At 36.9% G+C, this 60,948-nt stretch overlaps 4 protein-coding genes across 6 annotated transcripts in view; 1 reads left to right on the forward strand and 3 right to left on the reverse strand.

Annotated features, from left to right (window-relative positions):
* mnx2b (motor neuron and pancreas homeobox 2b) overlaps positions 1–697 on the reverse strand; it is a 4,583-nt gene extending 3,886 nt beyond the window's left edge. The window contains exon 1 of the mRNA XM_028440593.1: positions 1–697. This exon is cut by the window's left edge and continues 195 nt beyond it. Within this exon, the coding sequence (XP_028296394.1) occupies positions 1–229 (229 nt within the window). The 5' untranslated portion in view covers positions 230–697.
* A 28,928-nt stretch (positions 698–29,625) lies between these two features.
* Positions 29,626–36,643, reverse strand: stk16 (serine/threonine kinase 16). The gene is made up of 8 exons (XM_028439111.1): positions 36,519–36,643; positions 35,000–35,125; positions 33,896–34,115; positions 33,682–33,815; positions 33,328–33,415; positions 31,839–31,967; positions 31,570–31,691; positions 29,626–30,148 (listed from the first exon to the last, which is right to left on the reverse strand). Exons 2-8 carry the CDS (start codon positions 35,083–35,085, stop codon positions 30,010–30,012), a joined length of 918 nt encoding a protein of 305 aa, XP_028294912.1. The 5' UTR covers positions 35,086–35,125; positions 36,519–36,643; the 3' UTR covers positions 29,626–30,009.
* Positions 36,644–37,002: 359 nt separating this feature from the next.
* Positions 37,003–42,861, forward strand: pcnp (PEST proteolytic signal containing nuclear protein). Of its 2 annotated transcripts, none has more exons than XM_028443321.1 (5): positions 37,003–37,070; positions 39,475–39,701; positions 41,046–41,120; positions 41,704–41,759; positions 41,843–42,861. In XM_028443321.1, exons 1-5 carry the CDS (start codon positions 37,031–37,033, stop codon positions 41,952–41,954), a joined length of 510 nt encoding a protein of 169 aa, XP_028299122.1. In that variant the 5' UTR covers positions 37,003–37,030; the 3' UTR covers positions 41,955–42,861. The 2 variants fall into 2 exon arrangements, with proteins under 2 accessions (XP_028299122.1, XP_028299121.1); XM_028443320.1 differs by having other exon boundaries at positions 37,005–37,070; positions 39,472–39,701.
* A 1,741-nt stretch (positions 42,862–44,602) lies between these two features.
* Positions 44,603–59,648, reverse strand: ppef1 (protein phosphatase, EF-hand calcium binding domain 1). 2 transcript variants are annotated; one of them, XM_028436912.1, is made up of 19 exons: positions 59,462–59,648; positions 56,518–56,678; positions 55,719–55,751; positions 55,411–55,538; positions 55,256–55,316; positions 52,176–52,339; positions 51,982–52,096; positions 51,717–51,763; positions 51,363–51,529; positions 51,243–51,279; positions 50,977–51,126; positions 50,045–50,196; positions 49,716–49,962; positions 49,442–49,627; positions 47,700–47,842; positions 46,917–47,023; positions 46,431–46,594; positions 45,611–45,695; positions 44,603–44,973 (listed from the first exon to the last, which is right to left on the reverse strand). In XM_028436912.1, exons 2-19 carry the CDS (start codon positions 56,570–56,572, stop codon positions 44,747–44,749), a joined length of 2,268 nt encoding a protein of 755 aa, XP_028292713.1. In that variant the 5' UTR covers positions 56,573–56,678; positions 59,462–59,648; the 3' UTR covers positions 44,603–44,746. The 2 variants fall into 2 exon arrangements, with proteins under 2 accessions (XP_028292713.1, XP_028292704.1); XM_028436903.1 differs by having other exon boundaries at positions 55,668–55,751.
* Positions 59,649–60,948: the final 1,300 nt, after the last annotated feature.

Here is a 60,948-nt window from a genome sequence, read left to right on the forward strand (position 1 = left end):
GGATGGTTCCCTGCTGCAGCGAGGCCAGCGCTGGGTGGGCCAGACCGGGGACGCTGGGTTTGGGGATGATCCCGGTGTGAAGCTGCGGGGCGCGGGGAGAAGGGGTGTCCGCTGCACGGCGGCACGAGGACACCGGGCTGCCCGAGGGGCTGTCACTGCTTAGACCCGGGGACAGGTCTCTGGTGGCGAGCAGGGCGTCAATTCGGAAGTTTTTGGACTTTTCCATCATGATAAAAGCGCGGAGTTTTCTGTGCGTAAAGGATCTGGGGTTTGGCGCACCTGAGCCGTCAGTGCGCGCGCGGTCAGCTGAGGCTCCTGTCACCAAATCATACAACTAAAAGCACACAGTGAGCATGTGCCTTCATAAAAAGTTAAACTATAGCTACAAAAGTGCACTTTGATGCACTTTCTAAATTACTTATATTTTTTTCTGAAGTGAACCCACGCGTCCCTCGGATACACCTCGTCCTTCCTCCTGTTACCATAAAGGTGTGTACTGAGCACGTTCTTCCATCATCAAAGTCCTCCTCCTCCACCCCGCGTGCCTGGGGCAGGATTGGCTGGAGGCTGAGCTGCTCTGACGGGCCTCTAATCAGCTAATTACCCGCTCGTTTCTCTCCCAGAAAGCGCTCCTAGAGTGAGGTAATGTCCAACCCCTGTCCCGCCTGCAAACACCTTCAACTGCATCAAAGCGGCCGTGGTACATTAGAAGATTGGCCGATTGTGTTTTCAGTATCTATCTTACTGCCAGGCTTGTCGGTCTGAACCACAGATCACATCCACACCTGCCATAAACTAAGAATTATATGCTGTGATTTGATTGTTCAAACTAATTATCCGAGCTGCCGCAGCCCGTCCTCCACACTTTGGCACCAAGATTGTTGCTGATTTCTCCCCGTTAATAATGTCACTGCGCTGCAGAATATGAAACTGAAACAGCATGTTTCTTAATCACTATTATTATTGCTTGTCTTTGGTCGTCTTAGTAACAGCATTAAAGTTTACGATTGGGATTAGCGCACAAACCATATAAACGTGTTAATGACTGGGCAAAAGAGGCCACAAATCGGCCATCCTGTTGCATGGAAAGGAAGAAAACTCTTAAATTATTTAACATTTGCAGTTCTGTTAGAAAAACACACATATTTCACTGCATTTGATTATTTGATTTTATTTTATCGTGTCTGAAAACTTTACACACGACATATTTTTATTTTACAAATAAATATTGCAAACTGCAAGGAAATTTGGTTCAACGTTGCATAATTAAATAGAAATAATACAAATAACAATAATAATGACAAAACAAAACTATTGTTTGTTCATGTTTTCAGGAGAATATTTTATTTTCTAGAGATAAATATGAATGTATGCAAAATAGGTTCAGTAATTTAATCTCAGAATGTAAAAAAAAATGAAGAAAATTGTCTGAATGAATGTCTTTGTGTGATTGACTTGTCATCTCAGCCCATTGACCAAAAAAAAACAACCTACAAAACTCTAAAATTCTTACATGGTTATACTATTACCAAGTATGTCACCAGTTGGCTACTACTTTTGTCTTGATTTGAACACATTATTCAAAGCCATTGCATGGGATTTTTTGAACCATGCCCCTTTTAGATGCTACATTATATCTTTTAATATATTTGTTGTTCTTGCACCTCCTCCTACCTTTCTTTATCTCTCCACCTTCCCTCACTCTGTGTCTCTACCTGCAGCTCTTCTATCAGGCATGATTACTGCAGCTCTATAACGGATGTGAAGCTAATTTGCTTGAAGGAAACCTGAGTTGCTGCTGTTGTTGTTGTTCTATTTATTTCCACCTCTCCCCTTCAAAGCATCCATCCTCTGCCATTATAATTACAAAGTAAATCCTTCACAGGGGATTGATGACATGAGATGCATAATTGAATGTTGGCCCTGAACTATATACACTGTGATAGACGAGTCTTGACGATGGCCTTCTATTAGACTTATTTTGTTGAAATGTATGTTTCTGGATATAATGTAAAAAAAATACCATATTGCAATTTATTTATTTATTTGTTTATTTATATTGATGTGCCAAAATGTATTGAAACTAACAGCAAAAAAAGCAACAGAAATATAGCTACAGATTGAAATGGATTAAAGTTGCTATAATTGCCAGTGTGTTAAACAGTACCTGTATTTCATCCATAATTTGTTCTCGTCCACTACTGATGCCACACGTGACCCCAAAAACACTGCCAGGGACATTTCCGGGGTTTTTCCGGATTGAAAATTGTTGACAAAATAATGGTATATAATTGATAATTTGGCTTCCAAAGAAACACCCGAATACGGCCGAAATCGGAGTGACTGCATATTACGGGGACAAAACAAAACCAGAACAAAAATGACGTCAAGTAAATTATGTAATTATGTCTTCCTCTTCAAGTGAAAGAAACACAAGAAAACATGGAAAGAATGAAGTAAAAACACTACTTAAAGAAACTTTTCTGCTTCTGGGGCCATTTTTGAATTCTTTTGGGATTCCAAATCCCACAATGCAATGCGCAAAACCTTTCTGAAGTTCAGATACATGAGTTGACATTTTTACAACAAACCCATTTTTATTGGTGGAGTCAAAAACAAACTTTCCATCGGCAATTTTTACCTTCACCATTTGTTTGTGAGTAAAGCCCTACATCAGAGGATATAAAAGCACAACTTTTGGATGACATACACAGGTACAGTTTAAAAAAACATGATTTATATTGCTATAAGCTAAAGTTGTGGCCGCTGGAGGTCTCACATGGTGAATCTTATGGTTTCATTTCACACTGAAGTGGAGACCTACATCTATATCCCACTGTAAGATATTTGAGACTGATTTGAATCCCAAAATAAGTCCAAAGATGTATTTAATGCTGCTAGAGACAATTTTGTTTTATCAGATAAATCCCTATAGATTTAATTTATCAATAAATCAAAGGCCATTTGCTTGGTAAATAGATGTACAAGGTTGAAATTGCTGTTTGAAAATGTGTTTTCATTCAATGTAAACACCCCATTTGTTGACATTTTCACACATTGCATTGTGGGATGTGAAGTTGCGGAGACAGTAGGCACCTGGAATACCGGAACAAACTAGAACAAACAATGGTGTCAAGTCACTGTCCTCCTTGTCTGGTGAAAAAAACACAAGAAATCACAGGATTAAAAATGAATCACTTCTATGCATCCGTCTACAGGACTACATATCTCACAATGCAATGCGTGAAAGACAGTGTTCATGGTGGAGACAGAAACAAACTAGACAAAAAAATAAACAAATTAGACCTTTTTCCTTTCTTTTTGGAATAAACAATGTTTGATTCCTTGATCTATGAGGCCAACACTATGTCTTTATCTAAGAAAAAAAAGATTGTGGGTAGCAGCTTTAACTACAACATGAAATTTCATCATACAGTTTGATTCAAGCGAACATTCACTCACATGCTAACTGAGCTAAACCTTGTCAGGCACAAGTTCTGCCATACATGTCATACGTGTAACCAGTAACGATACGCAGATATTTGCATTTGGTTAAACCCACAGTGCTGCTAACATGACTCTAAAGCTGTTTTCATTTTACTTTACATCAGACGAATTAACAGTGAGATGATAATGTGGTCTTGTATTGATCACTTAGCAGATAACCTCCTACAGGTCTGGGCCAAACACAGGCGAGCGCCGAAACAGAAAAAACAACAGGAATCACATTGGATCACAAGTGTTAATTCACAGAAGGACTGTAACTAGTAATCTAAATAAAAAAATCTATGAGATATTCCTAGCCGATGTTAACTTGCATTAGTTTCTTTGTATACCCGTGTTTCTCACGCCCTGACACGCAAATGCCCTCTTGAACTCTTTTCCTAAGCTTTCAATATCCACACACACCCTTTACACAGTGAGAGGACAATTGGTTCAAAGAAGCCGCTGGCCCTCGACTACAAAGCCAGAGTTTATTGACAAGTCATACATCAGTAAACATAGCGACCAGCAGGAATTTACTGAGACATTAAAGAGCTTATCTGCAATTACAGGCATATTTTCAATCATTACCACAGCTCAGAGATAGTCTGCATTCTGCACTATCCTCAAACTACCGTTAATCCACAGACAGCTCCCTGTTGCTGCTCCTTTAGGAATTTTACTGACATCTACTGTTTTCAGCGGTTTATTTAAACTGTTGATAAGATCTATCAGCCGCTGATAAATGAGACCTAAGGAGGTTCAGGAGTTGAAATGAAGTAAGCTCTCCAGAGCTGCTGCAGAGCAATAATCTGAGAACAACAATTTATAGAAAGTAACATTGTGAGAGCAAAGCAAAGGACTGATGCAGACTCATTAATATATAATATTAATAAACTCACTGGAATTGATAGTACTTGATTTATTTCCAACTGTGTGAATGCCTCTATCACCCTACAAACACAATGACCATGCTTACATGATGGTTTTAATTCAGAATCAATCATTCAGAATTAAATAATTCAGAATGAAAGTATTCCGCTTTGTGTTTACATGGAAACACGTTTATTCGCCTTTATTCAGTTTCGCATTAGGTCTGAGGGTTGGGAGGGGTTCTGATTGGACAGGGGGCAAACGTGACCTATTCACGTCATCTATAAATAATCTTTCTTTTTGGCTACAACATAGAAAACCACATAAAAAGTACTGTTTTCACTTTTATTTTGATTGTAGTTTCGAAGCAGCAGCTCGACGATAACATAAAAGTGGAACAAACGTTTACAAAATCAAGGAATTATTAAATTAGGAATCAAAATCAGAATAAACCAGACACTCGGAATGGCCACTTTCATTCAGAATGAGGTGTTTACGAGGTGATTTTTAATCTTTTTAAAGATGATTTAACTTTTATTCTGAATTGAAGGGGAATTAAACGTTGCCAATGTTGTGATGAAGTTTTCAGGGACACCGACTGACCAACCATCACCACATTTCTCACTCAGCCCAGTGTACGACGTGCAAACCCATGTGTGATAAATGATTTAGGTGCACAATGGGCTTTCTGTGAAGTGAAGATCACCTCCCCTCAGCCTCCATACTTTGGGTAATTAGACTAATTCCCACAATGTTAAAGGCAGATAATAAATCAGCTTACTTTCTGTTAGACCTTGAGACCAAAATTAATGTTGTCTCATTAGGGAGATAAGGATAATTGATTAAACTTTTACTTCTCCTCCTTGTTTTTCTGCCCTTTACCTAATCATTTATTAACTAATATTGAGCTTCACCATATGACATTCAACCTAGCAGAGATTAATTTCTTTTTTTCTGTCTTTGCTCTTCTGCTCTCTTTCATTAGGTGTGTATCAGTGCTTTCATAAGGTGCTAATGCAGAGATAATGCAGTAGTTTGCTGAGCGTGCAAGTCAAATCACTGTGACTTTTCAATATGTATGGAACAGTTTATGGCTATTATATCCACTTCTAACTTAATTAATAGGGGTTTCAGGAAAAAGGGAAGCACAAGCATCAATACTGTTCACTCCACCACCTTTATTGGCTGATATTAGCTATTAAATGTGATACCGCTTGACACTGATCTTGGTTTTTCCACTGATATTGAAAAAAAAAAAGTGTAATGTTTGAGACAATATATAAAACGAAACAATTATGGCATAATGGCACTTTTTCCATGTAGTTGAATAAGAATTCTTATCTTGCACAGATTGTGTTTCATATGGAATATAACCAGCGAGGGATCACATTAAAAGTAGCCTTAACTTGTTATTTCCATGGAGAGATATATTAGGTAACCTAAAATTAGTTTGATATGGAGGGGATCTGTCTATACAGTATATCGGTGTTGGTTAATTTAGTGTTGGACAGTATTGGCATGTCGGGTATCAACAAAAAAACTAATATCGAACATTAGGTAAATGCCATTAGTAGCAACATAAAGCTGCAGATTTCTACATGTCTTCTTCATCAGATTTGATAAGTGTCCTAATGCAGTGTGGTTGTCTCACAGTGTGTTGTTAAGACTGGTGAACAGGTGAGGTGTTCATAACCACAATGGAAAAAAAGAGGAAGTTTATTTTATTCTGCCTGTATTTCATTTACACAGCCGAACCTTACTGTACTATGAGGAACTGTATCCTTCAAGCTTGTACAAATATTAGTAGGTTTAATAACATAGATCGAATAAACTGCAGTAGACACAGAACAAACAAACATTTCAAGTTCAAAGTCTCCCTAAAGTCTAATTTGGGGAAATTCCAACCTTACAAAATTCCAGTCCGTTTCCCTGATCACTAGTTTCTTTTTTCCAGACAGTAACAAAAGCTTCCTTTCAGCATTATCCAGTTTACTGCAACTTTTATGACCATTTAATGGGTCCTTCCACCATGGTTTACTATCACCCGTACAACGGCCCCATTGTGCTTAGGTATGGGAGATATGAGATAAATTCACCTTATCAGCCACAACAAGGCATCATTACTTTCACCCTGGTATCGTACTGTGCCTCTCCAACGTGCATTATCTGACCACTTATGAGGATATTCAGTGTCATCAAGTGCTTTGAAGAAGTGCGGTGGTTGGTTGTTTGTTGTCCATTTTTATATCAGAGAATCATTTGCAAGTTTTTCTATTGTTGTGGATTTAATGCCTCGCCGCCGTGAGCCACGCAACCATTTGACTCTTCACCTTATTGGTCTGTTGAGAATGCGGCGCTTTGTTTGATAGTAAGGTTTCGGCCATGCCCTCCTCAGTGAGGAAACTGCTGCAGTAATTAGCACATAGCTAATGTCTTCCTATTACCCAATTTACCCTGTCACACAAAGCAAAGGTTAAAAGGGAAAAGGACAAGATAGGCAGAGCAAGACAGACAGAGGCAGACGGTCCACTTCAAGCCAGACATTAAGGAAATAGTGTCAGTGAAAGATAGATTTCTTTGTTTTTGTTTTTTTTTTACTTATTATTTTCACTGTGACTCTTTGGTTTGACATTACAACATTACAGATCACTGAAACATCTTGGAATCACATGCTTCCACCTCTTTGGTGTAACACTAACTGGACTCCTGGACTAGAGACAGACCCTCCTCACTGGCTGTTCTCACAATCTTAATTACACTACAAAGGAGTGATATGCTATCCACTGCAAATATGCCCTGTATCTCACCTCTTTTATGGGACACAATCACCACAATTAGCATTTTAACAATGACCAATGTATATTCAAAGTGAATTATTTTTTTAAGCGTGCATTTACAGTACATTGATGATTACATGAGTCATTAGTCCCTATGTCATCGTTTTTGACATCATATGATTTGTCGTCATCTTATTCTATGAAAAATATCAAGCAATTTTCCAATAATAAACGGGTCAAAAGATGCACATTTTGTCAGTAGTTGTAATTGAAATATCATTATTTTTGCTTACAGCTAACATTCAGTTTTTGGAATTCTGAAATCCGACCACCGTGATAATGATGATGATGTCAGAAGGGGAAGTCTCTCTCCGTCCGTACGTATGTCAACAGACTGAGGCCCATGAAAGTACACCTCAAAAGTGTTCACCTTTCATGCTCGGATGCAAGTGATTTCGTGCATGACTAAAAAGCAATATTAAAATGCAAAATGTTAAGGTTAAGGGCCTAACACGGATCAGAAAATTGCAGGATTTTGGAAAAGAAAAATAATTTTTTTTCAACTATTTGTGATTAAAAATGACTGCCAGGCATCCTGTGGTAAAAAGTGTGAGGGGGAAACTGCGAGCCTTGACAAATATTGTGGATTTTCATTGAATTTATGTATTTGGAAGGGCTGCTATCTACAACTGAATTGCTTGGTATTTTATTATTTACACAATGATTCTTGTTTTCTGTAATTTCCACTTCATCCTGCGGGCCGACTTTCATGCTCTAAAGGGCCGGATTTGGCCCCCGGGCCTTGAGTTTGACACGTGAGATTTAGGGTGTGTTATTTCATTTAGCATAAACATGAAAAATGGCGACGAAGGGACTTTTAATCTCGTGTATGGCCACATGTGGCAGTATTAACAGATAATAGAAAACTTTTACTTGTTTTTAGTAAATGTCATGTCAGATCACTGCAGCTCTCTGAACAAAGTTATAAGAGTTATGAGAGTTTGGAGAAGCTAAAGAAGAATGCTAGCGATGATAGCAAAAAAACAAGCAAACCAAAAAAGCTAAAAAAAAAAAACCGAAACCTGCTGAAATACAACAGAAGCTGATTGTGAACATTGTCTGATAAAAGAATAAGGAAGGTAGCCGACACTGTAATAAACATCTAACCTGTCTGTACGTTAATCAATGAATTTGTCAATGAATGCCAGCTTGTTAGCGCCATACTTTTGCCACTGGCACATTATCTTTAACTAAAGGACACTCACTTTTTCGCTCACAATCTTCCTTCTATCATTTGCTCACAGTTTTATGTTTGTCTTTGTAGCCCTCACAGTTGTAGGAACCTTTTCTTAATTCTAATTTTTATGTAAAGTGTGTTCTGCTGTGAGGGTTAGCAACTTCAGCTAAGATACTAGCATTGAGTCATTGCATGGGACTCTTTGATCACCCCTGTCCAGAAACAGGTGGGAATTTCATGTCTCTATGCACAGGATGTGTTTCAGCATGTGTTTGATAAGCCAACTGTATTGACTTTATTGGCTAAAACGTTACCGGATACTAACATCCATGTTTTGAAAACCATGGACATGAACAGAGGTGCAAAACTATTTAGATAAATCAAGGTTTTTGCCAGAAACGCTCTTGATTTGCTGAAAGGCATTAATAGGTCATCATTAAATACAGCAGTTCAGTGCTGCAACTGTTAGAATAGTGCAAGTTGGTGCAAGAACACATCAACTGTGGTCCTTCTATGAAAGCTAACAAAGGTCATCCACCTCGTCCTATATCAGTATAAGGTTATATACCTTCAACACCTTTTTCACTCTGTGGAGCATTTTGTGTTTTTCATGAATTACAAAAGATGTTTAAAAAACTCTGAAAATCTGCAACATTTTGTTACCTTTAAACTGATTTCACCCATGGCTGAAATTTCCATCTTAATTGAACTGTTTTTTTTTTTTTTTAACCATTGTTAACAATGGCACCTCCCATCCAGTAATCTCAGTAAGGACTCAGGAGGGGCGGGTCAATACTCCTAAAATTGAATTGAACTGATCAACATCAGACTGTGTCAATAGGCTAATGGAGTATTGTTAAAAGTTGTCAATCATTAAAATTGTGGCTGTGTTAAATTACAGCCCGACACTGTATTTCAATGGCCCTGAATTGATCAAAGCATCATCAAAGGTGTGACAGATCATGACTTGTGTCTGGATTTTTTGGCCACAAAGCATTGAGTGATGGAAAAATCAACCAACACATTGGTCCAATAGAAAGATCTTTACTCATTCAGCTTTTAAGTTTAGAGTGGAGCTCTGGGAAAAAAAGACCTTTCAATCATTTCAAATTTACAGTGCCTTATTTTCCAGGTTCACGGGCCAGCAGGGATTAATACATCTGATTGAAAGTTTCACAATTTTATTTAGTTACAATCCAAATGCGTTTCTGACTCTGCCTGATCATGCATCTTTTGCTCACTCTGTAAATTATATTTGTTGTATTTATGGCTGCAGGGGTAGAAAGGTCAGGGAAGTCATTTCTCTCTGTCAGTGCGCTAATTGGTTTGAATAGGCAACCCCTCCTCCCCGTAAATTACACATGCTCAATCTTTAAGGTGACCTAAATCATTTTTAGGCTGTACATCACAAATAACTAGAAAAGGACAAATTCCCAACCTAGTGATAAATTAGATTCACAGTGAAAATAAAACATGACATGTGCCTTACAGCAAGAAGGCCTTGCAGGGTGCTGGGTTCGACTCTTGGGGTGAAGACCTGGGAACCTTTCTATGTGGGGTTCCCATGTGGTCTATTTAAGTACACCTCCTGTTCGCATACTACCATACTACTCACTCAATGAGTAAATACTGTCTACTATATACTATTAGTATGATTAGGATGGATTGTTCCCACTGAAGTATACTTCCAAGTTTCCAAAGATGCATTTTGAACAACGTCAAAAAGCGGAAGCACACTGAGGTTAAATACTCTGGTAATTTGCCACCTTTGAATGTTCTGAAAGCAATTTATGTGAGAAAGTGGCCAAGTAGAATATCAATGTGGTCATTTGATCCATAAAACACGCGGAAACACATCTCATGTCGGCATTTCGGAGACCCACCAGGCCACCACTGTGGTACTGGCAAAACGGTTAACTTCAAAACAAGAACCCTATTTACAAAAGCATTAAAAAACTAATGGAAGACAAGAAGAGATGCTTTTGTTTTGAAACTGGGATGTTTGTCTTTAGCTTGAAGCCCGTCCCAGGATGATTTTAGGTTCAGCTCGCAACGCATCATGGGGTGGTTGAGTATGACTAGTGTGTCCACCGTGCATACTTAAAGAATAACTAAGCCCCAAACCCACTTTTTTCTGCTAAATGCATGTGTATTTGAGTATTAAGTTGTGCTGTTTATTAATCCTAGTCACATTTTAGTAAAAGTATTTAAATTTTCCTTATTTAGTTGTAAAATGTCAGTTACTGGCCTCTAAGGGTTGGACGTCGGCTATTACAATTGAATTTCACTATTGGCTGAAACAGATTCTTTAAGATTCCCCAGCGTCATCAACTTTCACCGTTGGCCCCTCCCCTCCTGTAAAAGCTGAGAGGAGGGAGGAGGGTTTCCTCCAATCACAGCCCTTAGTGAGCATTGATTGACAGCCTAACTAAGGAAGTCTATTGCTGCGTGTGTTCCTGTGGTGATGTTTTTGACTCTGTGCTTCTATAAAGAGCAGATTCTGCGCTAATCAGAGGGTTCATCAAGTTATGTGTGTATTTACAGACACATAGTGTGCGCGGACGTGTGTGTACGTCTTATCGCTATGTACACGAGGTCGTGGGAGAGCAATGAACTCGCTATGTGTGTGTGTACAGACACATCATTGTGTGTATTACCGTCTGTCTGCGCACAGCGGTGTGGGCTGACAGAGTGGGCGTGTCTTACTGCTACAGCAGTAACGCCCCTTATCAAGACATTTTTAAAATTTCTCTTTAAAAAATGTCTCTATAAAGTATACATCTGGGTATTTTCTCACATTCTTTCCATACTATCTAATTGGAATGCACTACACCATCATTTTGACGTCACATTTTGTGTGGTGCGCAAGAAAGCGATTTCGAACATAACCCATGTACATGTCTGTTCACATGTTTTGCAATTAAAGTGCCCAAATTTCCATTGGGCCTACCAAAAATTGCCCAAAAGTTCATGGTGTAACTCTCTAAGTTTAAAATGTCCTTCATCATCCTTCAGTTTTTCTAACATTGACTTTCTCTCTTCTCCAAGCTGTTTGCTTACCCCAACAATGCAGCATTATGGAATCAAATAGTTCCATTAGTTCATTGTGGTCTGCCATCAGGCCAACCACGCTGAGTTATTAACAGAGGCCTGCACTTTGATTGCAGAAGATTTATGGAGAAACACTCATGGTTGGCATTTCACCTCATATAGTTTTCCTCTTTAAAGTCTCTATGTCACCAGTTTAGACATCTTATTCTGTGAAAAAAATCAGGCAACAAAAGTTCCAAACAATGCTGGTTTGTTCGTCATTTTAAACTCATTATCGCAATTTACGATTCCGCCTAGCAGCGGCCAGCTGATGACATCACAAGAATGAGTCGCTATGGCTGAAGTACACCAAAGTATGTTTTTTGAAGAAGAAAATGTTTACCTTTCATGAACCTTTCCATCATAATAATATGTAGCCATGGCCATTTCGAGCTATAGGTGGACTGTGCAATTGCATCTGGCCACAGGAGCGACTAGGGGACCCCAAAGCTGTGTCCCTGGCCTCATCTGAGGAATTAAATTATAATGCCTATAAAATTAAATGTAGGAAATATTAGACATCTAAACATAATAGACTACACTCATCAGCTGTGGCTCATGTTTTTGAGGTTTTATTAAATCCAAATTGTTGAACTCTAAATTCACAGGGTGTGTAACACAAGACAACAGGTGTGATGAGAAGGATTGACAGGTTTCCAACAGCCCATTAGAGAGATATTCACAGAAAACGGTATAATGTTATTAAAAGGAATTATATAGTTGCGGAAAAACACATGAAGAAGAAATCAAAGAAGGAAAAACTGTCTGAAAATAAAATTATTGTTTGCTTTAGGATTTGGATGGAGGTGTAATGCAGATCTGTGAAAACAATTGGGAGCCGTCAAACCGCACTGTGCAAAAGGCCCCACAATGCTAGAAATTGTTTTATATGTAACTTTACCAACTGATGGGAGATTTTTTTATATTCATTTTGTCAGGCTTGATTTATGTTAAACATGATTTATTTATCTATACATAGATCTAATGAGTTGCAATGTGTGATGTCCAGTCAGACAAGGTTGTGCCGGGTTGTAGCTAATCCCCCACTTCTGAGCCTCGTTGTATACCCATCACACTGCACACACTGCTTATGCACCATTTACACTGATGTATACCCCATACTCATTCTCATTCCACTCACACATAGTCGAACACCAGGTGTTTCCATGAAGGCAGCCTTGCTAATACTTCATGTTTTTCTGCAGTCTGTGCCTTCTCCTCGCCTTTCTCTCTCTTTTCTGTTTCAGGTGTCTTGAAGCTGATGATGGCAGTTCCTGATCTGTGGTTCACGGCTCAACTGGTCTGGGACTCTCTGATGTTCTATCTCTCTATTCAGTTCTGTTCTCCTCTTTCTATCCACTAACCCTAACCAGTCGAAACAGATGGCTGCCACCTCTGAACCTGGTTCTGCTGGAGATTTCTTCCTGTTAAAAGGAAGTTGTTTCTTACCACTGTCGCTGATGCTTGTTCATATGGATTTGTTGAGTTTTTTCCTTCTTATTATGAATTTTATATTTTGATAGCGCTTTGAGATTTGCGCTATATAAATAAAGTTTAATTGAATTGAATTGAAATAGAGACAAACCCACTTCAGCAGTCATTCATTACTAGTCAGTTTAGATGCAAAACCAGTTTCTTACCACTGTCGCTGATGCTTGTTCATGTGTATTTGTTGAGTTTTTTCTTTTTTCTTACAAATTTTATATTTTGATGGCGCTTCGAGATGACTTTTGTTGTAATTTGTGCTACATAAATGAAGTTGAATTGAATTGAATTAAAATAATCATAGAAGTAAATGGGAGTCTGTGAGTAATTGTCTAATTGTTTTTGCCCTGAGATGAACTGGTGTCCTGTGTGTAACCCCCGCCTAGGAGAACCCAGTGATCCTGAATAGGAACAATCAGGTTGGAAGAGGAATAATGAAATCAATGTAACCATTCTTCCAAATGAGAACTCTAGAGTTCATGTGATTGTTTACTATTTGGAAAAAATAACTTTTATATCAGTTAGGCTGACTGAAAAAAAACATTTGTGTTGCTTCACTGATTGTCTGTGTGCATAGAAAACAAGTAGTTTCTTTATCTGTATATATGGCCATTTACCTTTGTGGTTTTCTCACAATAACACAGGTACATGTGTTTTTGTGTGTGTGCATGTGTGAGCAAGAGTGACTGATCCCATTTATCAGGCCAGTTAACCCTTGGCAGCAAGTAGTAATTCGGAGCAGGACAGTAGAGGGGGTTGCAGGCACTCCCTCTAATTAAATCCAGCCCCTTTGCTCACCCATGAAGTTCCTCCCCTCCTCCGGCAGAAGAAATCCTGACCTTCCAACCCTGTCTTCCCCCTGCTGCTTGTATCTCCCACTGCCAAAGTGTCATCAAGCTGTGAAATGACACGCAAAGATGCCTTCAATCTCCTTACCTTCTATTAGGTGTCAATTCCTAGCTCTGTTTAGCACAAAGTCTGATATTTTGTTGGATTTTACAATAATTTAAACCATTTGTTGGCCACTAACTCCAAGTTTTGAGGGGCAGATTTCTGCCTGTTTTGTGTATCTTCCTGCTCCAAAACACCCGCATTTAATAAGAAGCTTTTTGCAGTTGAGCAGCAGATTAACCTCTAAAAAAACAAACACAGGACAGGAGAAATCACTTTTAGATTCCTGAATTATACCAAACATGTACAATTAACCATTGTTTCTACAGTGAAACACATATTAAACTAACTAACTAAAAAAAAAAAAACCTTAGCTGACTCGAAGGGTCGGCTGGGTGAGGCTGGTGGTGAAGACGGCTTGATTTCAGATGACATACACTATTGGTTCCCAAACAGGGGTACGTGTACCCCTAGTGGTACAGGAGCGCATTGCGTGGGGTACTCAGAAAGATTTAACAATTCATTTAAAAATAATCAGGAAATGTTCCTAGTTCCCTTTTAGGCAATTTTTTGGGATAAATTCACCACAAACTAACAGTACTATATTTTCTTGTATTTTATCGAAACAGGATTATTTCATGTTGTAGAGGCTATTTTATCACACTTCTGACAATAGGAGACAATAATTAGCTACTTTTTTTACAAAGGAAACTGTATTTACTTACTATTAAAGTAATCACATAACAGTTGTAGTTTAGATAAATTGAGGGAATCAACGTTTGAGAATCATTTAGGGGTTTAGGGGAGCCCTCTGTTCCACAAATAAAAACACATCAGAAATTATGGGGAGGGTACTTGTGATATCAAGAGGGGGTACACACAATTTGACAAAAATGCAAAGGGGGTACACGGGACAAAAAAATAATGGGAACCACTGCACTATACAAGACACAAGGAAGTTATATTGCATCAGTTAGAGCATGCAGACAGTGATTTCAAAGCAACAGGGTTGGATAAAGAAACGCTAAGCTGATTTACTTTTAAAGTCGGATGATTTAGAACAGAGGTATTCATATAATCAGATCCTTTGAATATCTATAATGTAATGTAACTGTAAATAAATACGATTCTTTCTTTTTTCGCTCTTTGACAGATGATCCCTGAGAGGGAAGGTTCAAATGTTTCAAAAGGATTTATGTAAACTAAAATAAAAGAAGGTTGTATGTATTTAAGTGTTTAATAATACGCTTTCTGTCATCTTTTAGTAACAAAGTGTTTTTTTGTAATAACTATATTTGCTTTCCCACGATTGTTGAGGTAATTGATTTTTGATTATGACACTTTTCACCTTTCACAACTGTTGACCTTTTCTAATCCAGCCCGTTTTCTGTGCCATGTGAGATTTGAATGCATAAGCCATGGATTATTGTGTCCTTCCTTCACTTGTATAGGAGCAACAGTGAATCAAGTGGCACTAATGTGAATGTGTGTTTGCACTGGCATGAAGGTGCACAACTGGCTTTTATGTAGCATGCTGGGTTCAAAAGCAGGTTAAGAGTGTGGTAATATGTCAGGTTGACAGCATCAAAGCGCCTGGCATCATTTATCGTGGCAGCCCCGGATGGAGGCGGCTTCATCCTCTGTTTGTGAGCTTTGCACACACATTTGCATGTTAATATATCTGAAAGTAGAGCTCTTATCTAGAACTCTGCTTCAAGTCAGCGATCTCACTAACAGCACATGGCTAACATTTGCCATTTAAAAGGTCCGTTTGTTACTATTTTAAAAAAACACACAAAAATCTGCTGATGAAATGTTTCTAAATGAAGGGCAAATATCTTTTCATGGGTGTGTAAAAGTACTTGCTGATGGGGATATGTGTGTCATTGCTACATAGTCAATTCAATTAAACTTCATCAATATAGCTCAAAATACTACAATCATCTCGAGGTACTCACTACAAATAATAAAATTAAGTTTTAATGAATACAAAAAAAAAAACATTTCCGCTTTTGTGAGTTGCACCTAATTATGTTGTAATGGTTAGCGTTCACGTGTTTTCTGGGTTTTGAATTCAAACGACTCCTGAAGTGGGTTCGTCTCTATTTCAATTCAATTCAACTTTATTTATATAGTGAAAATTACAACAAAGTAATCTCAAAGCGCTATCAAAATATAAAATTCATAATAAGAAGGAAAAAACCCAACAAGATCCATATGAACAAGCATTTAGCGACAGTGGGAAGAAACAGCTCCCTTTTAACAGGAAGAAATCTCCAGCAGAACCAGGTTCAGAGGTGGCAGCCATCTGCGTCGACTGGTTGGGGTTAGTGGACAGAAGGACCAACAGAACAGGATAGAGAGATAGAACATCAGAGTGTCCCAGACTAGTTGAGCCATGAACCACAGATCAGAAACTGTCAACTCCAGCTTCAAGACACCTGAAAAAGAAAAGAGAGAGAAGGACGAGGAGAAGGCACTGACTGCAGAAAAACATGATACAGGAATAACTGTGGAATTAGAATGAATATGGGGTGGACATCAGTGCAAATGGTGTGTAAGCAGTGTATTGGGTATACAACAAGGTTCAGAAGTGGAAAGTTGGCTACAACCCAGCACAACATTGTTTGACTGGACATCATCCCATTGCAGCCCATTAGCGCTATGTGTAGATGGTGGATAGTGTTTGAATATAGTGTTGGTGTTCTACTATATAATCTTAGTTTTTAGTTATTTTTATTAGGTTTAGGGCTTTGTTCCATGTGGTTAGGTTAACGCTATTATATGGTATACGCTTTAGCAAATAAGTAGGTTTTGAGTTTAGCCTTAAACGTGGAGAGGGTAGCAGCCTTCCTTACTAAGACTGGGAGCTGTTTCCAAAGGCGAAGAGCCTGGTAGCTGAATGCTCTGCTTCCTGTTATACCTCGAGACACTTTTGGAACTTCCAGAAGACAAGCAAACTGAGAATAAAGTGTCCTGCCCGGACGATAGGGCACTAACAGGTCTCTAAGATACACAGGAGCTTGATCATGTAGAGCTTTGTTGGCTAACAGGAGGATTTTAAACTCTAGGAAGCCAACACTGAAGAAATATGCTTTTTCCTGTTTGTACCTGTTCGAATTCTAGCTGCAGCATTCTGAATTAATTGGAGGCTTTTTAGTGCGTTACTAGGACATCCTGACAGTAAAGAGTAACAATAATCTAATCTAGATGTAACACATGCATGGATTACTTTTTCAGCATCACTCTGGGTCAAGATATTCCTGATTTTAGAGATATTACGGAGGTGGAAGAAGGCTGTCCTTGAGATTTGCTTAATATGAGAGTTAAAATATAAGTCAGTATCAAAGATAACACCTACATTTTTACTGTGGTGCTGGGTGACAGAGTAATGCCATCTAGAGACACTATTAGCTCTGATAATTTATCTCAGGTGTTTTGGACCAAATAAAATAACTTTGTTTGTATCCTGGTTAAGAAGGAGAAAGTTACGGCTCAACCAGGATGTGATGTCGTTAAGACAAGCCTGGAGTTTTAATAACTGATGGGTTTCATCTGATTTCATGGACAAATAGAGTTGTGTATCATCGGCATAGCAATGGAAATTTATATTATGTTCTCTGATAATGTTAACTAGTGGAAGCATGTACAATGTAAAGAGTATTGGTCCTAAAACTGAACCTTGTGGAACTCCATGATTAACTCAGGCATGTGCTGAGGAGAGATTATTCACTGTCGTAAAATGTTGATATTTGAACTGGGGGAGGCACCAGCAGATCCTGTACTAGAAACTATAGGTACAGATGATGAAAAAATGAATTCCATTAAAAGTGCACCTAAAAAACAATGACTTTTCTTATTATCTATAACAAGGAGGAAATCTTTTCACCAGTGTTTGTTTATTTATTTGTTTGTCTGTTAAGAGGATTACGTCAAAAGTAGTTAACTTTGACCAACTAAAGATTTTATAAAACATTTTGGTGGTGATCCAGATCAAATATACTGATTCTGGATCAGTTTAAAAACATTGAAAAATCCCTGTTTCTCATCATTGGTGAAAATTAAAAAATTAATATTGGTTTGTAACTGATCACACTTAATGAAATTTGACTCAGTTATGTTGGGTTGGTTCTTCATTTCCCCCATTAAGTTTCATCCAGAATGGGTGTGCCAACACAACTGGGTCAACTGTATTGTTATTAACGGGGGAAATACATTTCTTACAAGGCTTTAAAGTGTGAATGATCATAATACTACAATCAGGATCAATGATCAAGATAACTGCCAATTTCTGGCAAAGAGGATATTTGGTGCTTGTTGGAGGTTTGGCTCTCTGAGTGCAAAAAGAAAAGCCAATAGTTAGGGAAAAGGAGCATCGCATTGACTTTTCATTAACTCCTGAGGTTCAATTGAAGGTAAAAGATCACACAATTCTAAAATAGTATTGTGTGTTTTAATTATTATTTGTATTAGTTTTAAGCACTCTAGTGTATCCCTGTTCACACCTGTGCATTGATTTGTCAGTGTGAGAGAACCAATGGTTAAAAATGTATGAATGCAGGACCTGTGAAGGACTCCTGACCTGCCTGCAGGCCCCGAGTAAGTGGGTAAACTGGGATCGGAATTAGCATCTTTGACCTTGAACTGCATAAGCAGGTGGTGATAATGGAAGGGTTGACATTGACATACATTCATCAAACCTTTTTTTTTTATTACTGTGGATGTCACCACACTGTGAAGTGCTGTTGTTTTGCATATTTTCAAATTAAATTGAGAAAAGTCATATGAATATTATCTGCTATAACTTCAGACAGATTGGAACAAAAAATGCAGATTTTTTTTCCCCCATTGAGCCCATATTATTTATTGTTTTCTAAAACTACACACTGATACACAATGGAACCATGCTTAAAACAATAGATCTATATAAAGGCAATGATATTTTTTGGCAGAAAACTATTTATATTAATTATCATTGTCATTCAAGAAAAACAATTTTCTTAAATTTGAAAAAATGAAAATTCTTGTGCAATTTATTGAATGAATGCATTCACGAAAGTAAAGTCACCAGTTATTTTCCTCTCAAGGAATGACCAACACATTATTCCTTTTCAGTCTATATATTCTATCTAAAACAGCTCTTATTTTTCTATTTTAATATTACATTTTTCTCAAAATTTCCAACAATAGTGTAAAAAAAAGTCAAACTGTTTACATTAATTTAGAAACATTTATTTTTTATATTCGTTTGCCTGCTCTTTGTTCTGGTGATCCACTTGGTATGGACTGACAAGTTCTTTTTGCTGGATTTGTGCTTTCTATTTACATAAACCCAAAGAGACAGCAGCCTGTGTGTCTGCATGCATGCATGCATACTGAGGGTCACGTCAACATCTCATTTATGTAATGGCTGCACATTTATCGCACCCTGACATGAGTGACGAGTGGAAATGACATCACTAACATTTAAATTGTCGTCCTTCTCTCTGCAAAGTAATACATGCTAAGTGCTGCATATTCCACCACCAACAAGCTGTTTTCCCTGCTCATCTGCCTTTCTTAGACCGGGTTTCAAACCCTCACTCACTCTCTGTGTTAAGCTTTGCTGTCACCACAGCCTTGCCTTGTCACTGTCTTATCCAATTGGCATAATTGAGCAGGGTCAGATGATAAAGGGACCTGGAACAATCAATGTAGCTGGAATGAAAATCAGCTCTGAGTTATCACTTCTGTCTAGTGTCACTCAGCACCTTTACACACGCAGCACTTTTTAAAAAGACTGTGTTTGAACAATAAGTTGGAGTGATGAAATTAAGGGTGTAAGAAAAAAATGGATGTGGCAACATATTGCGATATTTCACAATGCAATTATTGTATAAATCCAAAAAATATATCCAAATTGATTTTTTTTTTTTGCATATACCACGTAAACGCCCGGTCACTAGGTGTCAATTAATGCATTTTAGTTTGGAAATTGATTGCACTTCATTTTCATAAAACATATAGGACACCTTTATACATGTATGTGGTTACTTTAGAAAAAAAAACTTTTTATACATAAGTTTTATACATAAGGCTTACATTACGCTGTCATTATTATCATCTGACTCTGTCATTAGCATGAATAAAGCGTCATTAAGGCTGTCATTAAGTGTCCTTCATTACCCTAACGTTAACCATACCTAACCCCGCTAGATCCATCCACCCAACTCAAAAAATGCCAACATAGCTCCAAAGGTGTCATATTTTAGCGAGCAACACTTAATGACAGCTTTCATGACACCTTATCCATGCTAATGACAGATAATGACAGCATAATGTCAGCCTTTTGTATAAAACTTCAAGTAAAGTGTTACCAAAAACTTTAACAGAATCCGAATCTGTTTTCGAAGCAATACTAAAACTTTTTTGAAAAATGTGATTTGACAGTTTGATAAACGTAACACTTGTTTTTGATATTGGTACTTGATTTACTGTTAGTGTATGTTTTGGTCATTACATTTTCTGTTCAGAAAAGGAAATAGAAAAACAAAATGGTTATTTGATTATCATTTTCAAATTGTTGTAATTCAAGGCATATTTCTTCATCTGGGTCAAGAAGGGATCAACAAACATTTAAAAATTGGTTGATTTTCAATTTATGTTTCTAAAAATCAAAAAACAGAAATACTGGGGGATAAAAACCAAAAAAAAAGGCCCATTTGTCATTGTGGTGAGATCGTTGATTGTTCTTTTCAAAATAAGAGCTCATATATGAGAACGCTGATGTTTTTCTGGTGCCAAAATAGATGAATTATCTCGACAATTTCCCTGCTGTTTAAAATGTCTTTGGAACCGTACTCTAAAATCATTTTTGAAATGGCAAAACAAGGCTTGTCATCTGCAGAAATTGCTGCAAATGTGTCGCACCAAAGTGGGAGTGGAAGGAGATTTTCAGCAAGATGTGTGCACAGAAAATAGTTTGGATGCACTGACCAAATTACAGATAGTTATGTACTTGTTCTCTGAACGTTAAAAAAAAAAAAAAAAATAGTTTTTCATGTTTAGTAGCAGGATATATCGGCATATATCGCATTGTGACATGCAAATCGTGGCTCGTATCGTCAGATTCATGGCAATGCACACCCCTAGAAGAAATGCCAGGAAAGGGGGGAAAACTGCCAACATGGAGTGTTGGAGAGTGAGGTGATGATGAGGAGCTAGTTTGAGAGCTGAGATAGATGAGATGTGACAGGCTGCCACTCTTCTACAGCATCTCATCAGCATGACACAGCTGTCACAGCCCTATTTCAAGAAAATTAAACAGCCTTACGGTAAACTGGCCCGCCTGGGAGGAAGGATGAGGAGTGTGTGTGTGTGTGTGTGTGTGTGAATAAGCTTGTAGTATGCAGATTGATTTCTGCTTCTCTCGCTCCCCATCCAACACCCACCTCCTCCCTTCATGCACCATCCTCTCCCTTTGACATGATAATGGCTCCAAATTGATGAAGACACTTCGCTCATTCCATGACAACTCCACGAGCATGAGGCGACATGAGCGCTTCCTCCACGCCTCCTCATCCATCACCCTCACAGGCCCTCCCTCAGCCCTGCCTGGCACCGGCCGAGGTGAGAATTTGTTTAATCAGCTAATTTGCTTTTCTTTCTCCAACTTTAATGACCAAAGCCACCTCTGGATTATCTCGTCATCCCTTCCTCTTAATCATGGCTGATGAACTGCTCATCACACTATTAGCCTCATTCTACCTTTGCCCATTCGTCACAAAGGTCCCAGGCCTGTAATTAAAACCACTCTGATGGCAGCACATTTGCTCTCTTTAATGAGCAAGAAATTAGTCATTTTATTAGCATTTGTTTAATAGAAAAGATGTCAAAACTCTAATCAGAAAATGGAGACAAATCATGAAGATTTCGTCTCAACTTTACCTAAACCGATGCCTCCACATTTACCAAAGTATGTAAAGATTAGTTAAAAAGCTTTTTCAAACACAAAGTTTCTCTTCACATTAACGAGTGCTTTATGTTTATTTAATATGTTCATTTTATAATTGGCTTGTGTTCCTTTTGCTAATTCATTTTTTAAAATAAACTTATTTTTGTAAAGAAAATAACCAGTTATAGACTCATGTTTATGATTTTAAGTTGATAAAAAAAAAAAACATAAAAAGAGAATCTTCCCTTTTTCAAAATAAGCACTGAAATATGCTGAATGAACCAAAAGAAGCTTCTTAAACTGTGGCTTTTTGATCGTGAATGTCTGCATTTAAATATAATCAATGAAAGAATTATTTTTTTAATATTCACTTGAGTTGAAAAGGTAATACTAGGGATGAGCGAGTACAGCATTAACTGTATCTGTGCTCGGAGTGGGAGGGGCCTAACCAGGAAGTGGGAAGGATTTAACCTGGAAGTGGGTCGGGTTGTCTTGAAATGGGCGGGGTTTTAACTAGTATGTTATTTTAAGCATGCAATTGATATGGGTTGATCAGAAATTGTTATATTTATTGCTGATTAGAAAACTATTTACAGGACAGCGTCAGCATTGAACTTCAGATCAATAGTTTTAATCAGGATAGCAAACAAACTATTTACAGAACAAGTTTTATAACAATAAATACAACACATGTGGTTGGAGTTAATTCATTTTTAATATTTATAACACTACTACCTTTATTTTTTTATGAAATACAGCAGTAAACTGTCGACACTCAGTTAAGTAAAAAAACAACTGGTTAGAAAAAAATCCCCGACAAGCAGAGACACAACGCGAGTCGCATTCTACCAAGCACCACGTTTGAACGAATCCATGTTTAACAGAACTCTACTGATTAATAACTACGTAATATGCCAGAATTTAAAGGTATAGAGGACGATTTTCCCAAATTTTAAAAAAGAAATTCTCTCTGCACATGTGTAACCCTCTACCTGCTCAAGAGGGAATGCCTGAGCCCAGTTTTTGTGCACTGTCATGTACCCCAGGAAGAATAGTCGTTACCACTGTAACAACTATTGGGGATCTGATGTAAATAAAAAAATGAAATAAATTAATAGAGATGAATAGTCCAATGTATAGAATCATGTGAGGTCGATCTGTCCACTGAGCTGAAGGTCTTTCCTTTGTTGCCTATCCTTCAGCACAAACACTTGGCCACCGTGTGTGTCAAACATTTGAGATGCCTTTAAAAGTATTCGTAACGTCCAACCTGTGCTGACCTTATACGACAACATAAAAACCATCAATCCTCCCTCACAAACCAGCACTTTAAATAACTTATTGTGGCGCTCCATTTCCTCTAATCACTTGGCAAAAGACTCCGCCATCCAAATAGAGAAAGAATAAATAAAAAAGTCCCCCGGCCAACGTGTTGCTCTCACCTTTGTAGATGAAATTACCCGAAAAGCTGTTACAAATCAATATAATCAATGCAATCAGCTAACTGACACAAGCAATCTCCTGCCAGTAAGTAAAATACCCCCGGTGGAGATCTTTCAATCTCTGGTGCCATAATTGCCCCCGAGGGTGACGTTAAGGTGTAGCGTTTTGTACACTTAATTAAATTAGTGAGCAGTGAGGAAAGAGGGTGGGCTGCAGATCTCACACAGAACGAATGGCCCTGGACCCGTGCCAGTAATTAAGGCAGTACCTTTCCTGATTACGCCAATCCCCTTTAATGAACTCATTATGCATTTTAACCCAAACACTCACAGGAATTAATGAGCACAAAGAAAGCTCCTGAATGGAAACCACACCATAACTCATCCACTAAACAGATTAAACATCCATAGTTCTGCCTTTTTCAACTGACGCCAGGGCTAATTCGGAGCTTAGCGATGAAGAAGTTTTGGTGTTTGTTGGATTCTTCTTCAGTATGACATCACAAGGTCTCAATCTGACCAGCATCTCCAGACGACATGCACTGACCCTCATGGGTTGCAATCATATGTGCGAGATGATTTAAAGAGACCCTGGAAGCACTGCAGGGTGGGAGAGGCCCAAGCACTGACCCATAATGCTTTGCTAATTAAATAATTCACTAATTGATTCACTGCCAAATCAATAAAGCCCACAGATGGTTTATGGTGTGAGAGCTGAAGAGTGTTTGAGCTATGAGTGAAACAGGGACACTCCAACAGCACACCAGTGCATTCCAGTGTACTAGTGAAACTGGTGCTAAAATGCAGATGTGTAAAGCTCAAAATACTTAAGTTAAGTAAAACATAGCTCAATTAAATAGTTCTCAAAAAAATATTTAACGGTTTTATTTGTTGTCACCACTTAAAAAAATGAAAAAAATTGTATTTCATAACATTTTGAACTTGTAAAAGTAAAATTTGTAATTATGGATATTACAACTATCATATACTGATATATCTTACTCAAGTAAAAGTACTGTTAAGTACAAGTAAGTCATGCATAAAATACTCAAGAACAAGTAAAAAAGTAGTATTTTTGGTAATAAATCTTGCCACGGTTCATTGCATACAGTAAACATCGAATGTATAAACTTTTATTTCTTTCTTTTTTTGTCTTTTTCTCATGTATAAACTTAAAAAGGAAGAGACTAATCTTGCATAATCAAAACTTAATTTATTTTCCAAAATAAATAAATTTACAATTCTTTTTTTTATCATATGTAATTATATAAAATAACACCAATTAATTCAATTTCAAAACAGAAAAATGTTCAGGCTCTAAGTATAGCTATATTTATCAACTCCATCTGCCACCATCCACATGAACACAGCCCCAGTCACCCACTGAACCCCCCCCACACACACACACCCGATCACCACCTCCATTACCTGTTGCACTGTATATATGTATATATTTATATTTATCCTATTTATTACTTAATTCTCTATCTGTCCTTTATTTATCCCTCATCCTTTATATTTATCATTATTTTTATTATTATTATTATTATTATTATTATTATTATTATTATTATTATTGTTGCTGGCTTGTTTCTATGTTTTTTGTTTTGCGCACCGACTACCAAGTCAAATTCCTTGTGCTGTAAAAACTGTACTTGGCCAATAAAACATTTCTGATCAATTCATTATTTGTATAGTTTCATAATGTAAGTTGATCATTTTAAAACAAAAAAAATACATAATTTCCTCAGTAAAGGTTGGGTGTAGAAATGTAACAAATTACTTGACTTCTTTTAAAAGGTACTTGAGTATGAGTGAACGACTGATTTAGAAATGTACTCAAAAAAGTACAATTACCCATAAAAGCAACTTAATTACAGTAACGTGAGTAGTTGTAATCCATTACTTTCATCTCTGCTAAAATGTGATCAAACATTGAGTTGACCTTGCACTAGTGTTGCATGACATCATTCGGCCTTCACACAGGAAGATGATTGTAAACATTAAAGGAGGGGGGGGGCAGTAGTTTGTGTCTGTAGGAGTCCCTCGTGCACCCCGTCTCAGGGGAGTCTGGCTTTTGTCTGTGCAGAAAATATCAGATGAAATGATATTAATCCAAGCGTAATAATTCCTTTGGGTGTTTATGTGTGAAAGCCGATCTGCCATGTTCTACGTACTTTATGGCTGCTCATATTTGTGCTGCTGGTGCCCAGTAAGGCAGGAATTACCTTTGAAAGTAATTGGTGCGTCTGTGAAGTGTGACATCTCACTGATCTGAGTGGTTGTAAGGGTTGTAAATTCAGCTCCATGAGCAGTTTGATATTTGTTTCCAAGCATATGTGTGCGTGTTAATACACACCAACACACTGAGAGGTGGTAAGGGGGGGGGGGGGGACACAGTGGTAACAGATGAAGGTGGCAATCGTCAGCCAGAAAAGACGATTCATCTTAAAGACAGATGCAATAACTTTTAAATATTCAGCTTTTCTCTTTGGAGACGCGACCGCATGTGTGAGGGAGGTGGAAACTTTAGACGACAAAGCTGTTTTTACTCAACAAAATTAAAGGTTTAAAGCAAACAATTAATATCCACAAATTAAATCCAATGTAAACAAATGAACATTCTGCTTATAATAACTAAAAAAGACCCTGAAAAACTCTAGACGCAACAGAAATTTATAGAAAATTACCCTTGCACTTGAACTCAAAATGAATTGTTTTTACAACATTGGGAAAAATGGCTGCATCATGTGTTTCCCCAAGAAAAATGACTAAAGCAGTATCATAGTGTTTTATTTTATTTAGAAATGATTATGTAATATGTAAATCAACCTGCCAAACTTGTTGTTTTTTTGTTGTTGTTTTGTTTATATTTTTCTGCTCATTCTCTCTGTATCTAAAAAGTCTCGAACGCTATTTTTCATTTAACGTGGGAAAGAAAAGGAAGGGAATAAAAGAAAATGTAGAAAAGAATCACCAGGAGATGAAGACGGCATTTTAAAAATTTTCTTGTTTGTATGTTTATATTAAAAAAAATCATGAGTTGATGTCAGAATGGTTTCTTGAAATAAGTGCTTCACTTCACCTAAAGCGGGAGATAATCTGTGTATGTTACTGTCTACAATACAGGTCTGCATCTACCCAAAAAATAAATAAATAAATAAATAAAACCTCATGCCTTTAAGTTGACAAAACAAAACAAACCCATAATTTCTTTGATATTCTCAATATAAACTATAGATAAATTATCCTCCTTCCTATAACAGGATTCAAATTCATCCAGTCAGAGAGTAATTGAGAGTTGTAGATTACTCAGGGCCGGCCTTCCCGCCAGGGGACCCAGGTGGCCGCCTAGGGCGTCATCTGCTGGAGGGGCGCCAAATTGACCCCCAAAGTTTTTTCATTATTATTATAATAATTTTAAAAGGTATAATAAATGTGAAACACACCTTTTACAATCACTGTACATGTTTTCTCTTAATTGAATATTAATAATTAACTATAACTATACTTGCTAATCTTCTGTCCATATTTGTATTTATTTTAATTCTTGTTCTATTCTATATTATTCTATTGTGTTGTTTGCACATTGCGTTCTTTGGTTTTTAGATTTGAGTTACTGACTAGTAAAACCAAACAGGTAAGTAGAAATTTCCTTGTACTGAAACTTTTACATTTTATTTTAACTTTTGATGGCACTGCTTTTGGATTTTGCACCATTTGTTGTTATTGTTCCCTCAGGACATTTTGCACTATACCTGTAGACGTTATATTGTATTATAGTGCATTATTCTAAATTTTAAAACAGGTTGTATTTTTTCCAATGGTTTGTGGTGTCGCAGAATTGCATTGTTTTGTACATTGTGTTGACTTGAAAAAAAAACAAACTTTATTTTTATTCATTCATGGGGGGGGGCACAGATTTAAACATGGGTTGTCCAGTTGATGTCACTGAGCCTTTGAATAATATGAGCCTATATATGCTCATATTTGATGTCAATCATGGTTTTTGTGTTTGTGACCAATGAAAGAGCAGATAACACCAACACAGAAATTATTCCACCTTTAACAGTAACAAACACACATACAATGCTGTTGTTTAACATTCAGACGCTTGTATTGGACTTTAAAAAAGGTGAAAGCAAGCTACGATTGATATAATTGGTCTCATTTTATTTGAAACCGTATTAATGGTAAGATAATTTCAATCTGAAAAACAGTATATTTTAGGATAACTTCCTTATTTACCTGTTGAAAGTATCCTGATCCGATATTGATATATCAATCTGATATTAGCAAAAACATGATACATCAGCTTGCATTTATGATAAATCATGTTTTTAATGGATTTATTGAGTTTAATTTTCAAGGTCTTCTAATTTAGTTTTATTCAAATGTAGAATTCTGTTGTGTTCAAGGTTAAAATTAACATATTGGTTAATAATACATGGGTCAGTTTTTCTCATCCCTACTGTTGGTGACTATTATTCGCTGAGTAATATCAATTAGTTAAGCCTTTTCTAACATTCCATACAACAAAATAAGAAAAAAGTATGAATGCTGATATATCGATATTGGCCATTACACAATATCGACATAGTATCGGAAGTGAAAAAGTGAAATTGAGACACCCTTTACTACCTGCGTAACTGCTGTGTAAGATAAATATATAGATAGATAGATAGATAGTTGTGAAGAACAAGTAGGAGATTTCAAAGTGTGTGTTAAATAAAGGGCCACTTTATTTTACAATCAGTAAAAACCATTTATAGTGTAACCCATTATATCTAATCCATTTCACTGTTCATTGAAGATATTACAGATTAATACAATTTATTTTCACTCTTAGTGTTATCTTCAGTTTGATTTTAACAACTAGTTCAACCCCAGAAATTCATTGTTGATTAAGAAAATTTGCTTAAAAAACTTCCATCTAAAATAATTGACAGGTTTCTATCTCTATACATTCAGGATTTAACAGTACAGGGACAGTTCTTTTCTTCTTCTAAGCTTCATTATGGTCCACATTGCTGCAATACAGTCACAGAAGCATCAAAATGCAACTCCAATGCCCCAAATTTGCCACGGTGTATAATTAAAAGTACCACAACTTTAGGTGTTAAGTTCAGGGGCTGCCTGAGCGAGCAGAAGTGTTAAAAAAAATAACAAATGTAAATAGTTCAACCAGAGACGAAAACAAGCACAGCCCGGAATGGTTGTCGGTTTAAAGTAATGTGAAAATGTGAAATCACATTTTAAAGTGCAATAATAAACAGAGGTGTGATTTAAATCTTATAATAACAAGACAAAAAAGCTCTACTGTGTGTATTAATATAGGAAGGGATGCAATATGTTGTTCATGGCGAGAGCAAAGGAGGAGTTTTCCTCCTTTTGTCGCATTAAAACAGGAATTAAGCCAGAAATGCAAGTAATCCACACAATTCCATTCACATGCTTAATTAACCAAAATATAAATAATAGGATAGGTTTCAAACTGAGGTAACACTCGTTTTATGGAACGTTTAGCAGAACTTGTGGTCGAGGAAAAGGAATATTTTTTTTTTTACTAATATATATAGCAATAATCCTCACAGTATTATAGGCTCTCGTTATTTTTGAAGATAAACAACCTGCCAGCACCTTTGAAAAGCTCATAGTCTCCCTTTTAATACGCGTTATGGAATCCTGTTAATTTAAACTAACAGGGATGAGATATGGCAAAAGTAAACGTCTCAGGACGAAGTGAGCGAGCAGCCATGCCGGCTTCAATTTCAACCAACAATAGCAAAGAAAATATAACCCCATGGTCTCAATCATTTTTGGATCGTGACCCCATTTTTATATCACAAATTTCTGGCGACCTCAAAGAGTTTTTTCTAGAATTCGTTTTTGATCATGTTTGTTAAACTGTGTAACAAATACAGAGTACTCAGGATTAGTGCACAAAGTGACAACAAACACCAGCTCAGGTGCTTTATACTGTTTTTTTCTATTTCTTATTTTCTTTATTCTGCATTTTATTTTAATTCCATTTTTATTTGAGAAAGTGATAGTATAGAATACAGTTGTTTAAGATTGTGTTATGTTTAAATTTGGAAAGGAATAATTAAAAAAAAAAATATATATATATATATATTTTCAATCAGTAATTATTTCTAACCCAATCCAGGTGACCCCATTTAATTTTTAGGTGACCCTGCATGGGGCCACGACCCCAGGGTTGGAAAAACAATGGTCTAATATGTTAAGGTTGCATTTATTCAGACAACATTTTTCAGGAGATATTTACTTTGATCTCCTGACAAGTTTCGACTGCCAACTGCCAGTCTTCGTCAGAGGCATCTACTGATTGCTTTGATGTATCCCTACATGCTATATCCTAAGGAAAGCATCAAAGAATCTTCTGTTTGCTTTCATGTGTCCTTATGACAGTAGGAGACCAAAGTAAATTTCAAAGTACTGTAAATTTCAAAGTAAATTTCCTGAAAAAGTTGTCTGAATAAATGAAAAATTAACATATTTCAAAAAAGAGCTAGAATTATCACCATAGTCTGATTCCTCTTTTCAAATAAAAGACTGATTGTAACAGTAAAACTGGTGCCTTGTGTTTTTAAATGTTGAAACCCATTTGAAATCCACACATGCAGCATTGGATTCAAACTAACATCTTTACGTTTCACGATCAAACCACACAGAGTTGGAAAATGCTTAAGGCATTCAAGAGTGAGAATCAGTACCCAGTCAATAAATAATAGAAAGTGTTTCTAATGGAAAAAGGCAGAAAGTTCCTTTTACTGATCAGACCATGTTGGTTTGAGTGTTGGGACTGCGACTCTGCAGATCCTGGACCTGGTCGAGAACCCAGCTGATGTTTGGTCTTTCCTGAGGGTTCGACGCCATGATGGAGCTCAGCAGCATCTTCAGGCCTTCAGAGTAACTGGGAATAAAACAGACGGACAACGGGCATCAACTGGAAACCCACACAAACCATTGAAATTATTTACATGCAAAGCTCACACAGAAATGTCACAGGGGGTTAAATCCAGGCTGCTGTTTTAGCATCAGTGCTAACCACTACAATACTGTGCTGTTTTGCCCAAATACAATGAGTCATTATTTGATTCACTAGAGTACAATAAACAAAAAGTCTTTTTTCTTGGCTCAGAATAAAAAAAAGGGGGGGCGAGGGCCCTGAAGGAATGCCAGGGAGTGATTCTACTCTGAGTGAAAGAGGAGGTAGAGTAGAGTGATTTCTCCACTGATGTGATGAAAGGAGATCTCAGTCACAAAACACAAAGCAACACTTTCTGATTTCCTGAGTACATCACTGACTTTCCTTTGGTCATAAACTTTAGGTCATAACTGAGAAATCATGATTCCAGATGCAAACAGCTGTGATGAGCTTCTTTAGTGGGGCTGGTGACACAATTATTTCAGTGATTTACAAACATTTGAATTTAAAGTGGAATAAAATAATAACAATAATACATTTTATTTACAAGCGCTTTTCAAAAACTCAAAGACGATTTACAACAACTACACACCAGTCAAAAAAGAAACTACCAACAATAAAGGTAAATACAGAAATTACATAACAATCATAAGTAACAGAAAGACGTGTTGTGCTCACCTTATCTTGGTTATACATGCACATGCACGCACATGCACATGCACATGCACATGCACGCCCATGCATTTATTGTTTTAAAGATATGTAAAATGTAGATTTTATAACATTTTAATTAAGTTGGTCCCAAGTCGACATTGATATCAGATATCGTTCCGATATCAGCAAAAAAAAAAAAAAAAGAGTATCGATTATATCGGCTTTCATCTAAAATTTCTGATACAAGCAGTTCATTCCAAAGTCTATCCAGCAGCATTTATCCAGTTGTTTTCAGGGTTTTCTAATTAATCCTTTTATTTATTCTGATTAAAGAATATTCTTATGTTTAAGTTTAAAAAAAAAGATTCAAACTGTTTTTTTTTCTTCATTTTTTTTTAAACACAATCTATTCTATACTTTCACTTTCTTAAATATAAATAATGCTCAAATAACTTGCAGCACATAAAAATATCTGAGCTGGTGCATCATATTGCTGGCTAAACTAAATAATATTTGTAACAGAGTATAAAAAACGATCAAAAACTAATAATAAACAAATAAAAAAAAAAAGGTCTTTGGGGTCGCCAGAAATTTCGTGATATTAAAATGGGATCACAGTAGCCAAAGTTGCCATATCTGTATTGTATCAGATGGGAGAAAGTTGTATGGGGACATCCCTAATTTTAAACTACTTAGCACGTCTCCCTGTTTTTGTTTCGTCGTAAAAGCAGTTCATGACATTAAGATCTGACCTGCAGGATGCTGGAATGGTGACTGGATTCTGGACGGCCAAGGCTACGCTGTCCCCTTTCTGAAAGACCAGATCATAGGGCCCCTCCAACATCATCATGCAGTAGAGCACGCAGCCAAGTGACTGCAGGAATCAAAAGAGATCAAAGACAAATCAAAAAACAACAGCAGTTTTTTTTATCTTGAGGATTTTAAGATAAACTTGTCAAAAAGCTAAACTGCTAGTCATGGACAATCTAAGAGGGAAAACCACAACCAGACCAGACCTTACCCAGATGTCAGTGCGCTCATCTATAATGCAGTGGCTCTCCACATTAAAGAGCTCAGGAGCTCTGTAGGAAATAGTGCAGCGCTGAGCTGCCCAGTCCTGTATGGTCATGGCCTCTCGGGAACCCCTAACCTGTACATTGAGGATTAATAAAACTAATCATATGACATTAACAATCAGAAATGCAAGATATGGATGTTTAAGGGGGCAGACATTCACAATTATTTCAAAATTACTCCTGCAATAACAAACATAACCAAGAACAGTCACACCATTGCTCTTTGAACTAAAAAGAAGAAAAAACAACTTGCTTTGCAAAACATTCTTCACTTCCAACATCAATGTGTTACATACAATAATGCAGTAATGCCTAGGTTCACAAAGTGGGGTACGGGTACCCCCTGGGGTAGGCAAATTGTCATAGGGAGTACATGAGTGAAAATTAAACATTGGAAACTAGAATATAAATAACGCAGCTAATGCTTATGCTAGGTTAATGCTAATGCTAGGCTAATGGTAGGTTAAAGCTACTGCTAAGTGAATGCTAATGTTATGTTGTTCGACTAATGCTATTATTAGGCTAATGCTAATGCTCGGTTAAAGATTATGCTAAATCAATGCTCATGCTAGGGTAATGCTAGGTCAATGTTATTGCTCAACGAATGGTAAAGCTAGGTTAAAGCTAATGCTAGGTCAATGTTAATGCTAGGCAAATGTTATTGCTAGGATAATGTTAACGCTAGAATCAAAAATAGCTAATGTTAATGCTAAGCTAAGGCATGATGACAAGCATTTTCTTCAGGAAATGCAAACATTCCAGTTATTATTATTATCATGTAGGATATGCAAAAATCAGGGACAAATTTCACTGTAGTTCTACATTTTGTATGACATTATGTTTATTAAGTTTGCAGGAATAGGGGGTACATGGCTTCAGGTTAAAGGTGTGAAGGGGTATGGGACTGTGGAAAGTTTGGGAACCACTGCAGTAATGGATTAGCTTGGGGTTGCTGATTTTAAAATGTTTCACTGCCATCTAGTGGCTGAATATTGAACTTCTCCAGAAGACATTGTTCACTCAATATTAGAGTAATAGAGTAACTTCATTGATCTCCCAGTGGGGAAATTTACTGTCATGACAGCTCAGATAAAGTGGAAGGAAAACAACAACAGAAGGCAACACAGAATAACCAAAATACAACCAAAAAATAGTGCAATGAAGGAGAAAAACATGAGAATACAATAATAGAGGCTAAATAGAAATAGAATATAATACTATAAAAAGCATAAAGAATATAGATATGTATTCTTATCTTATAAGAACTCAGCACAGACTGAATTGGTTCTGAACGTCTACTATGATGCAGCGTGTGGGAATACATATAAAAAGAAAAGCACTTGTCTTAACTTTCACTAAAACTATGGCGATTTCTTAATATTAGCATGAAAATACAAAAGGCCATGTGCACATTGTAAGATGTGGGTGTTTTACCTCAATCTTGGCACGGTTCATTGAACCAAGATCCATCAGGATCGGCCTGTCTTCCTCATCCAGGAGCACATTTGTTGGCTTCAAATCTCTGTAGAAAAAAGAAAGAAAAACTAAGAAGCTCACACGAGTGATCATCCATATTTAAAGTGCATTTGTTCATATTTGAGGAAAAAACTAAATAAACTAAGAAATTATGCACAATCAGTATGTGCACACACAGGTGTTTAATATTTGCATATTCAGTGACGAGGATCATGTACAGTGCTTTATCTTTCTGTATGTTTCTTTTCAGATCTTAGGTTAATAAGAATAAAAATACATACACAAAGCAAACATTAAACAAAGTTAATGTACCTGTGTGCATAGCCTTTTTCGTGAATCGTCTTTAATCCAGAGCAGATTCCACGGAAGATTTTTAAAATCTGCCTTTCGGGCATCAGGCTCCCCTTGTCTCGTAGCTTCTCCAGAACATTCCACAAACTCCCCTTCTGTTCGCACAACACACCGACACGTGAGAAAAGCTCAGCCTTGGTTCACATTCACAAAGGCTGCAGCAAAAATAACTCACTCTAATGTAAGGCAGAAGTAACCAGGCCTCAGTCCTCCCTCCACGATCCACAAAGGCATGTGCAACCAGGTTTAGGATGTTGGGGTGATTAAACATCTGATGCATCTCCACCTCAGTTTGGGCCTCATGGCGGCCCTCGCGGTCGTGGCACAGGATTCTCTTCAGGGCAAAGAAGCGGCCATCCTTCACTCCTTCTACCAGGTCCACAAAACTGAACCCACTGAAGAGGCAACACAGACAAAAAAAAGATTCTTATGTGTGTGATAATCAAAACTGGAGTGTAAAAAAACTGAAAAAGTGACAACAAATGAGTGAATGTAAAGGTGCGTTCACACCGAACGCGACTGTAGCGCTGCAGTCGCTTCCATCGCCCCTGATGTGTCACTTGCACATAGTGGTGCTTTTTGGTCGTTCCATCGCTTCAGTGATGTGATCACCAGGGAACAGTGTGTTTGTGTGTGTGTGTGTGTTGAGCCGGTGACAGGGTAGAGAGAAAGAGAGAGAAGGTTGATCACTTCTTTTCCCTCGTGCTCCGATTTTATGGCTGAAATTATCAACTTATGGAGATAGTAAAGGATGAGTTCACTCAGAATGTGTTATGATCAGTAGTTACTGTGGTTTTCAAGAAGTTAACCGCTTTAATTTGGCCCTGATAACTTGAGGAAGTTGTACAGCCCTCCACTGCACTGTAGCAGGAGGGAGGGGCTGCAGCCTCCGCTCTACAGACAGTGAAGGACGGGAGAGTTGTCGCTTGAAGTCACTTAAAAAGTTCCAATTTTTCAACTTTGAGCATCGAGGTCGCTCTCGACCTCGTTGCTAAAATCACGCAATAACGTCGCTTGATGGGAGATAACTTGAGGTTGCATCATTTACATTGATTTTAATGTAACCGAGTTGCTTCAGTCGTTCAGTGTGAACGCATCTTTAGACTTAATGCAGTATGTCAGACATTGTATTAAGCAAACATGTCCCAAAGATCATCAGTGAACCTTGGTGAATTAAAAGATTTTTTTTTTTTAAAAGCTTTGTTTTAAATGCCTATGAAGGTTAAAAGAAATACAAGAAAACGCAAAATACTCAGAGTCAACAAATTCATAAACTTACCCTTCATCGAGCTTCTGGACAAAGTAATATTTCTTGTTTTCAATGGTTATGGAGCCACGGGAGCATATGCACAAGGTCTGCCCCATCCTGACTGACGCATTGCTTTTACACAAAGCTTTTAGAGGCCTGTGAGAGATGAGGTGACAACATTATTGGAGACATTAAAGTCACAAATAGAAAACGTAATGGAAAGTAACTCGATGCACAAAAGCGTCTATGACATGACCAATATCAATACTCAATATCTCATTTATTGGATTATATCGGCCTGCATCTAAAATCTCCATTGTAAGCACTTTCTTTGAGATTTCTTATTTATTCTATTCAATAGTAGAACATTCTTGTGTTTTAAGTTCAACTTGTTATTTTGCACTTTAAAAATATATTGTTTGTTTTTATTGGATTTATTAAGGTTTTTTCAATGAGTTCTAATTTATTGTTTTTTTTTTCTCCAATTCAATTGTAGAATATTTTTATGATTGTCGTCCAAATGTATGCATCCCATTGATTAATAATCAATTACGGTACCTTTGGCCACACATTATCCCATCAAATTTACGCTATTTACTTCAATGGATCATTTTCCATAGATCTTGATGATAAAATATGAATAAATTCACTCAAACATTTTCCCCTGCAGTGCAGAGCTGCAGACCCATCAAATTTAAGGACAAATAGACAACCTGATGTCTATTTGTATATATATATATATATGCTTTAGAAATATTTTGAATGAAAAAAAACAACATTAAAACATAGAAAAGAAAGAAAAGAAAACGCATATAATTAAATAAAAGACTGTTAATTAAATAGAAGTGCACACCTCCAGGAAAATGTACAAATGTACAAATATAATACCTTTTTTTTTTTTTAAAGAGAGAGAATGAACGGTTATAAGAGACCAAGACTAATTTAGAGTACACATGTAGCAAAAAAACTGAATCATTTTTACCATCAGTGTTAAGAGTTCCTTTCGTCCCAGTCACAAAAACAACACAATATATTTATAGAAAGGTTTCCTATGATGAGATAAACAAGGTTTGAATGATTTTAGGTAATTTTAAGGGTGGGGATAAGTATTTGTTACGATTATATGAAGATTGTGTTACAGCTACAGTATGAAATGGTTAATTTTGAACCTACTTTGGAGCAATTTCAGTGGCTGTGACAAAGGAACTCTTTACCCATCATTAAATATGAGCAAAACTAAACGCACCGGTTGAAAGAAAATCACATGGCATAATGACAACAAACTTAACATTAGGAGATGACTAAAAACCTCTGTACTACAAATATATGCAGCAATGTGTGAGGTTTGCTGACACAGTCCACCATCTGTTATTCATCAGCTAGCTTAGCAGAGACACTTCCAGCCAACAACAGACTGAACACTGCGTAAACCTTCATTCTAGAGACATTTAAATCCAGCTACGGTTTCATTTCTGTTGAATACGAAACAGAATGTGAACAAACCAACACATAAAACTCAAACTTTCACCCTTAGCATTGCTTTGTTTACCTTATAAGCTTGTTTTCATGTTGCTGTACCTTCGTCTTCTTCTACGGTATCGCCTTAAACTGTTTCAATGGGTCCTCCAACCGGTTTATTAGCGCTCTACCGCCACGAACCGCACTGGAGTCCACATAATCAAATAAAAAATAATACTACTAATAATAATTTTTGCAAATTCATCCCCTTTCATTTTTACTTAATTCTAAATCATGCCATGGGACGGATTATATGGCTCACACAGGTCGAATTTTTCCCTAAAGTCTTACACGCTGCATTTTGATCCCATTTGTTGGATTTCAACCAAGAAACTGTTTAATTTTTAAATTTTCCACACTCGTATTTTTTATTCGTGTCTTCCTTTCTGTATTGTTGTAAAAATGTCGCTGTTTCCATATAAAATCTGATTTTAAAAAGAAAAATCTCTTCTTTGTAGGACGCTTTCCGTTTTCGACCAACAGCGCAGCGTCAAATATCATTTAGTGGCCAAAACCGGAACAGCAGCTTCAGTAAAAGAAATCATGGCGGATTACAAGCAAAACAAGAAGAGCGACGACGGAGGTGATATTTATGCTGCTTTAATAACCCCTTAAATATGTCGGGAGCATGTAATAATGTAATTCTGTTTTTTTTTTAATGTGCTAGTTACTCACATACCTGCCCCTTATTTGTGATAGATATCTTTAGCGTTACCTGTGTGGGCTAATGTGAGCTAAAGCTAATGCTAACCTAGTGCACAGTATCTCATCAGAGCTTTAGTTACTGTTAGCAGGACTGGTGCGCATATAGAAAGTATGATTAGTTGATGTGCGTTATCTAAACAGTCCTCGTAAATGATCTCTTGTACTGGTATTGTTGGATATTTCTCAAACACCAGTAAACATTTAAGTTAAAGCAGCTTCAGCAGCTAAAGGGACAGTTCAACGAGTGTGTATGCATTGTCATTAAGTTACCATGTGTCATAATTTTAAAAAAAAAACTTCGCTCAATGTGAACTAAACACTTGACTTAGTCTTGTATAGTTTATCATTGTATAATTATTTAGTTTTTAATGCTGTGACCCAACAACAGTACTATAACATGCATGTCAAAGCAAACACAGTTATCAGTATAATTTCATCTGTGATTATTTGTAGATTTATCAACTATTTACTACCCTGAACAGTAGAAAATATGCATCAATGGTGGATATTTTAATCAAATTGGGTGTTTTGTGAACAAAAAAAAACTGTTTCTCAAACTTTAATACTTCTTCATATAAAGAAGTATTATACTACTATAATACATGGGCTTAGACTAGAGAAATGAATTTGTCATCACATTTATTGTGTATAGCAGAGATGGGCAACCGCAAAAATGTGATTGTCTGATCCAAGGGCAACATTATCAATATTCATGTCATGTTTTGTTTGTTTTTAGTCATTTTGGGTTGTGGTTTGTTTTTACTTTTCTGTTAATTTTGTTGTTGTGTGTTTTTGGAGTTATTTTGTCATCTTGTAAATTGTTCAGTTATTTTTTATCTATCATCATTAGCAATTTTAGTTTAATTGTATCTATTTCTGTTGTCAGTTTTGTATATTTTTGTTTCCTTTTTTTTTGGTATTTTTCTGCAATTCTGAATGTTTTGAGTCATTTCATATATTTCATTTTTGGCAGTGGCTGTCAATACGTAACATGTCCATATACCGGCATTCTATCCGCACGCAACGCCCCTAAGTGGCCAGTTTAAATCACGTGGTGCACCTATCATGTGACCTAAACTGGCCAATGAGACGCTACGCACTTGTACTTCTGTTTGTATTAATACTAACCCTAACCTACGTTACAGACTAACTAACCCTAACCTACGCTACGGACTAACTAACCCTAACTTACATGAGGGACTAACTAACCCTAGCCCACATTACGGACTAACTAACCCTAACCTACGTTACGGACTAACTAACCCTAATCTACATTTTGGACTAACTAATCCTAACCTACGTTTTGGACTAACTAATCCTAACACTAACCTACGTTTTGGACTAACTAATCCTAACACTAACCTACGTTTTGGACTAACTAATCCTAACACTAACCTACGTTACGGACTGACCCTAATTTACATTACGGACTAACTAACCCTAACCCTAATCTACGTTTTGGACTAACTAACCCAAATCTACGTTTTGGACTAACTAACCCTAACCTACATTGCAGACTAACTAATCCTAACCCCTAACCTACGTTGCAGACTAACTAATCCTAACCTACATTTTGGACTAACTAATCCTAACACTAACCTACGTTACGGACTAACAATAACACGCGTTACGGACTAACTAACCTTCACCCTAAACTGCGTTACGGACTAATTAAAACTAACCGCACGGAATGGTCACGTGACTTCCAATAACGTCATCTTTCGTACGGATGGAATGCCGGTATATGGATATGTATTACGTACTTGGAGACACTTCCATTATTTTTGTGTATATTTTTGTAATTTTATGTTTGTTATTTTTTTCATTGTGTTTGTTTAATTATGGGGTCACACAAAATTAGACCACGTGATGCATATGGCCCCTAGACCACCTGTTGACCTTGTCAGCAAATAGCACTTGAATATTGACATTGCTAATCTCTTTGCCACATCTATATATCTTTATGCATAAAACGTTTAAACATACTTTATTTATTCACCCACTGTGGTTTACCTAGTGCTTTTTTTGGGGTTATAAAAATATTTTAATAAAGGGATTTTTTTTCATCTTCTGCAGAATCTTATAATTATTTTTGTTAATTTCCCCTCTACTGCTTTATCTGTTTTGTTTTATTTTAATTATTGAATACTTCCTCAGGTGTCCTTAAAATAAAGCTAATTGATACACGTTTGAGTACTAGTAGCCACACAGGTAACGTTGATAGTTGTCCTTATTCCCAGTAACCAGTTGTTCACCTTGGTGAGTTGTCTTGCCTCAAGCAGGGCCGCTGGAGGAGGGAGGCAGAGTGAAAACTAAGCCTGTCTCTTGTAGCACTGTGGGAGGAGGAGGGACAGCGGTCAAGCGCACATCTCAGCATTTATCATCCGAGGATGAAGAGGAGACCGCAGCAGAGCCTGCAGCCCCTCGCAAACTCTCCAAAATAGGCTTTAATATGAGCAGCCAGGCGGCCAAGAAAGGAAACGCCATATCAATCAAGCTGGGAGCATCAGTGAGTAAACACAGAATGCATGGATTCAAAATAACAATTTCAGTCACTGATTGCAGCAAAATGTTAATTTGGGACACGAGATATTTATTTTAGAGCATGTGTTCTCAACTCAGACTTGTTTTTTGTGCATCACCACAAGTTGCGTTTTTATTAACCCAGTAGAGCTATTCGTACCTTTACCAGTAGGAGGCAGTATTTGGTTGTTTTCAGAGCGTTTCAATCTCTATTTATTGATAATAGGGCTGTGCAATTAATCGAAATTCGATTACAAATTCAATTATTACACCCAACGATTATAAAAATAATGTAGAGAAAAAAAAAACTTGTCTTGAAAATAATAAATTAAATTTTGTATACGCTATTTGCTAAATAAAACAAACTTGTACGATTTCAGATATCTACAAATAATAAAAGCTTGGCACACACCTATTAATAATACTAACTTTGAGTTGTTTAATTCAGTGGTACACATTTTATTTATGTTTAAAGACTATACATATTTTATATTGTTTTGTACAAAAGATAAATAACTTTTTGGTTGACAAATTATCGTTTGAATAATCGTGAATTCAATTATGACTAAAATAATCATGATTATAATTTTTTCTATAATCGAGCAGCCCTAATTGATAATATACATTTTGTGCTTGTTTTTCTGGATGAAATATTTTTGAAATAATTCATGACTTTGTGGTTTTCAGCAAAATTTGACAAAATTCTTAGAAAACAGATGTGATGAACTGATATCAATTAATCAATCACATTTTATTTGTATAGCACCTGTCTTACAAATTCAATTGTAGATCAAAGTGGTTCACAGCAATGTGCTAATGTTGATTGACAAAAGTTAAAAATGATTTTAAAAAAAAGTTTAGAGACTAATGCACACAGAAGTCATTTAATTTAACACATAATTAAAAAGAGAACAAAATAAGTCAGAGAAAAAAACAACGCGGAAAAGAGAACAATTTTTAAAATATAAAACATTAAAATTAGCATTAAAACATTAAAGCCAGACTGAATAAATAGGTTTTTAGGGGTAATATGTGCTCTCCTTTTGGTCTTGGTCAGCACTCTTGCATTATGACACATAGATCATCATGTCTAACTGCACAATTGGAAATCTTCCTCCATTTGTGTCACGGTTAGATTTTTAAGCCTCAAGGTTCTGAAGCCAGACCCCCCCTGAGTATTAGTAATGTCATTGTTCTATCAGTAAAACTCATTCAGAATTGGATCAATTTAGTTGTTAATAGATCCAAATGCATCTGAAACAATAAGACATGTAGGATATTTGATATGTGGGTGATTTTCCTGAATTGTCTGGTCCTCCATGTGTTATAGAAACCCAAAGAGCCTGCACCATCACTTCCTCCAAAGAAGCCAGGGCTTGCATCAGTTTTCAACGAGGAGGATGATGTGAGTACAGCGTAACGTATAATAATACATCTTCTAACAACACGTTTCCATAGGCTGACTCCATAGGCATCAGTTCAGTTTATTTACAATGTATTTGGTCACACTAAGTTAATTTGTTTTGTTTCTCAACGCCCCCTTCTCTCTTTTTTCTCTTATTCCATAAAATTTGACATATGTATTTTTTGTTTTGAAAGAAAGAGATTGTTTTGGAATATAGAGCAAATAATTGAATCTAAATGAATTTCATTGTATTTTCAGTGCTTCCCTTACCAATGAATTATAGTCGAAAACATCATTAAAATGCATAGTTTTAAGTAAAACAGTATCTAAATTTCCCACTGGCCTGGGACCCAGTAAGATTTATTTTCATGGGGTCCAACAACCCTGGCACGCCCCTGGGTGGGAATCATTAAAAGTTTTGGCCCAGCTGTCAAGGTTTTTATTCAGTACATGACAATCACATGAAACATGAAATAAGTGCTGCAGATGCATTTTATTCTGGCCTTACTTAAAAGCACCCACCCCCCACTTTTCAAAACAAACTGATGTATTTGGCTGACTCTGCTCTTGTTTTTGTGTGTAGAGTGAACCTGAGGAGATGCCTCCAGAGGCAAAGATGAGGATGAAGAATATTGGCAGGTACAAATATTTTTTTTTTTTTTAATAAAAAGCTATATATTTTTGTTGTTGTTGGAAGCCCTGACTTGCTGCTGTGTTTTCAGGGAAACCCCAACATCTGCGGGACCAAATTCCTTCAACAAAGGCAAACAAGGCTTCTCTGATCAGAAAAAGGTTTGGGAGAGGAAGATGAAGGCCCAGGCAGAAAAACTGTGAACATCTATCACAGCTGTGTTCACGGGGATCGATGATGTGCAGGCTTGCACGAAGGCTCAAATCATTCTTCACTTTCCCTTCATATGCATGATGTGGGCAGAGCTTCAGGGATTCTTAGTGAGGAATACTTTAGGCCTTCTCTGGTAGTGACTGTCCTGATGTTCATGTCCCTGAACGCTGCTGGCTGATTGGAAATAGAAGCAGCAGTTTTATGCTTCTGCTTAAGAAGTGCAGGCCAGCGTGGAGGAGAAAGGGCAGAACATTTATTTTTTTTTAAATGTATTGCAGTTATTATTTGCTGGCCAGTGTTGAAGTCCAGCTTACTTTGTACCAGCGTTGGACATCTATTTGTTGTGGATTCGTCCTGTTGGGTTTTTTTGTGTGACTGAGTGTGATTTGTGATGTTTTCTTTTTGTAATTCAAAAAATGCAAGATAATGGTAATGTGTTCCAAGGCTACAGGGTTTAATTTCTCTATCAATATCAGAAAACTGCTTTGAACTGTCATAATAAATGCCTTTTTGGGCTTTGAGCCTGTAATACCACATTTTAATGCTTTGATCAATCTGCAAAACTTGTCAAAGAAATGCAATATCATTGCACTTCCAGGTAGCTGGTCAATTGAATTTGTCATATATATACATATATATATATATACAGTATATAAATACAAGAAACACAGAATGTTGTGTTCAGAATGAGAGTGCTTTTTCAACTATCAGTGCTAGCCATATTGAAACCAATAGTCTTTAATTTTTGGTATATGTTGTACCTCTATTAAACACCTTCTGTCCAAAGCTCATATTGGATGTCACCTTTACCAATGTATCGTTACCGTTGTAAATTGTAGACATCACTAAACTGTTATCAACTGCCAGATTTGATTAAATCTAAATTCTGTCAAAAAAGTTTTGTTTTACTGCTTAAACCACCAACATTCATTTTATGGGTGTGCAATAAAACTCACTTTCTGTTTTTGGCTTTAGAATTTAAGTGTTAAAGGTGCAGTCTGTATCTTTCAGATCCCTCTCCCTGCCGCTCTCTTGCCCTGCCTCCAAGCTTTCTGAAGTTCCTCTCTCAGAGGTGCTAACAAGCTAACATTAGCCCAACATCGCAGTAATACAATATGCTCTGTTAAAAGCATATTACTGCAACGCTTCTCTCTCTCAATGTGCACACACCTCAGCAGCAGCAGCGTAACAACACAGTGTCACTCACAGCAGCCCACACGGAGCACGCACACAAACACATGCACTACAGAATTTTAGTGTAACAGTTACAAATCAAACGTAATGTAAATCAAGCAGCAGTATTTACCTTTCAAGCAAAAAAGGTCCCAAATTCCATCTTCTACTCCTCCAGACCCTACACTGTAAAAAAGACGGCGCTCCAGGCACTACCTCACTATGAACATTGCTGTGTTTTGGCCCCGGCAGAAAGGGGCGGGGGGTGTGAGCAACAGCTGTCAGACAGGCTATCAAACACAATCCTGGCTCTGATTGGTTCTTTTTGCTCGGTCGCGGTGCATCAATGCACTCAATGAGCTTGTTTTTTTTTTTTCACACAGACTACTAGTTTGATGTAAAGCTGTCCTTGCATTGTGACAGCTTTAGCAAGTATGACAAAGAGTTACAGACTGCACCTTTAAAAGAATGAAATAAGTACCATGTCCTTGTAATTCACAATGAGGATTATCAGTTTCACACATTATACCAGGAGCTTCCTCCCGTCTGGTTGTTTCTTATAAAAGTGTAGGACACACTTAGCAACAATTTTTACCTCCGATACAATATCGATATTGTGGCTGTAAGTATCAGATGATGTCAGCACCAGTCGTTCATACTTATGACTATTTTTGTTGTGTGGAATGTTAGAAAAGTCTTGATCCAGTGATATTACTCAGAACAATAGTCAGCAACACTGTAGGTATGAGAAAAATGTCCCCATTTATTATTAACCTATGGGTTACACACACACATTTTATAATTAACAAAATGACATTTGTTAATAGGATTACCTTCCAAGCAGGAAAATGATGTTAAACTTTGCTATACTTTGAACACATTTTAATAAAAAAAAAAAGACATAATTAAGATTGATGCAGCTGGATGGTAGGCAGGGGTGACGGTCGATTGCAGGACAAGAAATAGAGATGTCCCAATACAACTTTTTCACTTCCGATACGATGCCGATATTACAGCCTTGAGTATTGGCCGACACCATTATCGAACCGATGCGATATCAGCACGAATCATACATACTTTTATTACTGATTTTGTGGTGTGGAATGTTAGAAAAGGCTTGATTATTAAAAAACAGACCCATTTATTATAAACCAATAGATTACAAATAATTAACCTTTTAGAATAAGAATGTTATATGAATGAATTAAAAATAAAAATGAACATATTGTAAAAATAAATCCAAAAAACCACTATGTATTATATCGGAGATTTTAGATGCAGTCCAATAAAAGCTGATTAGTTGGATTAGATAGAAAACCACATACACATCTTTTTTTTTTTAAAAAGGTACTGTATGCATTTTGCTGCACTTACAATGAAATTAAACACGTCAATATAAAAAAAGTGATATTCAATATTCATAAAGACTAAATAAAAAAAAATGGAACACGATTTTTTTTACGGTGCTCTTCTAAGCTTCAGCTTTACCGTGATTTTAAATGGACTCAATTTCTACATTTCTTGCATGGTATTTCTTCTAAACAGCCTATAACATTCACATTGTTGTTCTTTCGCACGGTGGTTATACTTCACCCTCAGGTGACTTCATTCACAAATACTTTTCCAAGTCCATCTTGTCACTGGGTGGGTGGTCTTTGCCGTCCAGTTTGTGCACGACTCTAAAAGCTTCTAGAAACTCAGTGAAGTCTATGCTGCCGTCCTTGTTGAAGTCAATACTCCGAGCCAGGTCGTCGATGGCACTGTCGTCGATGTCGACCCCCAGGTGAGCGCTGAAAAGACGCCAAGTTTGACGAAACTCCTCGATGGAGATCAGACCTGAGTGGGATTGATGTTGTTAGATGAACATGTGGGCGATTGTGTGCTAAAGGGTCAGTTACATGAGAAGAAATTAGCCGTTTTAAACTCCACTAAGCACAACATGAAACATTATTAAACTTTGAAGGAATAAATAGCTATGATGATACATTCTCACAATCAACATCTTGTCCTGGTACAGCTCCTTCTCTATCAAATCCAACAACAACCTTATGCATTTATCTTCTTCAATACAAAACTCCAGAGTCCCACTTTTAAATAATTACCTGTATCAAAGGCCAAATTGTCTTGTTTTGTCTTTGTTTTCTTGCGGTACTAAATCACTCTCAAGCATTTAACAGCTTTTCAAAATCTTTTTTTTAAAACAGAACAAAATTATTAAGTTTTGCTGCTGATTCCATAAAGGTTTAATTATTAATTGGCAAAAATTAATAGGAGAAAAAAATAATATTTCCAGTATGATACAAAAATGTATTGACAACAAGACAACATACAGTATACAGTATGTCCTCACGTTCTGTGCTTTGTTTCAAAGTTTAAATAAGAAAAGGATTGTTTTACAGGTAATCAGTCTATACTTAGGCATGTTTTTTTTTTACATAGTTGAGTGTCAATTGAATTAGTTTCATATATTTACCTGAATGATCTTTGTCAATAATGTTGAAAATGATCTCAATGTCCGTTCTGTATCTGAAAAGAGTTTCAGCCAAGTTTGGTGTGACCTAATGGAGAAAAGCAGAACACAGGGTATGATATAATATAATATAATATAATATAATATAATATAATATAATATAATATAATATAATATAATAATATTTATGATTCATAAAATAAATTGAAATAAGGACTGGTATGAATGACCTCACTTTAGGTTAAAACCATTATAATTTGCCTTCTATTTTTCTCCAAACCACTTTCAGAAGTTTAAAGGCAGGGTCCGTGATTTCCGAAAGCTAGCATGATTTTGAATGTAGCTTCCCCTCTGTGCTCCGTCTCACTCACATACACGAGCACCGCTGCTGCAGAAGCAGACCTCAGCTCATCGCTTGTATTGTGTAGAAACTCTGTTGTCTCATTCATCAGTAAGTAAACACTAAACTTTATCATTGCATATGTTAAAAAACGGGACTAAAAACTCTGTTTTAAGTCTGTCACCAGTCGGTGACGAGCTTTGAGTGTGACCTCGTGCATGCAAGGGGTCGTGAGTGAGCAGGGAGACGTGATTGGTTAAAAAAACCGAACCGTCTTTTTTCATTGGTCGAAGTTATTACATATTTACAGCTGCTACAGATGACAGATTTTCTTTGTTCCTTTTTCAGAGCACATACGATCTTAATTTCTGTCAGGACATAAAGACAATTTCAACCAAAAAGTTAAAAAGTGTATCTGGAGAAAATCACCTACCCTGCCTTTAAAGGAGAATTTGTAATATGATATTAAATGTTTTATCTGACCTGAGGTAAAGGACATCCTGGTCCCATGTCTTCAAAACAGGAGCGATACTCCACTCCTCCATCTGGTGCCAGACGGGCTAACTGTGGACGGAGCGTCCTCCAGGGCAGATCCAGCCTCAGGATGGACTCCAGGACCTGAGCCCACTCACTGACTGATACACTGCCTGAAAATACATTACATTTAGCATGTTTTCACATCTCAAATAGAAATTCTTTTCATTTGTTTAAGAATTCTTCAGGAAAAAGACAACATTTTGAACGAGGAAAGCTAAATCCCACATCTCTTGTAATATGTTACAGCTTCTTCGGTGCAGCTTCTTTATATGATGCCGTTTGATCAAATGAGTTATTTACCAAAATCTTTTCTGCCAACTCTAAAAAAGATACCTTCAGTTAGAGTTTTACATAATTTTGCAGTTAAATACCAGGGAAAATAAAGATGAATTTATATTCATTCATTAAATTGAGTAAGAAGATAATTAGCACCAGTGAATTGCTGGTCAAAGTCCTGGAAGCCGGCCAGCAGCTCTGAGCGATGAGCAAACAGCTTCTCCTTTAAGGCCCTGAGAGCAGAGCCTTCTGCTACTCGCACTCTGCAGAGACAAAGAAAGAGTCACTCATTCATACGTCCATCCATTCCTCACTGATTGCCTCCATGCTCTTTATCCTTAAATACTATGTCTCTAAATTCAGGAGAGGTTCTTCAGCTGTGGAGTTCAGAAAATGTTTTTAATTACAATTAAATAGAGAGTGAAATAAGGTTTAAGGATATTTAAATCAATGAAAATGTAATGTCATTTTCTCTAATACACCCCGACTAAAAATAATTATTTCTTTTGCCAGATTTCCACTGATTTTCACACATATATTAATATGTACCGACCACTTTTAATCCCAAGCCGATACGATACTGATACTTGGATCTGAGTAATTGCAAAATGCAATACATTGGAAGACATGTTTTATTTTATTTACATTTTCTGTGAAACTATTGCAAAAATAATAAATATGAATAAACAAGAATAAACTCTTTGTCTTTGTCACCGTCTCCAACTTTCACATTAAAGAAACCAGTGCAAAGTGTCCCCATTTAAATCAAACTAAAATATCAATCCAATCATTTGTCTCCCTCTGGTGGCCAATTTAAAAAAATAGTAAAGCAAAGAGTTCCAGGCCGGGGCCTGTATTTAAAACCTATGTAGAAACGTTCCACTAAGTGGGTAAAATACTACTTTTAACATCTGCATTAGACGTGCACAGCTGCTGTACCTCTGTGTCAGTGTGAGTTTGCGAGTGCTTTTGCTGACTTGGTACTGGTAGAAACGTGGAACCAGTTCTCTGCCCAGTTTGATGTAGGCACCACGGTTGCTTCCCTCCTCATAATAGTTGGACGCTGAGAAGATGGTGATCACCTGTAACCGGTATGCACACAATCTGACACGGTTCAAACAGAGGAGTTGAAACATGATGTGATCCAAAATTCATAAAAAAAATACAATCTTAATATAATTTACATAATATACAAATATTTTAAGTGACATAAAACACAGTGACTGTACAAAATATATACAAATTCATTTTTTGTTTTTATGAAAATATAAGTTATTTTTTGGCGCTCGAGTCATGTGACTTGGTTCTTCTTCTGTTGTGAAATTCTTCTTCGCAATGTAAATGCTGCACCCAGCAGTTCATGTATGGTACTGCAGCAAAAATGAAGCAGAAAGCGACCAGCGGCCTGATTTTATCATGAATTTACAACATTAATCTAAAAATGAGGATTTTTAATGACACGGTCAGTCTCACAGAACTAAAAAAGTAATTAGAAATCAGGCTGGAGCTGCTTTGTTCTTATAAAGAAGATGTTACATTTTATTTTTATACAGCAGTTTTACTGTTTTTTGGACTAAATGCTGGGATTGGATTTTTGAATGTCTTAGGAAAATTTTGAGACCACTTTTGATATAATATATGGATTCAGTAAGACATAGCATGGCTTTAAAGGTGAGGAGTGCTGGCTTGTTTATGTCGTCATTTTTTTTTTTTTTCCAAATTTGACAAAATAATTGACTGTGTTTGCTGTGATGGTTGTGTCTTAGGCACTATTCACACTGGATTAGTTTTACCTAGGGACCACATGCAATTTGTAATAATTGCAGAGAATGTCTGTGACGTGAATCCCGTGCGAATCGGACATGTCAGTAATATGTAAAGTAAAAATTCCCCCAAAATTACCTACTATATTCTAAAGTCCCGTGATATGACGAATCCAATGCGAACAGGCCTCTCTGTGATTTGGACAGAAATGGGCAAAATCTACGCACTGTTTAGAAAACCTTTTGGGTCCCGGGCCAGCAAAACCTTATCGGCCCGTAACGTACGGCAACAAAAAGAGAAGGAGCAATATCAGAAGCAACTTGTGGATCACATCGTGCTTTGCACTGTGCTTTGCACTTCACTGTGCTTTGTACTGTTTGTAGCCTTTTATTTAATCCAGCTGGCTAACGCTAGCAGTAACAGCACCGAGCTGTGGTCAATAGTCTGCAAACTTGTTTTAACGTCAACTCACACTGTTTCACGTTTTCAGATGTCAGTGAATTTCAGCAAAACGTCAGGCTTCGGTTATCCCGTGTGAATGCACCACATAAAAAGCAGACGTTGGGGGGTCATTTATTTATTACATGGGGTCTCCAGATAATACTTATATGGTTAAAAACGGAAGATTCTATTCTTTCAGACAGTATCTGATACTTGTGAAATGCTGCTGTATTTGAAAAGTATTTAATTCCTTAAGAGCATAAATGAGTGACAACATGCATTTTGACCCATATTTGAGACAACGCATCAATGCAAATTTTTTTAGTCAACGTTATCAATTATGTTACTAATAATTTTTGCATTATTGCATATGCTACACACCTTGTGGTTGGCACAAATCTCGAGACGGTCATTATATTTTATTCTATTCCCCCCCCCCCGGCAAGAATCTCAAACTGTGCTATGATGTGATGTACCTGTCCACTGTGGCAGAGCTCGTATCCTTCCTGTTTGCACTCATGGGAGCGAATGAGCAGCTGCAGGCCGTGCTGGAGCAGCAGCCTCTGCGTGACGTCAGGCCCAAAGTAGCAGCCTCCACCTCTGAATGTATTAGGACTGCAGCCATCTTGAGTTTTAGGATCACTCCACAATATGTCCACTATCTGTTTGTGAGGAAAGCAAATCAAAAGCTAAGTTACATCACACTGAAACAGTGTGGTGCTAACGATCAGAGGAAACCTCTACTCTGACCTGTTTCCACTCCTGTTCACGCTGAGGCGGTGATGGAGGAGGTACGGAAGACAATGAGTCCAAGAAAGGCACTTGAAGGAGAGTGAGAGAAACTGGCACGCTGGGAGAGGAGGGATACGTGCGTGGTGAAAGGCATGATGGAGTTCGAGGGGAGCACAGTGAAGATGAGGATGAGTAAGATGAGGAGGAGGAGGAGGAGGAAGTGGAGGCGTTGCTGTCTTGATGGCTGAACAAACGTTGTCTTTTCCTAAAGAAAACACAGGCTTGACACAGGGTTTGATGTTAAATGTTAAAAGTGGACTGAAATATTGTCCAGACGTCTTTCCAACCTGCTACTGGGGCTCCTCTGGTTCTTGCTGCAGCTGCGGCTGCTGCTTGGATGTGAGCTATCGTTGGATCTCACTCTTTTATCCTGCCTGGATGCTTGACCGATGTCAAGCTGCTCTAAACTATATCTGGGGAACCTCAGAGCAGATTTTACCTAAAGAGTCAACAAACAAAAGAAGACTTTATCCAAATAAAAACATTGAATTGTTATAAAATTTAAAAAGTAGCAAAATTAAGCTCATCAACAAATAATGAAAATTGGCTGAGGTTCTCTGTATGTTACCAACATAATCTTTTTTTATAATACATTTATTATTATTATTAAACGCTCTGAATTTCAGTAATCTAGACCAATGTTTCTCAAATGGGGGTATGTGTACCCCTACGGGTACGCGATAGAACTGCAGGGGGTATTTGAGAAAGAGAAAGTGGAAAATTAACAAATGAAAGCAGTAAAAATATGGATTTTTTTTATAATGTTTATGTTTTAGTTAAAAATGATAATCATAAAAATGATGATGAAAGTATCTTAATTAGAACGTGAACTGAAAATATGAGGGTCATTTCGGGTTCCACACCGGGCGGGAGATGACTGTAAATGATAAAAAAATAAAATAAAATAAACTATAGAGATAAATCTATTCAGAAGGCACTAAATTCTGTTTAATTCCACTTATTTGCTTTTTTTTTTTAAAAATGTGTCATCCATCATTATGTTCTATAATTCTTTTTTCATTGTATTTTGAGCAAAAAGTTGTAGTCGGACAAAGGGGGTACTTGCATTCAAGGATAAGAGAAAGGGGGTAATTGAGCCAAAAAAAGCTTGAGAACCACGGATCTAGACAGTGTATAAAACATATATACTGTATGCATTGTAAAAGTCTCGCTGCTTTATCATAAGTGCGGGCAAGCGAAGTATGTTGTTTCCACTGACCTTGTGTCGTTCTATGGAGCTGAGGAAGTCCAGGTCTGTCTGGTCTGAAATCCCTCCGTGAACAATCAGGACCTTTCCGTCAATGACCGTAGCAACAGGCAGAAGACTGAAAACGTCCTGAAACAACTGGAGGATCTCACGACCGTGAGTCTGCACACAGTTACGCACAACAACAACAAAAATGATACTACTCAGAAGGAAAATACTGAATATGTAACCAATGTGTGTGTATGACACTGACATGATGTATTTAGGCCTTTCTGTACCTTGTACTTCAGCATCACTTCTTTTGTGAACCCATATCTGAAAAAATTAAATAAAATATCACAGCACTAGAATGGCTTTAGGCTCTTCCTTTTTTTTTCCTATTGATTCTTGCTGCCAACCTGAGATTCATGATGTGATCTTCGTGGTTTCCTCGGTTCAGATGCATGTAGTCGGGATAAAGCAGGAAGTAGGCGAACAGCAGGATCACCACTTCCACTGACTTTTTCCCACGATCCACAAAGTCCCCATTAAACACGTAGGGCGTGTCTGCAGAGGGAAGGCCATTCTGAACAAACAAAAGCCACATGGACAAAAAAATACAATGTTTGGTGCTATTGATGCCATAGCCAAAAATCATTATTAATGAAGATTAGAAAATAATGTAATATAATAAGCCATAAATGTTGAGAGCAAAGTGTTTTACTGCCTATGGATACGACTGTTGTTAATTCTGAATAAATAAAACACTTTACCTTATAGAATATAAGAAGCAAGTCATCAAGTCGCCCATGTAAATCCCCTATAGCAAAAGAAATTAGAACAGAAAATGTATACAAATCAGAAAGGTGATTTTTCATGAGCAAAAATATAAGACGTAAAATGTAATTCAGAGTAGACAAAATTATTCAGAGTAGACAAAATTCCAGATTCGTTTCACAATTTTTGATTGCTCGAACTGAAGAGCACAAAATCCAAAACTTGTCCTTATAAATATTAACAACAACAACAACAACAAACCACAAACAGTGATCTCTTTGGTGTAGGATGTTGACAGGTGGATGATGTTTGGCATCTGCTTGAGGAGCTTCTTGGTCTCGTACAGCAGCTGGATCACGTATCTGGCATGCAGAGTCTGTGGTGGCAAAACATTTAAGGATTGAAACCAAACCGAGGATCGCCAAAGAAGAGGGCAGCGTGCTCATCTTTGGTACCTGCTGCTCTTTAAACGCATTGAGTAGAGTGTTAGTGTCCGAGACATTAAGAGGAAAGGACAGTCGAGGCCCACTGTAGGTTTCTGGCACAGGGATGAGGTTGTAGCACGTCTGACTGTCTAACCAGGGGTCAACCACTGGGTCCAGCAGCTGGGAGATCAAGTCTGAGGAGCAAAGTGGAATAACACATGCAAATGACTTTCTCATACAATTAAAATATTAAAAACATCAAATTGTGTTTTATCTAGTGATAATTCAAAGTTGAAGATTTGTTTCTTCTGTTGTTGCTGCTGTTGTTAGCTCCTTTAAGTCTTGTTATTAAACTGTTCTATGCCAGCATGGGGTTGGCAACTTCCTCTTGCTATGAATCAAGTGGTTTCCTTTAGTGTCCGTGTAAAACTCAAGGCCCGGGGGCCACATCCCGCAGGAGAAAGTAAAAAATAACGGCAAAAACATGACCATTGTGTAGATGACCAACTAATTCAGTTGTAGATATCTCTGTAGCGAATACAAAAATCTAATGAAACTACACATTTCTTCCAGCACTCACGTCATCAGTTGTTTTTAACTTAAAATTGTTGTAAGTGCTTTGAATTTTTCCAAAATCCTACAATTTTCCTCAAATTATTCCCAAAAATTTCCCCAAATTTAATAAAAATTGGTTACAAAATCAAGGAATTGTATGATCCTGCCAGGACTGATATCTGTCACTTATTTCTTGGATATAGTTGGTACTTTACAAAATACTATCATAGGTGGAAGTGCAAACAAGAGCACAAGAAAGATAAAATTGCTAATTTTATCGCCTATAATCTGCAGCCCACTTGAGATTAAACTGGTCTATATTCGGCTGCTGAATGAAAATGAGTTTGACACCCCTGCTTTAGTGTATCTAATGTCTTCATCTCATTGGGTATGTTTCACTTTTAGTTCCAGGTGAAACTGGAATATGTAATGGTGAGGTTGGTCATTTCCAATGGCGGTTGTTGACAGAGGGAAGTCATTTTCGTAGTCCGCTCTTCCCTTCGTCAAACTGTCTTTGCTTCTCTTTTAGCTCTTTGTTTGTGATTGGACCAGTACCAGAGGACAAAGTGTGGGCCAAGGAGGGAAGTGGTCTCCATTTGATGACTTACATTGTTCCCATCTTCATTCTAATGAGTCTGTTTCTCCTAACGAGCTCTCAAAGATCTTCTAACTGGACCAGTGACTGTTGGGGGTTGGCATAACTTTCCCACTGTTGGTCAAGGAAGGAGGTGTTGTCCTTGTGAGTAGGACACTTAATAATCCTGTGTGTTTCTATGTCAGATCTTCTTCCATCATCGACTCTACTTTTATCGTAAGGTGACAAACATTTTACCTTTACTGTTTGAGATGGACCGTACTCTGAACTGTCTGTAACCTGAGTTAGATTGTAGGCTGGAAGTGAACACTGAATATCATAGACATCACAGGCTGCGATGTTGCCAATGAATGTATTTTTGATGTGATGTTGCCATAGCGCTCAGATGTGACGATGCAGCTCCAAAAAGCTGACCTCATTATGTGGCCTTGAAAAGATGCTTGAATATGTAAATCAGAAACACAGCGGGCCAAATGTCCTGTTCTGTACTGCCATTGTTTATCACCTGGCAATGTTTATATTATGGCGTCGCTCTCCCTCGGATACAAACAAACACAGACAGCAGACTACGTCACATATGTCTGCGCAGTATGAAACCAATGAAAAAGATGATGAGCACAAAGGGCTGACAGGAGGATTAACTTTATCAATGACGCGTGACGTTTCAGGGCAGCAGACCATAAGGTGGTTGCTAGGTAACAGAAGCATCAGGTTTTTCTCATGTAAAAACCAAAGACAATGTCTCATTTGATGTGTATTGGCTCATTTACTGCACCGGAACATGAGGACCAGACCTGGTTTTATACATATATACAACTATAAAAATAAAAATAAAAATAACAACATTCGTTTGGATTCTAAAATGATCCCATCTTGTTTCCAGTGTCTGTTGTCTATTTCAGTGGTTCTCAACCTTTTCAGCCCGTGACCCTAAAAATAAAGGTTCCAGAGACCAGGGACCCCCACCGTACCTGAAGGTGGTTGAACACAGACATGAACAGTAAAGAACAGTCATGTGGAGACAGGGTCATCTATAGGGGGAATAAAGGGGAGAGCTTTTTGGGGCTCATCTATAAAGTCAGTTAAATGATGGTCCATTGTTCTATGAATCTGTGATAACCACATTTATTTATTGATCTGAATAATATTTACTGTTATACAGGAAGTTTACTATTATTTGGGCCATAGTATAAAGTCATCTTAAATATGTAAATCCTTGTTTTAATCAGAAATAAAATAGGTTAAAAGTGGTGGAAAAAGGGGTGAAATGGGATTTTAAAAACCACAAAAATTGGTTAAAATTTGCAATTTAGAGTGTCAAAAAACAGAAAAGGTGGTAAAAAGGGTTCAAAGTGTCAATATTAGAACAATTAGTTGTTAATAATGGGCAGGATAAACAATGAATGTGGTTAAATTGGCAAAAATAAGCATGAAATATGATGAAAAGGGTTTAAGAGTGACATTAATATATGGGTAAACATGTGCAACATTAGGTGGAAAGGGTTTAAAAGTGCTGAAAATGTCTTGAAAGTGAAAAAAATGTGCAGAAAAGGCATTGACACTTGATGGCGAAGTGGCAGAAATAGGAGTAATGTAGCAAAAATGCTTTAAAAGGAGCAAAAATATGGCAAGAAAAAGTGATGAAAATAGGTTAAAATGTTGAGAGTTTGGTGTAGTTGCAGAAAAAGAGTAAAAATAAGCAAAATGAAGCTCAAATTGTACAAAAAAAAAAATTCTTTAGTTTTCTTAAAGGCATCTGGCGACCCCCTCCCAGTGTCTCGCAACCACAAATCAGGTCCCAACCCCAAGGTTGAGAACCCCTGGTCTATTTCATAATCTTGAGTAAGATTAATTCTGAAAGCCACAAATAAAAGTCAAATTACTCAGACACTTTTTCACATATTTACAAAGTTTGGGAACTTTTCAATTTTACTGTAGAACTAAATATTTGCTTTCTGACCTAACTCGTTTCCATTCAGCGGTGTGAAGTTGTCCAGCATGAAACTGAAGAAACTGGAGAGCTTTGATCAGAGAAGAAGACACAAAACATGGCATTGCTTTATGATGATGCGGCTCATTTCAAAATCAATGACATTTGGCAGCACTGAGAGGCACCTGTAGCTGGTCCTGTTCCCCTGCATATTCAATGGACTGAAAGATGTTCCAGGTGTACCTCCGTCTCATCTCCAGACGAGCCATGTAGCGCCGATACCACCGCTGGATCAAAACAGCTGCTTTCATTGCTACAACAAAAACAAACATCATTAGGTGACATCTACAGAGGATCTCAATTTAAGTCACATGATTTCTGTAGGTCGTCATAAAGCCTTTGTGTATATGTTCAATAGGAACATGCCAACAGAAGCACACACATATGCATGCACAGGTCACACGATGTGTCTGATCTTCAAAGACGGTCTTACTGAGAGCTGGGCTTGGCGTCTTAATTGCGTCGTCTGTGGGGAAAAGAACATATCACAAAATCAGCACAAGAACAGGGATAATTGAAGAAAATCCCATGCAAAAGGAACACGTGCACACACGCACATGCATGCACATTCAGTGGGAGCGATAACAAGACTCAGGGGAAGTTGTGTGCAATCAACAGTGGGACTGGAAAAACAGAGTATGTTAAAGCAGCTTTAGGGAGTAAAGGCAGTCATTAAAGAGAAGAGCAGGCAGATGAGTGAAAAGATGATTTTGACAAACAATGTAAGCACAGAAACACGTCTGAGGAACATTCACCTGTGCTGAAATTAATCAGCAACAGTGTGCAACAAAGGCAGAACATTAGGGACTAAGCCCATTTCATTACTATCAATAAAAGCAGAAGTTCCCCAATAAAGAGATGTAAGTCAAAAAATTGCAAAGTCAAATTCTGAGGGAGAATAATACAAAACAGTAGAAAGGTATTGACTTTTATCATTGTTGGGAGGCTTAAACATTTCATTTTAATCAATAGTCTACTCTTTAGTGTGCAAGTCAATAAAACACACAACACAACACCTCTAACAGTGGAAAAAATGCATAATTGCTGATCAAATGGTTTGGCTTCAATGAAAGCTGTGCAATTATCACCTGACACCTACTCAGAGATATAACTATGACTCACTCCTACAAGAGTCATCAATGCATAGAAAGAAATGACAAAAACACAATAGAAATAAAACTAGTCATTTATTTTCATTAATGATTTAAACAGTTTTACATTCACTTCATCACCTCGCTCCACTATTTTTCTTTGGGTCTCCGTGGCGACGGAGGTACCACATCCCATGATGGCCGACAGGAGGGAGGTTGATGGGTCACATCTGTCAGTTCTTCAAGAGCTGATGTCAATATGTCCCATCTGCCTGGTGACATTGGAGTGCTGAAGTAAACCTCTGCAACCACAGCAATGATGTAACAGCATGTGAGTTCTGCCTTTTACCAGTAGCGGGACTCATCCCAGTACCAACAAAACACATCCAACTGTCATATTTTCAACTTGAGAACCAACATTGAAGTCTGTGTAAAGCACTTTCAGCCATTTTATTCTAAACACATTAAATAAGTCATAAACGTATTCCTTAAAACATGTACAAACCATTCAACCATTTAGGTTGTACAATAAAAGGGAGGCGGCGCCCTTCCTCCGCGTGGGCGTGGTTCCAGACCCTCTAACAGACACACCCCCAGCGTCTCAGAGCAGAGAAAAGTGCTTGTTTTTCCATGATTGAGACCTAATTTTTAGGGGTGTCCCGATCCGATATCAATATCGGATATCAGCTAGAAAACGAATATCAGATTTTATCGGACTGCATCTAAAATCTCAGAATATTCACATTCTAAAAGGTTAATTTTATGTAATCCATTGGTTTATAATAAAAGGGTCTTTTTTTTAATTATCAAGGCTTTTCTAACATTCCACATTACAAAATAAGTAATAATAAGTATGATTTGTGCTGATATCGCATTGGATCGGTATCGGCGAATACTCAAGGCTGCAATATTGGTATCAGAAGTGAAAAAGTTGTTTGGGGACATCCCTACTAATTTAATACACTTAACGATTTTTCTCATCTTTCAAATTTGGCTCAGTGTTTGTGTGGTGTGACAAACTCATAACACACATTTATTTCTGCTTTACATGGACTTTAATAACAGACATCCAAGGTTTTTTATCTGGCTTTGCTTTTCACATGTTTACCTCCGCCAAAGAGGCCATAAAGTAGCACCACATGATATTTTGACACTTAACAGAATAAATTATATAACTAATTTAGTAACATTTAAAAAAAAATGCACATATATACTAAGTTACTAGATATTTTGTATCTTTTTATGTATTTAAACCTTTTTTTAAGGAACAGAAATGCATTTGGACAGAATATTTAGATGATCAAAAAGTTATTCTAAAAAAAAATGTCTTTGGGGTCGCCAGAAACTCTTAATGGGGTAACGACCCAAAAAAGGTTGGGAACCACTGCCTCAGGCCGTAAAATATTCCATTAAATTTTGGAGGTGACCCGGATCAATATACTGATTCTGGATCAGGCTTAAAAACCAAACAATCCCTCTCTCTAATCATTGGAGACATTTCTAAAATTCATATCTCGGTTTGTAATTTACCGATCTTCATGAAATTTAACAGAGTTTTATCAGGTTTGTTTCTCAATTCTCCCACCAAGTTTCAACCGGATCAGATCTGAATTTCCCATTTCATCAAGATTTTTTGAAAATAAATAATTAAGTAGGTCCCATACATTTGGACTCACTCTGAGTACTCTCGTTTTTTTTTTGTTCTTTTTTTTTAACATTTTTTTATTAACCATTATCCTTCCAAAGTTGGAGATTTAAGTGTTTAGAATTAAGCCTCAATGTCCATAAAAATTCAGAAACTTAATTTGCCAAAGTAACACTAAAAATGACTATACCAGGTTAATAATCAAAATGTCTCATTTTTAAATCCTGCAGTGTCCAGATGGCCAAGTTGGAGTACGTCCTATTGAACCAGAGCAGGCCAGCTAAATGTGAATTATTTATATCTATGAAGGTTTGTTTGGGGCCATTTATTTAATTTTTTTAAATTTTTTTATTTGATTGGGACAACACACATCTATGAACAATCACATATAAGTTGTACACAAATTGTAAATGTGCCAGATTATAGCAAAACTGCTCATTTACATCTGTCGTCCCGAGGCAGATCACTCAAGTAATACAATGTACAGTATACTAGAAAACAAAACAATATAAAAACTATAGAAATGACATTGTGTCCTTCCTCACTAACTTGTGACTCTTTGGGAAAACCCAGCCCTACTGATGTAGCCTGGAAATCCAGACGTAGATATATCTGTATTAGATCAGTCGCTGGTACAGAGTCTGGAATTGTTCCAGGGCACTAGTGATGAGATGATACGGATGGCACAACTTTCATTTGATGACTCATTATTTACTATAGGTAGCTGCTCAACAGGGATTTGTTGTTCTTGATTAAATGGGCAGACTTTTCTTTTTATTCATTGCAATTTGTTCATTTGCCACTTTTTAACACTGTTTTGCACATTTTTTCTGCTTCTGTTTCTTTTTATCAGGTTTTTTTTTTCTACTTTATGTCTGTCCAACAGCCTTACATTTTGTTGGTATTTATTGGTGTATTTTTACTGTCTGCTTTTCTATTGTGTTGCTGCAACATGTGAATGTGGATTAATAAAGGTGTATTCTATTCGCCATTCATTTTTTGCAGGCCTGAATACAATTCATAATATTACTTTGACATTTATACTTCACCTACTTAATAGAGATATGCTTTTGATTTGACGTTAATTGAAAATATGTAACTTTTAAGCCAGAAATAAAGTAGATGAAGTTATCCGACAGGGTAGATGTAAACACAGATTAACATTAGTTACACCACTGCAGTTCATTAGGTTGAGTAACATTAGTTCATTGGGTTAGGTAACTGTAACTAATTAATATTCACTGTAGTCGGTATTTGTTTACAAATCGTTCTCCCTTTCACTGAGTTCACCTGAACTGTACACAGCAGTGATGCCTTCAAAGACCTCCTTTAAATGTGCGAACAAAGCAGGAAAACGCACACGTTACCTCCACTTACGGCGTCTATTACGTCACAGAAACACCAGGAACTAATGAAAGTGAAGGAGAAATTCAACGTTACCTTCACGAAGGCTGCAGTGTTTTATCCGAAGAGCTTCGTTCTACATTTTCCGCAGTGAGTAAATAAACATGGAGACACGCAGGTCAGAAGAAGTAAATCAACTGCACACACACACAGAGAGAGATTTGTTCTTTAAATGAAAAGCGCGTTCATTTAGAGTGAGTGTTTAAGCTGCTGCTGCTGGAGATCATAGTGATGAAGAGGAGGAGGAGGAGGAGGAGGATGGAGCATCATCATCATCATCATCATGTGCAAAGAACGCCCAACAGATTAATACACTGATGAACTAATTATATCCTGATTTACCCATAGAATATATATTTTTTTGAGTCACTTGTATTTACCCTGGTTTGAAACGTTATAGACGTATTTGGTGATATTTACATTTTATTTACAAGTATTTGACAACGGTTGGATTGGAATTATTTTTTAATAATCTGATGACGTGATGGTTTTAATTTTAGACAGGCATGTCTGTTTTTAACATTGCAGTGGATTTTTTTTTTTTGCACTTTAAATAGGAAAAGTGTCTCATTTGTGATTGATTCTATATTCTATTGTAGCCCATTCCCACCAGTAAAAACAAACAAAAAAATAAATAAATCTTAGTCATAATTATGATTTACTGTCTCATGGCTTAATTTTTTGTTTTACTTTTCCTATAGTTTCATCTGCTGGGAAGGGAATTCCATAGCTTCTATATTAAAAAAAATAAATAATCAAGAGTTAATCTCATAATTAGGAGAAATAAAGTCATTATGAGATACAACCTGCAGCAGTCTACCATTCTTAATTACACTTTTAATATTTAATTCAAAACACATTTTGGTTCTTTATTCAATTCAACATATGGTAGCTAGAACATAATTCTTTAATGCAGAATGATTGTGTTTCTTTACAAATTTACACAAAAAAATAATTTTAATTGTGAATTTTCCATAATTTTTTTTACTTTTAGTGGCAGAAACAGGTTTTCATAAGTATTGGTCAAAGAAAAGCATGGCGTTTTTTTCCCTTTCCACAAAAATCTTCTCAGATCATTATCTTAAGCACAGTATTGCTTATTGTCAACTATTTATCAATACCAGATTCTTCTGTCAAACTGATTTTCCAATATTAAATGTTAATCATGGTCCATAGACCATCAAGGTGGAAATGACTGTTTGTCACACCAGGTATTAAACTGTCATTACTAAGTGTACACAAAATAGTTTTAGCATATGTGGATAAATTCTGGGGTTGACACAGATATGGTGGCCAAATAAATATGAAAACCTGTAGTATAACTTATTATCCTTAAAAAAAAAATTTAAAGGGTGATTGAGAAAATAAGCATTTTAAAAGTAAAATGCAGGATTTAGAAGCATATCATTTTTCTTGCCCTGAGAAAGGTCAGTAATATTAAAAGTGGTTTTGTATGACAGAACGCTGAGTTGAAGGTATTAGATAAATATGCTACAGGCCAGACTAACCAGGATTAATAAAAA

This window comes from Gouania willdenowi, chromosome 3 (assembly GCF_900634775.1).
Source record: "Gouania willdenowi chromosome 3, fGouWil2.1, whole genome shotgun sequence".
NCBI lineage: Eukaryota > Metazoa > Chordata > Actinopteri > Blenniiformes > Gobiesocidae > Gouania > Gouania willdenowi.

What these genes read in the sequence shown, in the direction of transcription:
- stk16 (XM_028439111.1), bottom strand. Translation starts at nt 35,085, where the DNA reads ATGGGGCAGACCTTGTGCATATGCTCCCGTGGCTCCATAACCATTGAA. An exon ending in GAAAAAGGCTATGCACACAG is followed by an intron (nt 33,416 to 33,681) that starts GTACATTAACTT and finishes TTTTTTCTACAG; the next exon opens with AGATTTGAAGCCAACAAATG. An exon ending in ACCATTCCAGCATCCTGCAG is followed by an intron (nt 30,149 to 31,569) that starts GTCAGATCTTAA and finishes TTTTATTCCCAG; the next exon opens with TTACTCTGAAGGCCTGAAGA.
- pcnp (XM_028443320.1), top strand. Translation starts at nt 37,031, where the DNA reads ATGGCGGATTACAAGCAAAACAAGAAGAGCGACGACGGAG. An exon ending in CAATCAAGCTGGGAGCATCA is followed by an intron (nt 39,702 to 41,045) that starts GTGAGTAAACAC and finishes CATGTGTTATAG; the next exon opens with AAACCCAAAGAGCCTGCACC. An exon ending in TTTTCAACGAGGAGGATGAT is followed by an intron (nt 41,121 to 41,703) that starts GTGAGTACAGCG and finishes TTTTGTGTGTAG; the next exon opens with AGTGAACCTGAGGAGATGCC.
- ppef1 (XM_028436903.1), bottom strand. Translation starts at nt 56,572, where the DNA reads ATGGGATGTGGTACCTCCGTCGCCACGGAGACCCAAAGAAAAATAGTG. An exon ending in TGCTTCTTATATTCTATAAG is followed by an intron (nt 51,530 to 51,716) that starts GTAAAGTGTTTT and finishes TTGTTTGTTCAG; the next exon opens with AATGGCCTTCCCTCTGCAGA. An exon ending in CTTTGACCAGCAATTCACTG is followed by an intron (nt 46,595 to 46,916) that starts GTGCTAATTATC and finishes ATGTATTTTCAG; the next exon opens with GCAGTGTATCAGTCAGTGAG.